This window comes from Lithobates pipiens, unplaced genomic scaffold, assembly GCF_037356315.1.
Source record: "Lithobates pipiens isolate NorthernLeopardFrog02 unplaced genomic scaffold, aLitPip1_a1.2 Scaffold_28, whole genome shotgun sequence".
NCBI classification, from domain to species: Eukaryota; Metazoa; Chordata; class Amphibia; order Anura; family Ranidae; genus Lithobates; species Lithobates pipiens.
The window spans coordinates 158,755,256-158,827,344 of NW_027507789.1; the positions used below are offsets into that span (position 1 = coordinate 158,755,256).

The 72,089-nt window shown below is 43.2% G+C and overlaps 2 protein-coding genes across 3 annotated transcripts; both read right to left on the reverse strand.

Moving 5' to 3' along the window:
• Positions 1-241: 241 nt before the first annotated feature.
• Positions 242-24,392, reverse strand: UBE2Z (ubiquitin conjugating enzyme E2 Z). 2 transcript variants are annotated; one of them, XM_077459792.1, is made up of 7 exons: positions 24,098-24,389; positions 22,356-22,428; positions 18,944-19,131; positions 16,464-16,575; positions 16,268-16,380; positions 5,665-5,755; positions 242-2,663 (listed from the first exon to the last, which is right to left on the reverse strand). In XM_077459792.1, exons 1-7 carry the CDS (start codon positions 24,286-24,288, stop codon positions 2,493-2,495), a joined length of 939 nt encoding a protein of 312 aa, XP_077315918.1. In that variant the 5' UTR covers positions 24,289-24,389; the 3' UTR covers positions 242-2,492. The 2 variants fall into 2 exon arrangements, with proteins under 2 accessions (XP_077315918.1, XP_077315919.1); XM_077459793.1 differs by lacking the exon at positions 16,464-16,575 and having other exon boundaries at positions 24,098-24,392.
• Positions 24,393-49,894: 25,502 nt separating this feature from the next.
• Positions 49,895-56,064, reverse strand: GIP (gastric inhibitory polypeptide). The gene is made up of 5 exons (XM_077459794.1): positions 55,971-56,064; positions 54,153-54,299; positions 52,375-52,509; positions 51,144-51,221; positions 49,895-50,041 (listed from the first exon to the last, which is right to left on the reverse strand). The coding sequence occupies exons 1-5, from the start codon at positions 56,045-56,047 to the stop codon at positions 50,032-50,034; spliced, it is 447 nt and encodes a 148-aa protein (XP_077315920.1). The 5' UTR covers positions 56,048-56,064; the 3' UTR covers positions 49,895-50,031.
• Between the last annotated feature and the right edge of the window lie 16,025 nt (positions 56,065-72,089).

Sequence of the window (72,089 nt, forward strand, 5' to 3'; positions counted from 1 at the left end):
TTTCCCGCATTGCATCAGTGTGACCCAGGGCTAAAAGGTTTGCGATTGCATGAATTCTAAATGACAGTCAAGGGGTAGGATTGTTCTCCACACACATATTGAATCCAAATGTCATCTATAGTATTTGTTTTGTACGCAGGATTTGATTAGTTATCAGCTGCTGGGGGGGGGGCTAGGGGGAGAAATACAACAGGTTTGGCTACCTATATTTACAAATCTGACCCTTTTTTTTTTTATAAACTTTTATTGTTTACAGATTTTATGCAATATGTCCAGCTTAGTCCCAAGCTGTTCTATTTTTTTTATTTGCATAGAGCAAAGGGTTAGAACCCCTGTCAAGATTTTTTTATTATTTGTCAGTTAAAAGATATGTATATGCCCCCAATTTTTATGTATTACTGTCTCCTCCCTCCCCCCTTTTGTGTACATGTTTTGTTAACGCCCATGTTGGGCATCTCTAAAAATTAATAAAGTTTATATTTGAAAAAAAAAAAAGGATGGGCAATCTCTAATGGGGACACATCTTGGTCACCCACTCACCCCATTTCAGGGGTGTCACAGGGTCACCAATGGGGTAACAAACAGAAAATAAAACCAGACAAATGTTACCTTTTCAACTATTTCTAAACAAAAAAATATTTCCCTAGAGTTAGCATTTGTTAAGCCAAATTTTTCCTATTATGGTTCCATCTGTTATAGAACATTAAGCACCCCAGTGTATGTCATTTATAAAAAAAAATATGCTGTATAAAATACCTTATTTGCGAGCGCCACTCAGCGCTCATGCGACCGTCCCCTGGTCTCCACTCCCGATCTGATGGCTGCAGGGGGAGGTGCTGGGTACCCCCCGCTGACGAGGAGAGGAGGAAACTAGCAGGAGTGGACGGAGCTGACAGGGAGGGATGGGGGACATACAGAGCAGAGCTGTGGATGAGGGAGGCACATAAACTGACCACAGTATCAGGGCTCAGCAGCTATGATATACCATAGTCAGTTTACAGGGGGGAGGGTAGAAACTGGCAGGATCAGCCAGGTATTTCAGGTGTTAGAGGGGGCCAAATTACACAGCACAAGCACTGTGCTGTATAACATGCCTTAAAGGAACAGGATCCAATATATTTCTTTTTTAGGGTAACAAAGTGGATGTAAAAGGAAAAACAAAAACACGCATGTCTATACTTACCTGCTCTGTGCAATTAAATTGCACAGAGTGGCCCCAAACGTCCTCTTCTCATGTCCCCACTGCCGCTCTTGGCTCCTCCTCCCTGTCCAGTGCCCCCACAGGAAGCCGTTTCCCTTGGAGGGTACCCCCCAAGCCCTGCTGCTGCGTCTATTGACACAGACAGCGGAACAAAGCCCTGCCCCTACTCCCTCATCACTGGCTTTGATTGACAGCAGTAGGAGCCAATGGCTCCCGATGCCCTAGTGAGACCCGGAAGTGAGGGGAGAGAAGAGCTGCAGACGTGTACAGTGCAGGATCAAATGAGGGTAAGGTGAAAGGGAGGCGAGGAGCAAAAAACTGATAGCTAAACATTTTTTACCCTAATGCAACAAATACATTAAGATAAAAATGTTTAGACTTTAGAACCACTTTACATTTTCAATTTTACAAGTTATCTGACTTTGCAAAATTACAAATTAGAATACTGAGCCTTCCGAAATAAAGGGAGTCGATATGTTGCAGTTTTTGTATAAAAGAGCCTAGCTAATTGCGCTTGTTGTCCCGTACACTAACCCAATACTCATAACAGTCACATACCCATATGCCCTTATTAATGTTCTTTGCGTTATGGCTCAAACTCTTGTACTCCTTTAGCTGGCATCTATGCCAATTCCATCCACTAGTTAAGTAAACAGATTAAATGGACCTTTTCTTTGTCCCTGAATTCTGTCTGTACGATACAATTTTAGTAAAATAAGAGATGTATACACTTTTCTCATCAAAATTTACAACCATCACAAAAATTACAAAAAACAAAAAAAAGACATTGAAGCCTTGATTTATCCCAGTACCAAATATATAGAACAGGGAAATGGACAATGCCCATTAGAGTAGACAAAGTGCACTTCTCTGGGGGTGAAAATGTAGGAGGGGGGTTTGGGGGGTGCATAATCAGGTCTGCAGCTAAAAATGGCAACTGGTTAATCCCATGGCTGGGGAAGGCTTAATTTGTTTGCGATAAAACTCTTTGGCTTGTCTGGGCCACTAAATGACCATTTCACGAAGAAAAGGATTGAATCCATGAAAGTGCGCCGCCTTCGTGTTCGATCCAGGCTCCATTAGTCCAAGCCCCAGCCTCTTGTCTATAGGATGGTTACAGGCCATCATTCCCTTAAGGATTAGCAGAGAGATGGACTGACTCTGCCCCCAAACAGCAGCCAGAAGAAAATCGGGGCTTTGTTTACAACAAAGTCTTTTTATTGTCCGTGTAATCCTTAAGAACTTGGCTACGGTTATGCGACTTGCATTCTACAGGTTACATTGCCATAGTTTAGGGGTTTGAGCTCCCCTGGGTGTCCATTTCTGTTTCAGAAGAGCTGGATTCTGAGTCTATATCCACAGTCTCACACCGGTGTTTCTCCCGAACTCTTTGCTGGATAAGCTGCAAGCGGCTGAGCAGAGACTGGTAGTCAAAATGCCCTCGCTTCTCGCCAAATGGATCCTAAAACCAGGAAAAAAAATGATTATTTCAAACACGAATTTTCCAGAACACATCAGCCTAAGGAATCCTGTCAGAGAAATAAGTAAGCTGATCCTTTTGAAAAAGCCAACTGCCTGGCTGTTATGTTGCATCACAGCTAGGGAAGGTATAGTGGCTACATAGGGGGAGATTTACTAAAAACTGGTGTCACATAGAATCTGCTGCAGATCTTCATGGTAGCCAATCAGCTTCTAACTTCAGCCTGGTTCAATTAAAGGAGTTGTAATGGCAAAAAGTTTTTTATATTAATGCATTAAGATAAAAAGCCTTCTGTGTGCAGCAGCCCCCCCTCATACTTACCCGAGTCCCATCTCTATCCAGCGATGTCCAGGAGAGCCTTGTCAATACCTCCCGATTGGCTGAGACACAGCAGTGTCTGCACAGAGCAGGTAAGTATATGTTTTTTTTTTTTCTATTAAAATAAAGGGCAGACTTTACAATCACTTTAAGCTTTGCCAATAAAACCTAAAAGGGGATTGGTTTCTATGTAGAACTGCACCAGATTTTTCATGCTCCAGCTTTTAGTAAATCCCCCCATCCCCGGTGTCAGTTTGAGGCCAGTGTGCTAACAGCCAGGCAACTAGGATTTTCAAAAGGTGAACAGAAATTACAGTTTTGTCTTTTTAGGAATAAAGTTTCATTTTTTTTAAACGTTATTGTACGCTTTAATTCTCTGCCACAGGGTCTTTTAAAGAGTGTCCAGCTCCAGATCCATTCAGGTCTGCGTGGCACGTGTGCACCGGATCCTGTATATTTAGGAAGAGCAATGGATCTGGAGAAGACTCTTTAACCATTTCAGCTCCGGAAGAATTTACCCCCTTCCTGACCAGAACACTTTGGCACTGCGTTGCTTCAACTGAATTGCGTGGTCGTGTGACGTGGCTCCCAAACAAAATTGACGTCCTTTTTTTCCTCACAAATAGCGCTTTTTGGTGGTATTTGATCACCCCTGTGGTTTTTATTTTTTGCGCTATTAAAAAAAAAAAAAAAAAAAAAAACCACACACAACACATTCTTTTTTACATTTGCTATAATAAATATGCCCCAAAAATATATTAAAAAAAAACTTTTTTTTTCCCTCAGTTTAGGCCGATAGGTATTCTTCTACATATTTTTGGTAAATCACAGTAAGCGTTTATTGATTGGTTTGCACAAAAGTTATAGTTTTATGGCATTTTTATTAAGATTTTATTTAGTTTTACTAGTAATGGCGTTTTTTTTTTACACATTTTAGGGACCACTGTCATTTATACATAAATCAGTGTGACACTGGCAGTGAAGGGGTTAACCACTCGGCAGCAGTGTAGGGGTTAAGTATGTCCTGGGGAGTGTTTCTAACTGTGGGGGGGGGGGGGGTGACACTGTCACTAGGCAGAACAGGGAGATGCTTGTTTACATAAGCATCTCCCGTTCTTCCTCTCCGTGAGGCGATCGAGTCCGCAGAACCCGCGACCCCACTTACGGAGCTTGCCGTGGGCCGCCTCTTAAAAGGCAACGCACAGGTATGTTAGTTTGCCTGTACGAGCCCTTCTGCTGACATATCGGCGTGAGGCAGTCGGCAAGCGGTTAAAAGACACTGTGGCAGAGAATGAAAGCGTATAATAATGTTAAAAAAAAAAAAAAAGAAGGAGAGACAGAGCGGTGGTCTGCCTATGTAAACAAGGCAGATTGCCATTCTACCAAGAGGGAAAGCATGGATCCAGGGAATAGGATCCATGACTTCTAGTAAAAGCACCTCTCACAGGTTTAGATAAAAACACCAGCTAAGCACACATTTAACCCCTTTGCGTGCCCCCGATGTTAACAGTGACAGATAGCATTTTTTTTTTTTTTTTTTTTTAGCACTGATCACTGCATTAGCGTTACTGGTCCCCAAAAAGTGTTAGTTAGGTGTCCGGATATCCACTGCAATATCGCAGTCCCACTGATGACCACCATTACTAGCAAAAATAAATAAAAATATCCCTTGGTTTTCGATGCTATAACTTTTGTGCAAACCAATCTATATGCGCTTATTGGGATTTTTTTTTAACCAAACATATGTAGCAGAATACATATTGGGCTAAATTGATCAAGAAAGTTACCACCAAATATTGATCAAATACCACCAAAATTGAAAGGGAAAGGGTTAAGATATAATTTCCTCTGTACAAGTTCCAAGAAAGTTAAACCTTGCTCAGCAGCTCTGGAACTATTGCAGAAAAAGCTGTTGCAGCTGTGAAACTTAAATTCCCCCAAACAGGACATCAGGGGGCATCGGTTATAGTCCTATAGCACCTCCAAAACCACAGGTTGGTTAGTGCTCCCTGCACGGCTGGTCAGAAACGTCCTCACGTTTCATCTTCACATTTTCCCATGGGCGAACTCTACAGCCCATGATGAAATATGCGAACAGCTGAACTACCCGGATCAGTGAAGATGCAGGAAATTCACCCAAACAAAACATGCAGCATTCACAAATCTTTAAAAAGCAAGGCGTCAAGATTGACATCAATGCTTTAGTTCCAAGACGGTGTCTCAATCTGCCAATCAGGAGGCCTGTGTACCAAGTCAGGGGCTAGACTGGGCCTGTGCACTGTAGATCCACTCTAGCTCCTATTGGTAGATTTTGGTCAAACAAACAGATAGCTTGTCTCTAGAAGTATTGCGCTTTATTGTACATAAACCAACTGAGATGTCAACAGAAATAGTAAACACACGGGGAGCTCCGATTCTCTTCATTGGTTTCGGCTCCGTTCACATTAGTGTGACTTGCCATGCGACTTTGGACACAGTCACATGACAAGTTCCAGCCCATCGACAAGGTTTCTTCACTACTTTGATGCAACTTGAGTGCCAGAGAGTGTAAAGTCGCACTGAAAATTGATCAAATTTGGAGTCGCACTAGTGTGAACGGAGCTTTAACCACCAAGTTATTAAACAGGTTCATTTACATTTGCCATAAACAAACCCAATTCATTACCTGCATGCTCTGTCCTTGTAGATGAAATCTGTCTTTGCAAACTGCTTCATAAAAATCATAATATTCCAAAAACGATTTCTCCATAACGGTCCTGCAAGAAAAAGAGTGATGGTTACCAAATGAATGCCATCTCCTGCCAATGGCATCGTCACACCTTGATCATATTCTTTTCATTATCCTGGGTGGATGGGCCTAAGATTAGAAGCAGAGACTTGTCCGAAGACGGGAAGAATGGAAGATGGATGGGAGATGGGCCATGCCAAGGATTGTAGTTAGCCTGGAGGGTTTAACCAATGCAATCAGCAAAGCCAGACACCTGAGCAAAAGACAAAAAGGTAGGCGCAAACCCAAAATCCATTTAAAGACACATTCAACCTTTGTAACATGTTACACGTGTATTTAGGGTGTAATAATAATAATAATAATAATAATAATAATAATAATTATTATTATTATTATACCTGCCACCACCCCCGATCCCTCATTGTGGTAACGGACGGGGGATCCTCTCCCCACATCCACTGTCACAATTTGAAAACAGTGTTGTATTGTCTGCCTCCGTGACAGACTGCTTGTAGTTTGCCATCGACTGGGAGGGCACTAGTGAGCACTCTTGTGAGTTCATGGTTTCTTCCTGGACTACTGCAACTGTCTACCCATATAGAAGGTACAGCCAGACAGCTGACGGAGTCTGTAGGAGGCTGGCATTGCACCCGTGGTCTGATTGTGAGTGCAATGATTTACAGGCTGCAGTAAAAAAAAAAAAAAAAAAAAAAAAAAAAACAATGCTATTTTATTACCTGCAAAATTATGTGCATTTGTTTAGGGCTGCAACTAACGATTATTTTCATAAATCGATTAGTTGGCCGATTAATAACCTTTAAAAAAAAAAAAAAAGTGGGTCAAATTGACGTTCATTTTCAACCACAGTGATGGGAAAATTTGGAAATAGAAAACTTCTTAGAGGAATTTTCAGACAATGTATGTGGTTTTCGTTCAGAAATTACATTCATTTTCAAAACAGAATGTTAAAAACAAGTGAAAATTTCAAACAACATTCTTTCATTCAGTGAATGTACAAAGATTTTTCGTCTAAATATTTTCACCTGAAAATTGATCTGTGAGGCCAGCATAAGGCTCTGTACACACCTATGCAGTTTTTGCTTTTGATCCGTTTCTGCAGTGCGTTTTGATTTTTGCACACGAGATTTTACTGCCATTACATTCTTTTCTGCAGCTTCTCCATTGAAGTATATTGAACCAATAAAGCACCATTTTGCGTTAAAAGTCTCTGACCCTTTCAGATGTGAACGTGTCTCATAGGAAACCATGTAAATGAACTGTAGTGCATTTGTGCAAAAAGCACCAATAAACACACAGATGTGTGAAAGGGGCCTTAGATCTGATTCACATGCGGACATTATGTCCGTATTTCATCCATCCGCTTGTGAATGAAATATTATCCTCCTCATTCTATAGTTACTTGAGAATGCACACATATGAAGCAAACAAAGGTGGTACAGCTGCTGCTATGTAATATGGATTGGGGAAGGGAATGCACATCCGGGAATTGTCAGACCGGAGACCCTCAGCTTGCCATGTCATGGGTGATTTGATATAGTATTATGTATTCCCGTACCCTCTCAGCATTTCAGCTTGTGTACAGCAAACTGGAATATAGTAGGTGCTAGTGGTGTTCTCTGAAAAGCAATTGACATTTGGATTGCTCTTCAGAGGACATTTGACAGGCAGTGTGGAGATATTGCCTCTTCGCCACCTGTTTTAACCCCTTAAAGAGGAAGTAAACCCTGATGGGTTTACTTCCTCTTTTTTTTCCTGCAAAGGTAAAGCATAATGGACTACTATGCATCGCATAGTAGCTCATTATATGTCACTTACCTGACACAGGAGCCAGCGAAGTCGCCGCTGTCCCCTGTAGTCCGCCGCATCCATCTTGCTGGTGGCGTCTCGCAGCTCCGCCGTATGACAGCGGCGAAGCCGCGATGACGTCACTCCCACGCATGCGCACGGGAGTCGCGTCTCGCAGCTCCGCCGCTGCCATTCGGCAAAGCCGCAATGACGTCACTCCCGCGCATGCGCACGGGAGTCGACAAATTAGGCAGCTCCATTCTTGGACTTGCCGCGTTTAGTGCGCCTGCGCGCCGCTGTCTACGGCGCATGCGCCGTAGACAGCGGTGCCCATTTTCGGGCAAATATCTCCTAAACCATATAGGTTTAGGAGATATTGCTTGGACCTACAGGTAAGCCTTAATCTAGGCTTACCTGTAGGTCAAAGTGGTTTGAAAGGGTTTACCTCATTAAACTTGGCAATGCACATGGGTCTTCTTAAGCCAGCAGTGGCACAGGGCTAATTTGTGCCAGGCTGCAATGCAAAGCATTTCTGCTGCAGCATATGTGCGCCACCCTCTGCCACCTTTGTAGCATAAGAGTGGTAAAAAACGCAGCTCTGCCATGTGTGGTGTTTATTTTATTTTTATTTTTTTTAACTAAACACGCACGCACGCTCTTCTTTTTGATTCTTTACGCACCTTTCTATCCCCCCCCCCCCCCCCGGATAATTATCCTGTGTATTTCTTGCGGTTTTCTTGTAAAGCACTTTGAGAAGCCACCTTTAACCACTTCCCACCCGGCCAATGCACATATACGGCCGGGTGGGAGCCGTCTACTCCTGATAGGACGTTCAGGAACGTCCATCAGGAGGAGCGGGATCGCGTGCCCGCGCAGCGGCGCGATCCCGATGCGCCCGTGTCACCGGGACACGGCGCATCTCAGATTGGCAGGAGGGCTCTGTGATTGGCCCTCCTGATCACATGACGGCCGTGTCCAATCACGGCCGTCATGTGATGTAAACAAACAGCTGGTTGCTAGGCAATCGGCTCCTCCTCTCCTCACACAGAAGTCATCGCTGAGGAGAGGAGAGCAGATTGCTGCAGCCGGCTGATGATCAGTGAGTATGAGCTGTTTTTTACAGCTTTTTACTCACTGATCTTCAGTCTAGTGTAAACACACAACACACCACACAGTGTAAACACAGTCCCCACATATGTCCCCATAACACACATGTCCCCAAAACATACATGTCCCCAAAAAATAAAAACACATGTCCCTAATAATAAAAACATGTCCCCCACATATGTCCAACTAAAACAGGGGTTGACAAATTTGCTTGGAATCTAGGAGCCAGCTAAAAAAGTTAGGAGCCAGGTCCGTGACGGCAATCTGGACCTGTCCCTGGCCTGACATGGAGACGAGTGAGGGGAAGATAGCTCCCAGCCCCCCACCTGTCTCCAAGTTATTGCCCATAGCTCTTAGAGGGACATTTTTAAATTGCATTTTAGTGTAAATATGAGATGTGAGGTCTCTCTGACCCCAGATCTCATATATAAAAGAGGACCTGTCATGCTTTTTTCTATTACAAGGGATTTTTACATTCCTTGTAATAGGAATAAAAGTGACACACATTTTTTTTTTTTAAAAGAACAGTGAAAAAAATAAAAATAAAAGTTAAAATAAGAAAAAAAAATTGTTTTAAATGCGCCCTGTCTTGCCAAGCTTGCGTGCAGAAGCGAACGCATATATGAAAGCGGTGTTCAAACCACACATGTGAGGTATCGCTGCGATCGGTAGAGTAAGAGCAATAATTCTAGCCCCAGACCTCCTCTGTAACTCAAAACGTGCAACCTGAAGAATTTTTTAAACGTCGCCTATGGAGATTTTAAAGGGTAAAAGTTTGTCGCCATTCCATGAGCGGGCGCAATTTTGAAGCGTGACATGTTGGGTATCGATTTACTCGGCATAACATTATCTTTCACAATATAAAAAAAAAAAAATTGGGCTAACTTTACTGTTGTCTTTTTTTTTTTATTAAATAAAAAATTTTCCCCCAAAAAAAGTGCGCTTGTAAGTCCGCTGTGCAAATACGGTGTGACAGACAGTATTGCAACGACCACCATTTTACTCTCTAGGGTGTTAGAATAAATAATAAAAAAAAAAATATATAAATAATATAATATATATATTTTTTTTGTTTTGTTTAGGGGTTCTAAGTAAAGGGATGGAGAAAGACTGGCCCATTAGCATTGTTGGTTGTAATTCCAACGGCCACCACAAGAGGTCGCCAGATTCCAGAAGGAACCATAGGATCACAGAAGGCCTCAAAGCCGGGGGCTCAATTACCGGCCGCCTGCGGCGCGGCCCGACGTGATCGCGCGGGGGGGGGGGGGGGGGGGGGGGGGGGGTTGTCCACGGAGACAGGATACCCCCAGCTATGCTGCCCCAGGCGCAAGGTCGCTGATTCTAGTCGCCAATGCGACCTGGTTTTGTCTAGCACTGAACTAAAATCACATGTCCCAATGATTATCTGCACACATATGTACGTGATCACCTGCACACATATGTACATGATCATTTGCGTACATATGTCCGTGATCACACAAACCAATTATTATACACTTAACGGAATTTTTTTTACCAAAAACATGTAGCTGAATAAATTTTGGCTTAAATTTATGACAAAATTTGATTTTATTGGATTTCTTTTAAAATAGAAAAAAGAAAATATAGTTTTTTTTCCAAATTTCCGCTTTTTGCGCTTATATCGCAAAAAATAAAAAACGGAGTCGTGAATAAATATCACCAAAATAAATCTCTATTTGTGCGAACAAAATGATAAAAATTTCATTTGGGTAGCATGACCGCGCAATTGTCACTGAAAGCGCTAGAGCGATGAAAGCTGAAAATTGGGCTGGGAAGGAAGGGGGCGAAAGTGCCCTGTATTGTAGTGGTTAAAACAGGGCTCGACAAACCCCGGTCGCCAGGTCGCATTTGCGCCTAGATTTCGTGTCCTGGCGACTGGGGCAACGCTGCTGGGGTATCCTGTCTCCATTTGGACCCCGAACTCCGCCGCGCAATTCCATCGGGCCGCGCCGGCCAGTAATTGAGGCCGCGGCTTTGCGGCCTTCTAAAATCTTTCGGTAGTCTGGCGCCATCTTGTGGTGGATGTAGAAATTACACCCTATTCCAATAATGCTAATTCCTAATGGAGTGAAGCTCCCCTGCCTGTTTTTTGCCCAACGGTGAGTGTGGTGGCTGGTAAATGGCTTCTCATTATATTATATATATATATATATATATATATATATATATATATATATATATATATATATATTTGTAATTTTTTTTTTTTTTTTTTTGTAAAAAGTAAAAAAAAAAATTATTTTAATTAAGGAAAAAAAAAAATATTATTTGTAATCCTCCCTGCTTGACCCCTTTCACAAGGGCTGTCTGATCAGGTTCACCTGTCAGTTTTTCAGGCGGACCTGATCGAACCCTTAGCAGGTAAATGGCAGTAAATGAGCGGGAATATGTCGGAAATAATAGTCACATTCTTTTGTTAACCACTTCGTGCCCGCGCTATAGACGAAAGATGTCTACAGCACGGACACCAATTGCCGGGAGGGCGTCCCTAGACATCCTCCTGTTTACTTCCCCTCTGCACGCCGCCATGGGCGAGCATCGGGGAAGTTCTGTGTTGGCCATGTCCCTTGGATACAGCCAATCACAGATCATGCTAAATGACCAATCACAGCGGCCATTTAGCACTCGAGCGGTGTGTCCAATGAGTGGTGATCTCATATGTGGGGGGCTGGGGGCCATCTTCCCCTCACTCGTCTCCATGTCAGGCCAGGGACAGGTCCAGATCGCCGTCACGGACCTGGCTCCTAACTTTTTTAGCTGGCTCCTAGATTCCAAGCAAATTTGTCAACCCCTGGGTTAAAAAGCGCTACATAAAATAAAGTTTATTATTATTTTTATTAAACGTACTAAAGCAGGGATATGCAATTAGCGGGCCTCCTGCTGTTGCAAAACTACAAGTCCCATAATGCCTCTGCCTCTGGGTGTCATGCTTGTGGCTGTCAGAGTATTGCTGTGTCTCATGGGACTTGTAGTTCTGCAACAGCTGGAGGTCCACTAATTGCATATCCCTGCACTAAAGGAACACACCTGCGTTTCAGCACAACACACAATATAAAAAGGCACTACCGTACACTGTGGTGCCTCTACATCTGGATTAACCAGCCTGGACTGCATTTGCTGTACCCAGTCCTGGAAGCCAAGTGGCCACTTCCTCCTCCCCGCCAAGCAGGGGCCACAGAGCCCCCGCACGCTTCACAGTCCCCGGGCAGACTGAAGGAGCAACAAATCTCAGTGGTCATGTCCCACAGAAAGCAAAAGCTGTGCAGCCACCTCCAACTCCATAATGACAATGTCACGCTGGGCCAGGAGAAGGTAACAAAAACACAAAAAACGGGAAGACTACAAGTGCCCAGGACAATCCCCGAGAAACAAAGCTTCCTAAAACATGTTACCCCCCCCCCCCCCGGGACTGGTCTTGTGCAGAGAGGATTAGGTGAGTATCTCCTTTCTCCAATCCCCTAGACCAGTGATGGCGAACCTTGGCACCCCAGATGTTTTGGAACTACATTTCCCATGATGTATCAACTACACTGCAGAGTGCATGAGCATCATGGGAAATGTAGTTCCAAAACATCTGGGGTGCCAAGGTTCGCCATCACTGCCCTAGACTAAGGGTCTCAAACTGGCGGCCCTCCAGCTGTCGGAAAAACTTCAAGTCCCATCATGCCTCTGCCTCTTGGAATCATGTTTGTAACGGTCAGCCTTGCAATGCCTCATGGGACTTGTAGTTTCGCAACAGCTGGAGGGCCGCCAGTTTGAGACCCCTGATCTAGACAAATACGAGCAGGTTAACCCTTGAAAAAAACTCTCTCTACCCAGAGTTGGCTTTTAAACACAATGCCCAATAATGAACCCCAACAGACCAGAGAGATGGGAACGGCCCTTAGAATGTAAGCACTTTTGGCACATGTACTGCAGGTTTCTCTTTGATTTGTTCTGTTGGAAAACCATTCGAATCAACCTAGTGAGCAAAATGTTTTATAGCGCATCACATGGTATGAAGCAAATATTAGCCACTTACACAAGAATAGTTTGCAATTCGTTGTGCACGCAAAGAAAACCAGTTTATGCAGAATGCAATGCAGTCTCCATCTGGTTGTTATCAACAAGAAAACACAAATACTGTAAAGCACACACACAAGGTAAAATATGTATTGAACACGTCACCATTTTTCTAGGTAAATATCATTTTAACCACTTCAGCTTCAGAAGGATTTACCCACTTCCTGACCAGGCCATTTGTTGTGATACGCCACCTCGACGCTTTACCTGCTGTACCCAAAGAAAACTGATGTCTTTATGCCCACAAATAGAGTTTTCTTTTGGTCGTATTTGATCACCTCTGCAGTTTTTATTTTTTGCACTATAAACAAAAAAATACTGACAATTTTGGGGAGATTTTTATTTTTTTATATATTACTTTCCACTATAATACATATCCAAAAAAATTTCAATCAGTTTAGGCCACAAAAAAATTAAAAAAACAGAAATTAAAATCCCAATAAGCGTATATTGATTGATTTCTGCAAAAGTTATAACATCTACAAATTACAGGATTGATTTATGGACTTTTCATTTTTATTGGTAATAGTGGTGATCTGCAATTTTTAGCGGGACTGCGACACTGTAGCGGACAAATCTGACCCTAAGGGACACTTTTTGGGGACGAGTGACACCAATACACTGATCATGCTAAATAAAATAAAAAAATGCACTAATATATAAATGACACTGGTAGGGAAGGGGTTAACACCAGGGGCAATCAAGAGGTTAATTGTGTTCCCTGGGAGGGGCTTGCTAACTGTGGGGGGACAGATACACTGGATGAAGAGAGAGATCGTGATTCAGCTTGGCTGAAACACAATTTCTTTCTTTTCCTCCTTGACAGAGCAGTGTTGTGCTTTGTTTACATCAGCACACCGCTGCTCCGGTTCTCTTCTGAGCGATTGACGGGTCACAAGGGCCATCATGGCCACCGGACCCCCCCGATTGACTCCCACGTGCATGAAATCACGTACAAGTATGTGATTTTGCGCAACCAAGGGGTCACACAAGAGACATCTCATGATGGGTAAAAGCAAAGAGCTCTCTCAAGACCACTGTTGCAAAACATAATGAAGGCATTGGTTACAGAAAGATTTCTAAACTTCTGAATGTTCCAGTGAGCACTGTTAGGGCCATAATCTGGAAGTGGAAAGAACATAATTTCACCATAAACTAGCCACGACCAGAGGCATGAAAATAATTAATCGGAAGAACTGTCCAAGAGCCAAGGGCCACTTGTGGAGACCTTCAGAAAGGCCTGGAATTAGCAGGTACAATTGTTTCAAAGAAAACAAAGTAATGCACCCAACCGCCATGGGCTGTATGATCACCATGCAAGACTATATTGCTGAAGAAAAAGCATGTTGACATTCCTTTAAAGTTTACTGCACAACATTCAGACAAGCCTGTGAAATACTGTGAGAATATAGTCTGGCCAGATGAGACCAAAATTGAACTCTTTAGATGCCATAATACACACCATGTTTGGAGGTCAAATGGCACATCACCCCAAAAACAACCCCATAACAGCAGTGAAGTTTGGAGGTGGGAACATCATGGTGTGGGGCTGTTTTTCAGCATACGGTACCGGAAACCTTCATATTATTGAAGGAAGGATGAATGGAAAAATGTACAAAGATATTCTTGATAAAAATGTGCTGCCATCTACCAGGATGATGAAGATGAAAAGAGGGTGGACATTTCAGCAAGACAATGATCCCAAACACAAAGCCAAGGAAACGCTCAATTGGTTTCAAAGAAAAAAAAAATAAAGCGGCTAGAATGGCCCGGCCAATCACTTGAATTGAATCCAACAGAAGAGCTATGGGAAGAACTAAAGATCAGAGTTCATAGAAGAGGCCCACCGAACCTTCAAGATTTGAAGACTGTGTAGAAGAATGGGCCAAAATCACACCTGAGCAATGCATGCGACTAGTTTCTCCAAACAGGAGGTATCTTGAAGCTGTCATTACCAACAAAAGGTTTTTGTACCAAGTATTAAATACATTTCATTTACAGTGTTCAATACTTTTTCTCTGTACCATTCCATTTTATTACACATAACTTCATTTCTGAACTTATTTGTTTTGGTGTCTTTGTATGTATAGATTGCATGGGTTGTTACCGACATAACAATAGCTCCTTTAGAAATATGTTTACCTAGAAAAATGGCAACGTGTTCAATCATTATTTTACCTGGATAGAACATTTTTAGCCAAACAGCAACTGCATCTGTCATATGCAGTCACTGTTTGGGTATAACAGCCAGCAGTGGAGATTCCCTTATATACACTATTAGATGGGGAAACAGCAGATTTTCTCTTGTTCAGCCCACAGGCTAAGGACCCTTCCCCTCGTGACACTTGTTCAGTCCACAGGCTAAGGACCCTCACCCTCGTGACACTTGTTCAGTCCACAGGCTAAGGACCCTTCCCCTCATGACACTTGTTCAGTCCACAGGCTAAGGACCCTTCCCCTCGTGACACTTGTTCAGTCCACAGGCTAAGGACCCTTCCCCTCGTGACACTTGTTCAGTCCACAGGCTAAGGACCCTCACCCTCGTGACAACACTGGCTACTGGACATCAAGGCACGTAACACTGAAGGCACAGAGATGAAGTGTGAAAGGAAGAGAGTTCCATGCTCTCCCATACGAAGAGGTACTAGGCATTTCACAAGGCTCCAGCAAAGGGGCAACTGGGGATTGTGGGGTAAGTAAACAGCAGTAGAAACCAATAGGTATTCCAATATAGTGGTAATAAAAGTGATAAATGCTCAAAGATACTACAAAAGTCCATGAATGCATATAGGAGTAATCTGTATACGTGGCAGCTCCACCAAGAGACAGGAATGATTTCTGTAACACAAGGAATGATTTCTGTAACACAAGGTAAGACAACAGGGGGCGCCAACTAAGTGCAGTATTACAAGATACTTCCCAGAACCACTGTGAAGCCAAGAGCCTCACATGGGGAAGGACCTATGGCCAAGAGGCATGGCTACGTGTTTCTGAGAAATGGTCTTTTAATTTAAAGCGGAGTTCCACCCAAAAATGGAACTTCTGCTTTAAGGGAGGTGATCTCCTGACATGGGTTCCAGCTCCCACTTCCTCTAGGCACCCCGTGGCACCGGAAGGGAGATCAGCTCTCCCCCTCCCTCTCAGCAGTCATCTGGGACATGTCACAGGTCCCAGACAATTGCCTGGCTAGTCACAGTGCGTGGTTTGCGCATGCGCAGTGGGTGTCCGGCTGTGAAGCCACAGCCGGGCGCCCACAGTTACAATGCCTGCACCGCAGAGAGGAGGGGGGAGATGAGTGGGGCTTTGTTCCCCCGCATCACTGGACCCTGGGACAGGCAAGTGTCCGATTATTAAAAGTCAGCAGCTGTAGTATTTGTAGTTGCTGACTTATTTTATTTTTAAGCATAACTCCGCTTTAAGTTTTTAAAGTATCTTAATACTTCACTTAGTTGGTGTCCTCTGTTGTCTTCCAAAGGGTGTGGGCATAAAGTAAATTTCCTTTACTAGGCCAGGGGAAAAAGTTTGTTCACAACATAAGACTTACCGTAAGGCCTCTGGACACTGGCACTTGCCTTCCAGCATGTCACATACTGCCACTCTGATGGTCTCGTGACGAATGCACTCATTGTAGTTCTTGCTGTCTCCTGAGTGTCTCTCCTAAGGAAGAGCATAGGGTGAGTATTACATAATAGGTTGTAAAGGACTAGATTCAGGAGGTGAGAGCACAATAACACCAATACCTGTTCAAAGCCAGGTTCATTGTGATAAGGATTCTCAGTCATCAGGGACTGGATAGAGATGAGTACTGAAGACAGGCTCTGAGCTGGACTCCATGCAGGTCCTGTCCATGTACTGGTATTGGGGGGAAAAAAAATTAAAAATAAAAAAAAAAGCAATGATCAACGTCCTGCAACTCAGACTACTGTGAACCTGTTTTATACAAAAAGTTTCAGGTTATTTCCACTAATTGTTCTCCATGAGTCACTCGGTACTTATCCACTTCAATGTTCATAAAATACAAACAATTGAAAAAAAAACCCCTCAGCATTCAGACACAGATTTTTAACCAAAGAGAAGAAGGATACATTTTTCCACCACCAGCAACGCTATCTAGAATGGCTAAAGTGCAACTGTCAACAGGTCAAGAGTGCAAGTATTTAAACATCATCTCTGCTGGGAACCCGACTCCTCCGATCCTCTTCCCATAACTTGGCACCGCCAAGGAGCTCCGCACTCATCCTGCTGGCAGATGCTGGTCTGAAGTGATATCAGCACACCATCCCTTGATCCCTTTGTTTTCAAAAAATTACACAGGCAGACAATCTGATCAGTTCTATAGGAGAGACCACAAATGTCAACTTGATGCCAGGCCCCTAAAGAAGCTTTGTCGGGGCCCATCACACATATTGAATTGGCGTGCCAAACACAAAACGATCTACCTTCAATCATATCTGAAGGATTTTTATTTTCCTTCACAAAAAAGGGGTTGCAATGTGCTGTGGAAGTGTATTGAGGTCCACCCAAAATGAATGGCACTGCAGCACATCAACACACATCACATATGTTACCAACATTTACCACAATGCAGTAGCGGTGACCGGGCCCTCAGACAGCAGGTTTTAAGGATGTTAAGAATAATTTATTTAATAATGGTTTGCTGTATACGAATAATGAAGCCTGTGGGTTATACAATATGGCTATTTATATGGCTTTTATATGCCTGGTAGTGAACTGGCACTTAAAGTGATTGTAAACGCTTGATTATCTTAAAATTAAAATAACAAACATATTATGCTTACCAGCCCCGATCCTCCTCTTCTCAGGTTCCCCTGCTGACATTTCTGGCTCCTTCCCCCCCCCATAGAAAACGGCTTGCTATTGGGGCACTCCTGTGTGCGCTCCTGAGCCCTGCTCCCCCTCACTGGTTGTGATTGATCGACAGCAGCAGGAGCCAATGACTTTCACTGCTGTCTTTGAGCTAATGAGGGAGGGAGAGAGCCTCTGATCTCATGCACATCGCATAGTAGCTCATTATGTGTCACTTACCTGACACAGGAGCCAGCGAAGTCGGCGCTGTCCCCTGTAGTCCGCCGCATCCATCTTGCTGGTGGCGTCTCGCAGCTCCGACGAATCACAGCGGCGAAGCCGCGATGACGTCACTCCCGCGCATGCGCACGGGAGTCGCGTCTCGCAGCTCCGCTGCTGCCATTCAGCGAAGCCGCGATGACGTCACTCCCGCGCATGTGCACGGGAGTCGACAAATTAGGCAAATCCATTCTTGGACTTGCCGCATTTAGTGCGCTCCCACACGATGCACTCCTAGAGAGATCGGGGTCTCATTGTGAGCCCCAGGCCCTGTACTAACGATTGGGACACGGAACTCGTGATTCTGGGTCTCCTGATCACTGTGATAGCTTCTCATTGGCTATCACAGTGATCAGGCACTGCGAAGCCCACCCCAGTGTTTTGTTTTTCTATGAAGGGAGGAGAGAGATACATTGTATCGCTTGCTCTCCTTACGCAGAAAAAAAAAAATGTGTGCGTAAAAAAAAAAAAGAAAAAGAATAATAATAAAAATGTCAGTGTGTTTTAGGTAGGATAATAAAAAAAAAAAAAGGGAAGCAAAATGTCTACTATTGTTTTGGGCTGTACTACAGGTACATGCAACACCTGACATACACTTATATGGTATCCCTGCGATCGTCAGTGGTGGTAGGTTATGGTAGTTCCAAGAAATATACGGCTAAATTAATTATTTATTTTGGGGCAGTATTCCTTTGATAAAAAAGAAATAAAAAAAAGGTATAATCCACCTGGATGCACAAAATAGTTGTGACAATATGTATGGTTTTGCTAACACATGTCAACATCACAAAATTGGGCTTAGGCATGTAGATTTGTTTTACCCTTGGGCACAAAGCAGTTAAACAATAGTACCGGTGTCCTGCAATTTATTCTGCCCATGGGCATAAATATCTAGTTGTGAAGACTGGTCACCACTGCACCCTCTGCAAGCCCAGCGTGACCCGCCCCCTGGTACTCCTGCACAGATGGCACTATTGTAATCATATCAGAACTGACAGGGGTGGGTGGAGCTGCTGCCCGCATTCTCCAGTCTCTACCCACCTAGCTCTTTCATTTCATTGGCAATAGTGAAAATAGTTGTGCTCAGACATCAGCTTTAAACCTACAGTGAAGGAAATGACATGGATATGCTCACCCAAGGATACTAAGGCAGACTTTGCCATTTCGGTAAAAGTTTGGGTTAAACCTCACAGTGCTGTTGCCCGTTGTCATCAGTTTTACTCGTGGTGGATGAATGGGGTAATCTGGAGGACATCGGAACAAGAATAAGAAGAACCCTCCTTCATATGGGGTGTCAAATGGACCAGTTATGAGTGCATGGATCTGCAAAAACAAGAAGGTTGCTACGTGACAAAGTACATACAATGTAAAATTCATCGGCCACCTCAATAAAGCCAACATTGCCTTATAACAGCTGGCAGCTCTGCTCTCTGTAGTCAGCACACTAATCACACAGGATGCTCCATGCAGCGCTATACCCTTTATTGTAATGGGGGATGGGGGGGGGGGGGGGACACAATTTACCCATTTACTTAACAGGGTAATAAATGTGAGCGTATATAAAATCCCTGTTAAAGCTGAACTGTAACCAGCAAAGCAGACACAGCAGTAAGCAGCTGCAACAGCGGTTTGTATTGAATAAAAAGTCAGCAGCTACAAATACCTCACCCAAGCCAAATCTTTATTCGACTTTGGGTGCAGACGCCGGCTTCACAGTTTCCTACTGTGCATGCGCAAGCCACGCATTGTGAATGCTCCCACAGTCCCAGAAAGCTTGGGGGGGGGGGGGTTCAACTTCCGCTCAGATCGCCACGGATCTGACCGGAAGTGGGAGCGAGTACCTAATAAAACCAGGTACCAGCTCCCTCCCCAAAAGTGCCAACTGTAACAGTGCGGGGGTAGGGGGGGGAGGATGCAAACAACCAGAACTTCCCCTTTTGGTTGAAGCTCTGCTTTAAAAAGTGGTTGTAAATCCTCACATATACCCAGTGAAGTGACTGGCCTCAGGTGATAAACAGAGATGAAACAAACCCCCCTACATAAGTTGTACCTGTTTATCTGCAGTCTTCTCTTTTCTGCATCAAATTTACCAATATATAAAGCTTGTCCGAGCTGTCATAAAAAGGGGGGCGGAGAGCTGGTTACACTCTGCAGAGCTCAGTAAAGAGAGTTGATTGGAGGTAAGAGACAAACCCCCCCCCACACAGGAACAGAGCGGAGGCTGTCAATCAGCTGGAGGTCCCTCCCCTTTCGGCATTTTTCTCTTAGTGTCAGGAAAAATTTGTCAGAAGTGATTACTGCTGATAGCAGAAGACAACAGCAGACAGAAATTACACTTAGCGAGACAAGAGAGGGATATGCTTTGTTCATATTTCATGTCTGAGGTTTACAACCACTTTAAGCGAGTCAAGGCTTTTGGCATGTTACTGTTGGAGCTACAACCAAGGCATACTTGACCTGTGTTTAAACATTGCTATATACATGCCCCACACTGGAAGCTTAGATACTTAAAATTTTGGTAAGCCATAAATGATTTGGTTTTCTTTTCAGAGGCATTTGACAGGTGGTGATATGCCACCTCCTCAGCATCTAATTTATCCTATAATTGTCATACTACAACTCCAAAATCATACGCACTGAAAGCAGTTGCTGTGCGGCCCCATAGAACTTCATTAGCCGTGTTTGGTGGCAGCACTTCCTGCCAAAAGTGACATGCTGTATGTTAGTGTCCAGGCAGGTGGTCGAGTGGTGATAAAACTGTGGCTCTTCCCCTCCCCCCCAAGCCACAAGTGTGAACGATGCCTAAAGCTCACTATACATGGATCGATATTCAACCTGTTCAGCAGGGACTGGCCGAAATGTGATTCATGTATGGGCACTTTGGTTGAACAAAAGTCGATCTACCGATAAATTTCTGTTCAATCACAGCGGTTGGCAAATTTCTGCCCGATCAGTACAGCATGCTATAGAAGTCTCTCCGCTGCCAGAATACAAATAAACAGCGGGGACGATTCCCCCAACTACACATTCCGCTGCTTGTCCGAAAAAGGGGACCCATTTATGGAAAGCTTAAAGAGGAAGTAAACCACGATGGGTTTTACTTCCTCTTTTGCTCCTGCAAATTTAAGGCATAACGGGCTTGTATGCATCGTAAACTAGCCCATTATGCGACATTTACCTGTAAACGATACCATCGCTGTCCCCTGTGCAGGCTGTGTCCATCTTTGCCCCTCTTCCTTCCGGGGGTCGGGGATGACGGCTCTGTGACTGGCCGGAGCCACATGACATCACTCCCACGTATGCTCCCAGGAGCCGTCAGTAATGGCACACACTGTGAAGAAACGACACAAAGGTCTGTTTCTTCACAGCGCATGCGCCAATTACATCATCAGTGAAATATCTGCTAAAACGGAGCATGTTTAGGTAATATTTCCACTACCTATAGGTAAGCCTTATTCTAGGCTTACCTATAGATAAAAGTCACTAAGGAGGGTACATTGATGAGGTGGCACTTATATGCAGCACTGATTGGCATCCCTGGTGGGCTCTACTGGGCATCCTCGGGGGGCGGAGGGGACTGCATTAATAATCAATTAGTGCAGACCCTTCCTCCTGTCAGGAGAGCAGCCGATCGTCTCTCCTGTATTTGCGTCTGCCAGTGTGAGTGGAGGAAAAGCCGATACATGGCTTTGCCCATTTACACTGTGATTGGACAGAACTGATCATGTGGTAAAGAGCTTACATCAGAGGCTCTTTTTACCGAGATCGGAGATGCGGTGTGTCAGACTGACTGCCGCTGCTTATCCTGCTGGACAGCATACGACGCCCAGTCAGGATAACAGAACCACTTTCCGGTTGTCATTTTGCTATATGGCAGGTGGGAAGTGGTTAAAATAGCGAACATCTCTATACTTGCTATGTGCAAATTAATTGCAGAGAGCGACCCAGATCCTCTTCTCAGGTACCCCGCCTACGCTCCTGGCTCCTCCTCTCCGTCCCATGCCCCACATGAGAAGCCACTTCCCATGGGGATACTTGTGCATGCTCACTCCTGGACCCCGCCCCCAGCTCCCTTGTCAATGGCTTTGATTGACAGCAGTGGTGCCCCAGCAAAGCCAGGGAGACCAGGAAGTTAGAGGAGAGAGGAGCTGTAGATGTGTATGGAGTTGGATCAAATAAGGACTCAAGTAAGTATAAAGGGGGGGGGGGGGGGGGGGTGAAGGAACAAATCTGATGCCTAAACATTTTTTACCTTAATGCAAAGAATACATTAAGATAAAAAAAAAATTTAGGCTTTAGAACCACTTTAACAGCAACAAACTTGAATTAAAAAAATAAATAAAAACTGAATTCCTTTTTAAAAAGGTGCACAGGCCATCCGTCATCTGGGATTCAATTATCTCTGGTCACCTGGTAGATCAATCAGCTCTGGAATAACCCTTAGAAAACAAGTCATGACCAAACAAAGAACAAAGTGCTGTACCAGGAAACATTCCAGACTCTGGTTTTCCCGGTCTGAAACTTAGAAGACATGGAGAGTCCTTTACCTTTGTCATGTCATGTGGGTCAGGCACCACAAACATCCCAGGAGGAGGTTCTTTGTAGATGGACATAATATCCCTGAATGAAGAAAACAAGACCGTTAGAGCACAATGACTCCACACCACACCCTGTACACAAGAAATGAAAGTGAAAGGGACGGGCGTCTAGAAATACCGAGTTTCCTGGTTTAAGAAGCACAATGAAATGGACGTCTCAGATGTGGCAGATTCTATTTATTGAACGGGCAAATGTCAGAACACAAAATAATTGACATATCAATGTGTGAATATCTGATCTACGGATGGAGGAGGAAGAGAATAAACAGACTGTGCTTTCACCCTCATTGTAGTTTCTTGTAATGAACATGACAGCTCCTTACAGCAGACCTTCACCCTTAGGCCTCTTTCACCTGACTGATCCATTCAGGTCTACCTGTCAGTTTTTCAGGCGGACCTGAACGGATGCTCCATAGAGACCTATGGAGTGTCGGATGTCAGCGGTGACATGTCCGCTGACATCCGACCCGCTCCGATCCGAAAAAGTGTGATGGAGGAACAAAATTACTTTTCCATCCGTCATCGGATCGGGTGATGATGGACACTGCAGTCCGTCGTCATCCGATTTCCCATAGGGGAGAGCGGCGCCCTGACAGGTGCAGGGATGGACCTGTCATCTTCTTGCTCAGCAGGGATTGACTCCATAAAGAGATCAGGGAAGGGAAAACTGTGGCCCCAGAGCCTCTGATAAGGCAGTACAGTCGGACCTCCTGTACTGGGCACAGGCCCCATCCGTTCAAAAAGGGGGTACCCAGGCACCTACTGAGCAGGAGGGCCACTAGATCTGTCTTACTGCAAACACCGACCCTCTTCTGTCTCCCCTGGAGCACTGCTGGCTTTTCTTCCACTCCCTCCAGCTGCAGGTGGATCAGTTCTAACATTTGCGCCCCCCCATCCCTGTTTTACAGCCCCCCCAAGTGCACCCCTCTTTCCTCTAGATTTTCAGGCATTTCTCCTCTCCCACCAGCAGCTGCTGCAAACACACAGGGGGCTGTGTCAGGGTGGAGAGCGGGGGGAGGGTCCAGTAAATATGTCATAGATATAATAAATGATTTTGGTGTATTTTTAGCACAAATATAATAATATGATCGGTGAGTGGGGGGCCTGTCAGGGCCTGTGATTTCTAACAGAATCCCTGTGTGGCCCTACAGCTGTTGTGGGACTACATGTCCCAAGAGGCATTGTAAGACTGACGGTTACAAGACCGACTCCCAGTGGCATGATGGGACTTGTAGTTCTACAACAGCTGGAGGGCTGCAGTTGCCCCCCCCATTAGAGGAGCCGCAGCCTGCAAACTGTTGTGGAACTACAAGTCCCATCACTCCTGGGAGTAACTGTCAGTGTTGCAGGGCCTCCTGGGACATGTAGTTCCACAACAGCTGGAAGGTGGCGGTTGCCCTCCCCTCCCCTGGCCAGATGTCTCCAGATATAAAAATGGATGTGTATACCACACTGGGGGGGATCTGCCCGGAACGGAGAGGGTCTTTAGGATCCTGATGACGTGTGAAAGTGCAGCAAGTCGTCATCATCACCTGCTGCCCATACATTATACAATCTGATCGTACGATCCCCTTTACATCTACCACCATCTACACAGTACATGAGCCTGCCTGACCGGCTACAGAGCGATCCGCTGGTTTAGTTGTGATCGCACAGTGTATGTCCGGTGACATCTCCCCTCCCCCGCTCACCGTTTGATCCGGAGCACACACTGGGCGGACGCCCTCTCGTTGTCCCAGTCGGCGCTGGCGGTCGGGTCCCACACCGAGGAGGCGGCCAGGTGAGAGGTCCCCGGGGGCTGCAAGGCGCTCAGGTGGGTCACCACTCCTCCACCCACCGCTCCCGGGAGAATAATCGCTTCAGTCGCCGGACTCTCCGCCATTCTGCCTCACACTCGCTTCCGGGATTGCGGAGCACAGAGAAGACCGGCCAGAGCGACTCTCAGTGTCATAGAAACACCGGCCAGACAATCTGTTTACTTCCGCCGGAAGTGTGTTTCTGAGCAGCCAGTAGACAGCTGGGAGGTCCTGTGCCTGGCGGATGTGTGTAATAACAGCTAATACAAGGCCTGATAATAAACTTCTCCTCATTGCTCCCACTCAAATATATGACTGAAAAAGTTTCATGATGTTCCTTCTGGGGTTATACAAGATACTGAGAGATCCTGACAGAAATCCAGAGCTGTCCTGTGCACACTTCCTGTGTCCTATGACTGAGGCTCACAATAGACCTCTAAACCTTCCCCTGTGGACTTTTAGGTGACACTAAAGTTGGTTTAAAAAGTTGTATTCAAGTATGTATTCACAGCTCAAAACCCGCCTTCCATTCCTCTCAGCCTCCGCCAAATCCCTTTGTATTTTGCCCCTGTGATCTGACTTCCTGTGAGAGGGTGGCTACAGTAATGCCCTGTACACATGGCCGGACTTTCCGAAGACAAAATCAGATTTTTTTCCAACGGATTTTGGCACAAACTTGTCTTACATACACACGGTCACACAAAGTTGTCGGAAAATCCGATCGTTCAGAATAAGGTGACATAAACCACGTACGATGGGACTATACACAGGCCAATAGCTTTCGTCTCGTCATTTATTCTGAGCATGCGTGGCACTTTGTCCGCCGGAATTGTCTACACACGTTTGGAATTTAAATGATTGGATTTTGTTGTTGTAAAATTTTAGATCCAGCTCTCAAACTTTGTGTGTCAGAAATTCCAATGGAAAAAGTCAGCTTTAGCCCACAAACGATCGTTTTTTCCGACAACACGATCCAATCGCACATTTTCAGTCGGAAAGTCCGACAGCATGTACAGAGCATAACTCTTCATAATCTTAAAGTGCTTGTAAACCCTAAAAAAAAACCTGCAAGTCTTAAGCCTCGTACACACAATCGGATTTTTGGCCAACAAAACCGTGGACTTTTGTCCGAAGGGTGTTGGCCCAAATCTGTCTTGCATACACACGGCCACTCAATTGTTGGCCAACAATTCCGAATGTAGTGACGTACTACGCTGTTTTTCAGCTCTTTAGCGCCACCCTTTGGGCTCCTTCTGCTAATTTCGTGTTAGTAGAAGTTTGGTGAGTGTTGATTCGCACTTTTCATTTTGCACTTTTCAGCTTGTTTCTGAACAGCCGTTCATCAACCAGCCATGTTGTGGAATCGGAGGACATAACATGTTATTTATTATTGGCCTTGGAGTTATTGCTTTCACATCATTTTTTTGGTTGAATAATGATTTGATTTGGTATATTTTCTATATTTTTGGATGCATAGAATGCACTTTTTGGTTACGTTCTATTGGCAGATAGCATGTCTAATTGTATTTGTTTTCTTTTTTTAATGCACAATAAAACAATTGTGTAGAATAAAAAAAAAACTTGGCTATGTGTTTTACTTCAAATGACAGTTTGGGAGTAGCAGTTACATTTTATAAAATACAATGTAAAATTGATAAGGGACACCAACATAGTTGTATCTTTGATCTTAAAAACTACAGGATAATGGTGTTGTGGTAACTTGCCCAAAAAAATAAATAAATAAAAACCATAATAATATTATTCTTGACATCACTGGGAAAAAAAAGCCTTTGAAAATGTGTTTGCAATAACTCCATCAGTATCACCAGCAAAGCAGCTTCATTATTATCCCATTAAAGAAGAAGAGAATGTGCGCTGCATTTCAAGATTTCATAATTTGCCACGTCACAAATGTTAATTCTCCATTATGAACGCTGGTTTATAAGACCGACTGCTTCTGGCTTGTCCTTGCTTCCGAGCATGCGTGTTTGTACTTTGGACTTTTGTGTGATGGACTTGTGTACATGCGATCGGAAAATCCAACAACAGACATTTGTCTGTGGAAAATTTTAAAACCTGCCATCCAACATTTGCCTGTGGAAAATCCGACAATTGTCCAATGGAGCGTACAAATGGTCGGATTTTCCACCAACAGCCTCTCATCACACATTTCCAGTCAGAAAGTCTGATCGTGTGCACGGGGCTTAAACCTTCCCCTGTGGCCTATTAGGTGACACTAAAGTTGGTTTCAAAAAGTTCTATTCAAGTATGTATTCACAACTCAAAAACTGCCTTCCATTCCTCTCAGCCTCCTCCAAATCCCTTTGTATTTTGCCGCTGTGATCTGACTTCCTGTGAGAGAGTGACTACGGTCATTCTCCATAATCTTAAAGTGGTTGTAAACCCTAAAAAAAAACGAAAAACAAAGGCATAATGAGCTAGTATGCATAGCATACTAGCACATTATGAATTACTTACCTGAGATCGAAGCCCCCACAGCATTCCTCTTTCACTGCTCCGGCGGCCGACATCGCTTCCGGAGTTACTTCCAGGTATCTCAAGCTCCGGCGCTGTGATTGGCTGGAGCCGTGATGATGTCACTCCCACACATGCACGCAGGAGCCACCGGTAACGGCACACTAGCTGTAGCAAACGGCACGTAGGAACACCGATCTCTGTATTCACCCAGTCAGAGTAACCCCCACACAGTTAGCAAGCACCCCCCCTAGGGACACATTTAACCCTTTGATCGCCCCCGATGTTAACCCCTTTCCTGCCATTAGTACAGTTAGAGTGCATGATTTTAGCACTGATCACTGTATTAGTGCCACTGGTCCCCAAAGTGTCAGTTAGGTGTCTGATTTGTTTGCCGCAATGTCGTAGTCACACATAAAAATTGCTGATCGCCGCCATTACGGGTAAAAAAATTAATAAATAAAAGTTCCACTAAAATATCCCCCGTTTGTAGACGCTATGACTTTTGCACAAACCAATCAATATACACTTATAAAGGGAAGGGATGGTCGGCACTCAGGATGACATCCAAAATAGTATTTCTTTATTAAATGCATGTACAAAGCTGTAAAACAGCATACGTGTCTCCGACGTTAGTCCTAAGTCTTGACTCTATCAATATACACTTCTTGGGATTCTTTTATTTACCAAAAACATGTGGCAGAATACATATTGGCCTAGAAGAAGAAATTTCATTTTTTCATTCTTTCATTGTATATGTATGTATAGAAAGTAAAAAATATTGTTTTTTTTCTTAACTGTCAGTCTTTTTTTGTTTATAGCACAAAAAAAAAAAAAAAAAACGCAGAGGTGATCAAATACCACCAAAAGAAAACTATTTGTGGAGAAAAAAGGACATCCATTTTATTGGGTACAGCGTCGCACGATCGTGTGGTTGTCAGTTAAATTAACATAGTGACGTATCACAAAAAATATCCTGATCATAAAGGGGGTAAACCCCCCCCGGGCTGTAGTTAAGTATAGGGTGTGTATGGATTATTTTTGGAGAAGATGAACATTGTTTGGTGTCACTTTAATCCTGTAGGGGTGGGGTAGATGCTCTGTCATATTTATACCGCTGTCTTTATCCCTGCTGGGGAGACTTCTCCTTCCTTCCTTTTCTAGGTGGTACCAGTCCCAGGAACTAAAAGTACCGTATTTATCAGTGTATAACACACACTTTTTCTCCTGAAAATAGGGGGAAAATCATGGGTGCGTGTTATATGCCGACAGCGTACCTCGGAGGGAAAGGAGGGGGACGAGTGCCGCTGGAAATCACAGAGCCGTCATCTCCTTTCTGCTCGGCTCTTACTCGGCTCTAACTCGGCTCGCACGTCACACACAGTCCCACCACCGCCACCGGCATTAGACCAGTGTTCTGTCTATCACAAGAGCTGGTCCAATGCCAATGGCGGAGGCAGGACTGTGTATGTGACTGCCAACTGAGAGCCGAGGAAACAGATGATGGCTCAGTGATTTCATCCGAGATATGGGGAGCATTGAGGGGGCAGATGGGCGCAGAACAGGGGGCAGATGGGCACAGAACAGGCTGCAGATGGGCACAGAACAAGATGCAGATGGGCTCAGAACAGGCTGCAGATGGGTACACAAAAAAGTTTTTTTTTTTACTTGAAACTTCCCTCTTAAATTGGGATGCGTGTTATACACCAGCACGTGTTTCACATTCTAAGCACTTGTTTTACATTCAGCACGTGTTTGCACGCGTTTCAAAATTTCACATTCAGAAATAACAAACACAAGAGTTTGAAGAGCAGTTATACACCAGCACGTGTCATACGCCGATAAATATGGTAAATAAAAATTTCACATTCAGAAATAAAAAACACAAGAGTTTGAAGAGCAGTAAAACTGCACTTCCCCACCGCAACTTCTCCCCCTGTAGTTGCAGAGGCAGGGGCCTAGGGTGTACACATGCTACACAGCTGCAGCCAGATAGATACCCCCTGATGTATTTGGTGAGCTTAAATCTTCCCAAACCTGGTCTATTCAAGTGAAGTAAATGAAGCCACTCTGCAAGTGTCTGCAACCGCATGCAATGAACACTATGTTTTACATACCAATCTTTAAAGCACTATTGTGAGTATGAGAAGTATTTATTAATAGCATTGGGGTTGATTTACTAAAACTAGAGAGTGCAAAATCTGGTGCAGATCTGCATAGAGGCCAATCAGTTTCCAGTTTTTTTTGTCAAAGCTTAATTGCACAAGCTTAAGTTAGAAGCTGATTGGCTACCATGCACAGCTGCACCACATTCTGAGTGCTCCAGTTTTAGTAAATCTCCCCCATTGCATAGGAGATTTGTGAACCAGAATGGTGGGCTCCCTTTTTGTCTTATGGTGTTGTTTGAAGATTTACAAGCCTGGAAGAAAATGTAAGTGATGAGGACATTGTCATGTTTATTTGAGGTCCAATTGGATGACCTGGGGATTATTTCAGGTATGAGTTCACCATTGGGAGTGTATCCATTTAGTACTTCATTGATGGCATTTTGTACGTAGAAACGTAAAACTGGCCAAGTTTATACAGCTTCAAACTTCCCACATTATCAAAACTATTTTGGCTTAAAGCAGAACTATAGGCAAAACTTTTTTTTTACATTTTGGATTGAGTAAGGGAGGGTTATAACCGCTGTTAGATTTTTTTATTTCACGATCTGTGTCCCATTGCCGAGATTTCCCTTCACTTTCTCCTAGCCAAAACAGGAAGTGAGAAGAAATCCCTGCTAATTAAGGGTATTCCTTGGGAACCCCCAGGTGACCTGAACTAGTGTCCCCATAGAAAGATTTTCCCTCTATTACTTTTCTGGGGACAACCCAAAATTTGGGGTTTTCTTTTACTCTCACTTTCAATGATAATAGTAAACAGGACAAAAAGAAGGGGTGAAAACAAAAAAGAAAAAATATCCCCAGAGTGGGGTTTTTAACAGCATATATTACCTGTAAATGCTAGTAAATATATATAATAGATGCCAACATGACACAGATGATTAATAATACAAAGTTTTATTAATAAAAAAAGAGGATTAGACAAGTGACACAATGGTCAGGGACAAAACTCCACTATGTGGATAAAAATGTATGGTATTACATATGTGTACAAAATTTATAACACTTAAACCCTATTATAGCTATAATTGCAGTAAAAAATGGATAATAGATAATATGAACCCTTTACGCGTTTCGACCCTCTCGTGGGTCTTCTTCAGAAGGTTTATTGTCTATTCTAGGAAAAAAGACAAATATAAATATATATCCATACATAATATACTGCAATAAACTGAAGATAGTATGCTGTAAGCAAAATATACATCAAACATAGCATAATTACATGGCTAGTGAGCAATTGATATACATTACAAATAAGTACCTATATAGTCCACATGGGAGGTCCTCTTCAAAGTGTGAAGTCCACCGCTTCTCCCATATCCCTCATAGATGGGCCCAGACTTGTGAGGCTGGAATACGTCGCTGTGCTCTACCAATAAGGGGAGCAGGAAAGCGGAGTCCAAAAGTTAAATGGCTTGCAAGGGATCACATCCCTATTGCCCCCTCCAATATAGAATAGAGGTCGACCGATATGGGTTTTTCTCTGGCCGATGCCGATATTTAGAAATCATGGTGGCCGATAGCCGATATATGATGCCGATTTTTTTAGGGCCGATATGTTAGGCCGATTTTATTTTATTTATTTATTTTTTTCCTTTTTTTTTTTTATTTTTTTTTTTTTAATCCCCCTTGATCTAACACACCTTTCCCACTGGGGCGTTTTTCAGGCGCTTTTGGGCTAAAAATAGCTCCTGTAAAGTGCCTGAAAAATGGCTCCCCTGCAGTCTGTGTGAAAGACAGAGTGCTTTCACACTGAGGCGATGCTCTGGCAGGATCTTAAAAAAAAAAGTCCTGCAAGCAGCACGTTTGGAGTGGTGTATACCGCTCCTCCACCACTCCTGCCTATTGATATGAATGGGCACCACTGCCGAAGCGCATGCAATGCGATTTGGCAGCAGTGCTTCATGGGCGCATTTAACCTCTTCCTTGGCCGCTAGCTGGGTTATATGTGCCCCACTAGCAGCCAAATAGCACCGCTAAAATTATGGTAAAGAGCCGCTAAAACGTGCGTCTGCCCATCAACGCCTGCCCCGCTCCAGTGTGAAAGCAGCCTTCATAAGTGATACAGAAAATATCTTACATTTAAACATTTATTAAACAAAACAAACCTCCAATCAGTTTACTTGTATGTATGATTTAGATAAAAAAAAAAAAAATGGGCTAACTTTACTGTTTTTATTTTTATTTTTTTAAATAGTGTATTTTTTTCCCAAAAAAATGCATTTGAAAGACCTCTGTGCAAATGCCGTGTGACATAAAATATTGCAACAACCGCTATTTTATTGCCTAGGATCTCTGCTAAAAAAATATATATAATTTTTGGGGGGGTCTAAGTGATTTTCTGGCAGAAAATACAGGATTTTTACTTGTAAGCAACAAGTTTCAGAAAAGATTTAGTCTTTAAATGGTTAAACTGAGAACTTCTACACACTGAGATGACTTCATTCATTTAAGTGTAAACATTGTATCATTTTGTTCTTTTCTTGGCAGCCTGCCCAGAGAGGAGGAAGACGTTTCTATGGCAACTTACACTGACTTCTATGACAGAAGTCATTTCAAAGTCCCGCTGTAGTTCTAAATCGGCTTTTTATCAGCACAATCGGCCAATGCCGATTATAAAAAAAACGGCAAATATCGGCCGATATATATAGAATACAATGGAGGAAGGTATAGGTGTAGGTAGACAAGGGCCAAGGGGAGGGCAACCTATGATGAAGTAAACAGGAAAAAGAAAAAAGAAAAAAATATGGAATATATATATATATAGGGGAATCACTATTACAGGGGTGCCCCCACCATATAAGGAGACACAAAGTGCACCAGAGTGGGAAGGAGTGTGTGGGTGCTAGAGTGAAGCATACTAATTAAAGATGAAAGTGCAGCCCAGGAATAAGGGATAGACGAAAAGAGATTAAGAACCCATGAATGTGAATACACCAAAAAGAGCCACCACGATAACAAGGTACAGCACCTGGTGTAAGAGAGAAAGGTAAAGTGAATTGAGATGGGTAAAAAAAAAAAAAAAAAAAACTTCCCATATAGCAGAATCCACCACAGCCCCACATGACTGGGCGATTAGACATAACCCAGTGGAACTCAAGTGAGTATAGAGTAAGGCTATGTGTATATACCTGATAAATAATATCAAGTGAATGCAGCAGTAGTAACGACGCCCAAAAAAGCTATGTTATAAAAGTAGTGAGCAAGTGTTTTTTAAAAATTGTGAAATAGTCCCTTTCGGTCTTGTATTGTCGCAGAGTGTGAAAGGCCCTAGGTCTGAAAATAAACAGAGGTTAACATGGACCTACTGCAGACAGAGCTATGTATAAACTAGTGAGAGAAGTTCCGATAAAGTAGACCGGTGACTTACCCCACACATAAGATCAGTGTAATGAGTGTCCTGTCAGAGGGCAAGATAGATTGCAAATGCAGGGGGGTGGTATATAAGCACCCCATGCGTAATTACGCCAGCTGAATCGCTTTCCATCCCCTTAGTAATCCCAGCTGTCTATCCATACAGCTAATGGTTGCTAATATGGCCGACCGGATGTGGTCCCCTCGGCGTTCCGGAAGTGACCTTCCCAACATGGCGGAGAGGTACACAGTAGCGTCGCACCGGCGTGACGTGGGTGCGTCACGTTGCACGCGCACGACGCGCGTGCGCAATGAGGCACCGCGTCTGATACTGTCCTGGAATGCCGCCGACCAGATATTATCCCAGAGGGATGGGTGGTACCTACCCGTACATCCCCGGGGAGGATCGGGGAAGGGCATATGCGCGCTGATGCCAATCCCCTCTTCTGGCCGGGAAGCCATACTAAAGAAGTCCGTCCTAATGCAACAACAAGAAGTTGACGATAATGGCACCATCTAGAGGAGGGAAAGGGAAGAGGCAGCCGGGCTTCCTAACATAAAATATAAAGAACATTTAAAAATTACATAACAATATGTCAAAAAGTGTAACAAACGGCATTAAACAATTAATATGTCTTTTACAGGTAATCTGGGTATACATGAGGAAAATATCCACTTCTAGGTGTACATAATATGACAAACTCGTTACAAAATAGAATTCGAGATAATGGAGAGATCACATATAAGTACTTCATAGCTGCATCACATACATACACATGTGCCCGGTCACCAAGACCAGAGGGGTAGATAGGTAAAGACAATCAATATAATTATCTTATTAGATAATCCGTAAAAGGCCTACATAGTAACGAGCACTTGTATATGTGCGATGTATTAATTTGCATTTGTGCGATGCGTACATTTTGTAACTGTTTCAAAGACAATAGGTGGTATCTTAGGGCAGAGCAAAAGGAAAAGAAAGGAGAACACAAACAAAAGGATATTTGTATTTAGAGGAAAAAGATATAGAATAGGAAAAAAGGAAAAATTTCCATCTATTCTATTCTATTATTGTGTTTTACCTGAGGTGAAGCCTTTCAAAAATGGGGCAAATGAAATAGCTTCATTTAACCCTGGAAAGATGGTAGCATTAAGTTTATAGATCCATCTCTGTTCAAGTTGGAGAAGGGACTTATTCCAATCTCCTCCTCGATTTGGAATATGTATACGGTCAAGAGCGACGAAAATAATTTCCGGCATCTTATAACCATGTGCAGTAACCACATGTCGTCCAAGGGGTAGGTAAAAATTGCCAATCTCCATATGGTAAGTATGTTTAGCTATTCTTTTATGTAGTTCTAACTTTGTTTTCCCCACGTAGTATGCTCCACACTCACACTCCATGAGATACACTACCCCACGTGTCTGACAGTTAACAAAGTGAGACGGGCGAAATGTTCGACCATTAGGGAGGCGGAAGATTTTATCTCGCTTGATGTACTTGCAAGTGGAGCAATGTCCGCAGGGAAAAGAACCCAAAATTGAACAGTGTCCTGTACGTTTTGTTTCGTCTCTATATTCACTCTGTACTAGTTTATCATAGAAAGAGGTGGCACGTCTGTAAGCAATTGAAGGATATTTTGAGACCAACTTTCCAATTTGTTGGTCATCTTTTAAGATAGACCAGTGTTTCTGGATGATTTTACGAATCGGGGCGTGTTGTCTAGAAAAACGAAGGATGATCCTGGCAGCATGCATGCCAGGATCATTTTTCGTTGCCCCAGGGTGCAAAAGATTGCTACGAGATTGTGCTAGCGACCTGTTATATGCCTTACGCAGGCATGATCGGCTATAGCCACGGGCTAGAAGTCTAGTCTGTAGTTGGGCGGCTTCAACCCTGAATAGGGCATCATCCGGGCAATTCCTGCGCAGCCGTAAGTATTGGCCATAGGGCAGGGCTCGACAAACCCCGGTCGCCAGGTCGCATTTGCGCCTAGATTTCGTGTCCTGGCGACTGGGGCAACGCTGCTGGGGTATCCTGTCTCCATTTGGACCCCGAACTCCGCCGCGCAATTCCATCGGGCCGCGCCGGCCAGTAATTGAGGCCGCGGCTTTGCGGCCTTCTAAAATCTTTCGGTAGTCTGGCGCCATCTTGTGGTGGATGTAGAAATTACACCCTATTCCAATAATGCTAATTCCTAATGGAGTGAAGCTCCCCTGCCTGTTTTTTGCCCAACGGTGAGTGTGGTGGCTGGTAAATGGCTTCTCATTATATTATATATATATTATTAAATTTATTAATTTATTTATTAATTTAATTATATATATATATATATATATATATATATATATATATATATATTTTTTTTTTTTTTTTTGTAATTTTTTTTTTTTGTAAAAAGTAAAAAAAAAAATTATTTTAATTAAGGAAAAAAAAAATATTATTTGTAATCCTCCCTGCTTGACCCCTTTCACAAGGGCTGTCTGATCAGGTTCACCTGTCAGTTTTTCAGGCGGACCTGATCGAACCCTTAGCAGGGAAATGGCAGTAAATGAGCGGGAATATGTTGGAAATAATAGTCACATTCTTTTGTTAACCACTTCGTGCCCGCGCTATAGACGAAAGATGTCTACAGCGCGGACACCAATTGCCGGGAGGGCGTCCCTAGACATCCTCCTGTTTACTTCCCCTCTGCACGCCGCCATGGGCGAGCATCGGGGAAGTTCTGTGTTGGCCGTGTCCCTTGGATACAGCCAATCACAGATCATGCTAAATGACCAATCACAGCGGCCATTTAGCACTCGAGCGGTGTGTCCAATGAGAGGTGATCTCATATGTGGGGGGCTGGGGGCTATCTTCCCCTCACTCGTCTCCATGTCAGGCCAGGGACCGGTCCAGATCACCGTCACGGACCTGGCTCCTAACTTTTTTAGCTGGCTCCTAGATTCCAAGCAAATTTGTCAACCCCTGCCATAGGGTATGGACCGTTTCAGATTCGTAGGGTGGAAGCTGTCTGCATGGAGTATAGTATTCCCTGCGGTGCTTTTGCAATACAAAGTAGTAAGGATTGAGTTAGTAGGGGAACGTACAATTTGTATATCCAAGAATTTGATCAAATGATGGTTGTGTAGCATGGTGAATTTTAAATTATACTTGTTCACATTGATATGGGAAACATATTTTAGCAATAAGTCCTCCGTACCCTCCCATATGACAAGGATATCGTCGATATAGCGCCGCCATAACCGAATGTGGCGCGTAAAAGCGACCAGCTCCCTGTCAGATAGGAGAGATTCTTCCCACTCCCCCAGGTACAGGTTGGCGTAGGCTGGGGCACAACATGTGCCCATGGCCACGCCCTGCACCTGGAGGTAGTGGGAATTGTTGAATACAACACTGGACAACACTGATTGGTATAGAATCATTCCAACCAGGACAATACTTACCTACCACCAACAGTTCTATGAATTGATAGACACTGCGTTACAAAAGGGCAGTATCACAAGAGACCAGCATTTGTTCATCAACACCAGATTTCCTACGGAAGCTACTTTTTACTGTCTCCCCAAAATTCACAAAAATCTGTCTCACCCGCCCGGTAGACCCATTTTTTCGGGAAGGGGGGGGGGGGGCTAACTGAAAATCTCAGCAAATTGATTGACTCCTTTCTGCAGCCTCTTGTGCTGGAGATGCCGTCATTCATCAAGGATACTATACATCTGCTACAGATCCTTGATGGCTTGACCCTACCGACCAATGCTTGGTTGGTAGCAATTGATGTGGAAGCACTCTATAGCTCAATACCCCATACCAAGGGGATTGCAGCTATACGAAACATCTTACAACATAGGGCATTGTATGACCAGACATTGAGTGACTTCATCATTCAAGGCCTGGAATACATCTTGTACCACAATTATTTTTGTTATATCCTCTGTGTTGTGAGAGACACAAGACTCTGGTCTGGAACAATGGAAGTTTATTTCCAGTACTCACTGTACACTGCAACATGCATCTCAGGACAGTACATCTTATTAGGCTGCTTACATGTGTCCAAGATGGCTACTATACCCCTTGACCCTTGGCATCACTCCTGGGTGGAGCCAGCCTTAAAGTGGCAGTACATGTGGAACCCTTCAGGTATAACACCTTCCATCCATCCCTAAAAAAAAAACAAAAAAACAAAAACAAAACGAGAAAAGGCACAAAACATTAACTAATAAATGTCCAATAACAGTCCTCCACAGGAGATGCACAGGACTTTTCCTGCATCCAAATGTGAGAGCAAGATTCCAGGGACAGTTGCGGCGATACAATGTCATTGGATCACTTTCGGCGGCCCCGTCGAAAGTCTCGTAACCGGTCTTGAAGCTGAAACTGGTCAGGAGAGCGACAGTGTCGTTGAGGGCGGGCACCCATCGACTCGGGATCGGAGGAAACAGGGTCGACTGGAATGGGCACTGGCGGTGCCAAGAAGGGATCCCCCAGCTCAGTGGGTGAACCAACCTCTGGACCAGGGCTGGAGGGCTCTGTTGGAGCTGAGTTCAAAAGATCAGAGTCCCCCCAATCATCAGTTCCCATGCATCCTGATCCGCTGGGAGCAGTTCCTTGCAACACTGGTGGTTCAGCCGGCGTCAGGGATTCATGCAGTTGAAAACGAGGACGCAGTTGGTCCGCATGCCTTCTGCAAATGGAACCATCTTCCAGGCAGACCCTATACATCTTGGGTCCCAAAGTCTCTGCAATGACAGCAGGAAGCCAACGGGTGTTGGAAGCCCCATAAGATCGGGCCCATACCTTTTGTTGGGCTGTGAATCGGGGGATCTCATGGTGTTTGACCATCTTGTCCTGGGACTGCAGTACATGTTCCTGGACTGTTTGTGGGTGGAGCATGTCCAAAACAGTCCATGGCTGCCGACCCAGAAGGAGTTCTGCTGGAGTTTTCCCGGTGGTTGCATGTGGTGTGTTTCTGTAAGCAGAAAGGAAGGAGTCCAGCTGCTGGGGTGACAGGGACTGCTGTTTACTTGTAGCCACTGTAGCTTTGAAATAGCGTTTAAAAGTCTGCACAAACCGCTCTGCTTGACCATTTGTAGCTGGGTGGTAAGGTGCGGTCAACTTGTGCTTGATGTTGTGGGCAGTCAAGAAACGCTGAAACTCCTGACTGGTGAATTGTGCACCGTTGTCTGTGACGATTTCTCTGGGGTATCCAAATGTAGCAGCGAGATGTAACAGTATGGAAACTGTTGCCTTAGTTGTTGGCTGAGTAACAGGAATAACCTCAGGCCACTTTGAATGGGCGTCCACTATGATCAAGAAGGTGTGTCCTCTGATCGGACCTGCAAAGTCCAAGTGTAGTCGAAACCAAGGAACCGTGGGCCAAGTCCAGGGCTGGACGCACCCTCGAGGAGGGTCTCTTGCAGTTTGTGCACATCCAGCACAAGCATTCACATATGTTGTGATATCCGAGTCTAAGTTTGGCCACCACACATAGCCTCGGGCCGCAGCCGACCAGTCCCATCTGGAGTGTTTCTCCAAAAGCTTGTTCAACGGAAACAAGGTGTGTGCCAGATCTGGCAGAAATTTGTGGTAATAGTTCAGCAAGCCAAGGTATGATCGCAGCTGCTGGACATTGGTTGGGGCAGGAGCTTTGACTAAGGCATCAACCTTGGCTTCTGTGGTGTGTATACCGTCTGCATCCACAAGGTGGCCACAAAACTCCAATTTCGGCACCATGAATTGGCATTTTGCTAAGTTCACTTTCAGACCCTGCTCTTGGAGTCTTTCCAACACAAGCTCCACGTTTCGCTTGTGTTCCTGGTCCGTCCGTCCCGTGATGAGCATGTCATCTAACAGGCACTGAGTGAAAGGAATGTCCGCCAAAATCTCATCCATCTTCCGTTGCCAAATGGCTGGGGCAGAGGCTACACCAAACACCATCCAATTGTACTCATACAGTCCCTTGTGGGTGTTGATGGTCAGAAACTTGCGGGAAGAAGGATGGACCTCAAACTGTAAATATGCTTGTTTGAGATCAAGCTTGGTGAACTTTTGACCCCCTGCAAGAGAGGCAAAAATGTCATCTACTCTGGGTAGAGGATACTGGTCTATTTCCAGTTGGGAGTTCAGTGCCATGCGGAAATCTCCACAAATGCGCAAGTCCCCATTCGCTTTCTTCACTGGTACAACAGGTGATGCCCACTCGCTGTGCTCTACCTTTGAGATGACACCTTGTTCCTCCAGCCGACTTAGTTCTGCTTCCACTCCTGCTCGGAGTGCGAAAGGTACTGTGCGAGCTTTGAAGAACTTAGGCTGGGCGTTGGGTTTCAGCTTAAGTCTCACACAGTCATGCTTTATTTTCCCCAACTGGTCATCAAAGATCTTTGGGAACCGCTGCTTCAGGGACACCACCCATCCCTCATTATCTCCTAATGGAATTGTCACAGTGTTACAGGGATTTATGGCGATGTCTGGCATACCAAAGTGAGCAATCCAGTCTCTCCCAAAGAGAGGGGGTCCCCCGTTCTCTAGTATATATAATGGCAGTCTCTTTGTCTGACCCTTGTACAATACCTGCACTTTTGCATAACCCAGTGGGTGGAGTATCTGCTTTGAGTATGTCTGCAGTTTGATTGGCGTTGGGCGGACAGTTGTCTGAAGTTGTCTCCATTGTTTCTGAGTGATAACTGAAACTGCTGCTCCTGTGTCTACATCCATCTTTAGTTTCTTTCCCTCAATGGTTACCTCTACAGTCATTGCAGAGGGTGCTGAATGCATATGATGTATGTCTAAACTGTGGAGCACTTCCTCATCCTCTGACTCAGATGCTGATGTATATCTTCCCACCATATAGGTCTTTGTCTTGGGGTTCAGAGGTTGTTTATCTCGCACCTTCTTGCTCTGGCAAACTCGTTTCAGATGTCCTGTTTTACCACAGTTATGACAGGTCTGATCCTTAAAGCGGGAGTCCACCAGGACTCCGCGTTTTTTTTTTTTTAAAAGCCAGCAGCTACAAATACTGCAGCTGCTGACTTTTAAAATAGTGACACTTACCTGTCCAGCGCGCCCGCGATGTCGGCACCCGAAGCCGATCGCTAGGTCGTCTGTCGGGTCCTGCCGCCACCATCTTGGGTATGGGAATCAGGAAATGGAGCCTTTCGGCTTCATTTCCCGGTTCCCTACTGCGCATGCGTGAATTGCGCTGCGCAATAAGGACGCTCCCCGCTGCCTCTGGGAGCTGTGTGTTTCCCAGCAGGCAGCGGGGCACTTGCGGGAAGGGGCGGGCACTTGCGGAAAGGGGCGTAAGTTACGCCCCTTTCCGCAGAGAGCTGTCCCGGAAGTGGGTGCAGTTACCTGGATTATCCAGGTAACTGCACCCCCCTCCCCCCTGAAAGGTGCCGATTGTGGCACCGAAGGGGGGGGGGTTCCGATGAGCGGAAGGTCCACTTTAGGGTGGACCTCCGCTTTAAACCTGCAGACTTTGTGATCATGGTCTGTATTCCCACAACGGTAGCAAGCTGACCCCCGGCTTGGTGGGGGTCTGTATTTCCAGTTTGCAACTGTGGGCTTGACTGCTGTTCTGAAAACTTCTTGTTTCACCTCTTCTCTTCTGCCCTGGGGGTTCAATTCCTCTGTACCTTTCACAGCCATTTCCATCATTGAAGCTATATCAATTGCCTGTTAACAGTCTCTTTTGGCTAGAGTCACAATTCAGTCCCATGACAAACTTATCTCTCAGTGCAGTAGGTAGGTACTCCCCAAAAGAACAGGTAGAGGCTAGTCTGCGAAGGGCGAGCACAAAATGATCCTGGCATGCATGCTGCCAGGATCATCCTTCGTTTTTCTAGACAACACGCCCCGATTCGTAAAATCATCCAGAAACACTGGTCTATCTTAAAAGATGACCAAAAAATTGGAAAGTTGGTCTCAAAATATCCTTCAATTGCTTACAGACGTGCCACCTCTTTCTATGATAAACGAATACAGAGTGAATATAGAGACGAAACAAAACGTACAGGACACTGTTCAATTTTGGGTTCTTTTCCCTGCGGACATTGCTCCACTTGCAAGTACATCAAGCGAGATAAAATCTTCCGCCTCCCTAATGGTCGAACATTTCGCCCGTCTCACTTTGTTAACTGTCAGACACGTGGGGTAGTGTATCTCATGGAGTGTGAGTGTGGAGCATACTACGTGGGGAAAACAAAGTTAGAACTACATAAAAGGATAGCTAAACATACTTACCATATGGAGATTGGCAATTTTTACCTACCCCTTGGACGACATGTGGTTAGTGCACATGGTTATAAGATGCCGGAAATTATTTTCGTCGCTCTTGACCGTATACATATTCCAAATCGAGGAGGAGATTGGAATAAGTCCCTTCTCCAACTTGAACAGAGATGGATCTATAAACTTTTAATGCTACCATCTTTCCAGGGTTAAATGAAGCTATTTCATTTGCCCCATTTTTGAAAGGCTTCACCTCAGGTAAAACACAATAATAGAATAGAATAGATGGAAATTTTTCCTTTTTTCCTATTCTCTATCTTTTTCCTCTAAATACAAATATCCTTTTGTTTGTGTTCTCCTTTCTTTTCCTTTTGCTCTGCCCTAAGATACCACCTATTGTCTTTGAAACAGTTACAAAATTTACGCATCGCACAAATGCAAATTAATACATCGCACATATACAAGTGCTCGTTACTATGTAGGCCTTTTACGGATTATCTAATAAGATAATTATATTGATTGTCTTTACCTATCTACCCCTCTGGTCTTGGTGACCGGGCACATGTGTATGTATGTGATGCAGCTATGAAGTACTTATATGTGATCTCTCCATTATCTCGAATTCTATTTTGTAACGAGTTTGTCATATTATGTACACCTAGAAGTGGATATTTTCCTCATGTATACCCAGATTACCTGTAAAAGACATATTAATTGTTTAATGCCGTTTGTTACACTTTTTGACATATTGTTATGTAATTTTTAAATGTTCTTTATATTTTATGTTAGGAAGCCCGGCTGCCTCTTCCCTTTCCCTCCTCTAGATGGTGCCATTATCGTCAACTTCTTGTTGTTGCATTAGGACGGACTTCTTTAGTATGGCTTCCCGGCCAGAAGAGGGGATTGGCATCAGCGCGCATATGCCCTTCCCCGATCCTCCCCGGGGATGTACGGGTAGGTACCACCCGTCCCTCTGGGATAATATCTGGTCGGCGGCATTCCAGGACAGTATCGGACGCGGTGCCTCATTGCGCACGCGCGTCGTGCGCGTGCGACGTGACGCACCCACGTCACGCCGGTGCGACGCTACTGTGTACCTCTCCGCCATGTTGGGAAGGTCACTTCCGGAACGCCGAGGGGACCACATCCGGTCGGCCATATTGGCGACCATTAGCTGTATGGATAGACAGCTGGGATTACTAAGGGGATGGAAAGCGATTCAGCTGGCGTAATTACGCATGGGGTGCTTATATACCACCCCCCTGCATTTGCAATCTATCTTGCCCTCTGACAGGACACTCATTACACTGATCTTATGTGTGGGGTAAGTCACCGGTCTACTTTAGCGGAACTTCTCTCACTAGTTTATACATAGCTCTGTCTGCAGTAGGTCCATGTTAACCTCTGTTTATTTTCAGACCTAGTGTCACGTACCTTTAAGCAGAGCCCGGAGTGCAGGGAGTGGCCTCTCGTAGACCTCTGACTCGAGAGACCCTGGTAGTGGTGACAGGGGCTCAGGAGCACAGAGGGGCACAAGTGCCTGACTGGATAGCAGGTGGTAGAGGCAGAAGACCGTTGAAGGAGGAGGTGTATTGTAGTCCGGTGTCAGAATGCAGGCAAAGGTGAGATAAGGTTCAGCAGACAGCAGAAGGGTTCCTGTAGTCCAGCAACGGCATACAAGTGATTGCAGGAAGTGACAAACAACGGAGGGGTATTGTAGTCCAACAACGGATGCAGGTGCAATGGATAAGCGGAAGTGGAAGAGTCCAGTAGTCTGCAGCCAGAGGTAGAAGGCTACAAACGCAGAAGGAGTACAGCCAAATATTGCGGAGGACTGGGAGGTGTCCTGTAGTAAAACAGCAAGCAACTTACAGTTGACGGATGGTGTAACAGTCCAGGTCAGGCACAGGCGGGCAGATCAGGTACAGAAACGGAATCCAGAAGAGTAGTCGGGTACAAAGCCAAAGTCGGGGGGGCAGGCAGCAAACAGCAGAGTCGGGAACAAGCCGGGTTCGATACGGATCAGGATACAGGTACAGGTTCAGGTTCAGATACGGATCACCAGGAAGCACAGGAACGCTGTTGATCAGGCAGCAAAGCACTGAAGCATGGCTCCAGTTTAAATAGCGCTATTGGCGCCAATTTGCGTCAAACAGCCGCGCGCGCACCCGCTGATCGCGGTAACGCTCCTGAAACTGGGCAAAAGATCTTATGCGACTTTCGCCGCTCGGACGTCCGTGAGGAGGATCTTCCTGACACCTAGGGCCTTTCACACTCTGCGACAATACAAGACCGAAAGGGACTATTTCGCAATTTTTAAAAAACAACACTTGCTCACTACTTTTATAACATAGCTTTTTTGGGCGTCGTTACTACTGCTGCATTCACTTGATATTATTTATCAGGTATATACACATAGCCAGTGGCGGAATTATAGGGGTCGCTGAGATCGCCAAGGCGACCGGGCCCGTGCTGCAGGGGGGCCTTGGGGGCCCCCCTGTATATCTGAAGGTGCGGGCGGCTGAGACCGAGCTCCCCGATCTTCAGCCAAAGTGTAATCGGCACTGTGCGGGGAGCTCGGAGTCATCACACTGCTTATAACTAAATAGAAAGCAGTGTGTGCTCTTTGTCTCCCCCTACAGTGCAGTACCCGGCAGGAAGAGGTAAGATAAAGCACTGCCGTTTTTGAAAAGACTTTATGTGTGTGTGCATTTGTGTGTGTATGTGCGTGTGTGTGACAGTGTATGTGTGTGTGTATGTGCATGTGTGTGACAGTATGTGTGTGTGTGTATGTGTGTGCATGTGTATGTGCATGTGTGTAGATGGCGAGCAGGTGGGGGGGGGGGGGGCACACTGGCAGCGTTTAATGGCACAGTTGTAGCATTTGAGGGCACAGTGGCTGCAATTGATGGCACAGTGATAGAGTTTGATGGCACAGTGGCAGTATTTGAGGGCACAGTGGCAGCGTTAAATGGGCACAGTGGCTGCAGTTGATGGCACAGTGGCAGTGTTTGATGGCACAGTGGCTGCAATTGATGGCACAGTGGCAGCGTTAAATGGGCACAGTGGCTGCAATTGAGGGCACAGTGGCAGCCTTTGAGGGCACAGTGGCAGTCTTAAATGGGCACGGTGGCAGCGTTAAATGGGCACGGTGGCAGTGTTAAATTGGCACGGTGGCAGTGTTTGATGGCGCGGTGGCAGCTTTTGATGGCACAGTGGCAGCTTTTGATGGCACAGTGGCAGCATTTGGGTACAGTGGCTGCGATTGATTGCACAGTGACTGAATTTGAGGGTACAGTGGCAGTGTTTGACGGCACAGTGGCTGCATTTGATGATTTGGTTTATAAAAAATTTTGTGCCGCCGCTGTTTAGATGTATGTATGCACATTTTATGTATCTGCGTTTAATCCTGCCCCCCCCCCCCCTCCCATATTAGAGCTGGGCAATTTTCTAAAAAAAAAAAAATTTGCTGAAAATTGTAATCGATTTGACCTCTCAACTCAATTCAAGATTCAAATCGATTTTTTTTCCCCAGCCCTACCCCATATGTGTACAATCAGAACTGTTTTTTTTTCTTGCTTGTTCAAAGTAGCAGCAAAAAAAAATGCTATTCCTCTGAAAAGCGTTCTGTGCTCAGATCGCTTTTCAGAGGCATTTGACAGCTGGTAAAGGGGCAATATGTTGCCTCCTGACCACCTGTTTTAATCCCTTAATGTGATTGTAAAGGTTTGCTTTTTTTTTTTTTAATAACAAACATGTTATACTTACCTTCACTGTGCAGCTCGTTTGGCCCCAAACCTGCTCTTCTGGGGTCCCTCGGTGGCTCTCGTGGCTCCTCCTCTTATCAGACAATCCCCTACGAGAATCGCTCTCCCGGGGGGGGGGGGGTGTTACCTTGCAGGCACCCCAGATGCCCGCGTCATTGGATTTTATTAACAGAAGTGGGAGCCAATGGCTGAGCTGCTATCAATCTATCCAATCAGGAGCCGAGAAACCCCAGGCAAAGGAAGAGCACATCTCCACCTGGTAAAGTTCCAGGGCTCAGGTTAGTAAAACGGGGGGGGGGGGGGGGGCTGGGGTTCAGGTGACTGCCAGGTGTTTTTTCACCTTAAAGCGGAGGTCCACCCTAAAGTGGAGCTTCCGCTCATTGGAACCCTCCCCCCCTCCGGCGCCACAATTGGCATTTTTCAGGGGGGAGGGGGGTGCAGGTACCTGTACAGTACAGGTATCTGCACCCACTTCCGGCGTAGATTCTGCAGAAGCTACGCCCCTTTCCGCAGAATCTACGCCCCTTTCCGAAGGTCCCCCGCTGCCTGCTGGGAAACACGCGGATCCCAGAGACAGCGGGGACCATCCTTATTGTGCAGCGCGACTCGCGCATGCGCAGCAGGGAACTGGGAAATGAAGCCGCAAGGCTCCACTTCCTGATTCCCATATCCAAGATGGTGGCGGCAGCACCCGAGAGATGATCGAGAGATCGGCTTCGGGTGCCGACATCGCGGGCGCGCTGGGCGGGTAAGTGTCATTATTTTAAAAGTCAGCAGCTGCAGTATTTGTAGCTGCTGGCTTTAAAAAAAAAAAAAAAAAAACGGCGGACTCCCGTTAAAATGCATAGGATGGATTAAGGTGAAAAAACACGAGGGTTTACAACCCCTTAAATGCATCCTCACTATGCTGGAACTGCATGCAATGCACACAGTTGCAGGGTGGTTGCTGTGCAGCCCCATTCACCTAGGGATGTACTTAAAGGGGGCCCTGACTGGAAAAAGCTTGAGAAACACCGACATAGAGGAACCGGTCTCTTCATTTTCCTCCTGCAGCCGCTGAATGCCTGTGGAAGGGAGAGCTGGAGAAGCGGGGGCAAATGGAGAAATTGGTTCCTTTACATGCAGCCACCCACTTGCAACCGGGCCCTGTTGTTCCGCCACCAAACTCTGAGTAAAGGGCCCTGTCAGGGGGGCCCTTCATGGTTTCTTGCATCGGGGCCCTGAAGGTTCTAGTTACGCCACTGCACATAGCCTTACTCTATACTCACTTGAGTTCCACTGGGTTATGTCTAATCGCCCAGTCCTGTGGGGCTGTGGTGGATTCTGCTATATGGGAAGTTTATTTTTCATTTTTTTATTTTTTTCACCCATCTCAATTCACTTTACCTTTCTCTCTTACACCAGGTGCTGTACCTTGTTATCGTGGTGGCTCTTTTTGGTGTATTCACATTCATGGGTTCTTAATCTCTTTTCGTCTATCCCTTATTCCTGGGCTGCACTTTCATCTTTAATTAGTATGCTTCACTCTAGCACCCACACACTCCTTCCCACTCTGGTGCACTTTGTGTCTCCTTATATGGTGGGGGCACCCCTGTAATAGTGATTCCCCTATATATATATATATATATATATTCCATATTTTTTTTTTTTCTTTTTCCTGTTTACTTCATCATAGGTTGCCCTCCCCTTGGCCCTTGTCTACCTACACCTATACCTTCCTCCATTGTATTCTATATTGGAGGGGGCAATAGGGATGTGATCCCTTGCAAGCCATTTAACTTTTGGACTCCGCTTTCCTGCTCCCCTTATTGGTAGAGCACAGCGACGTATTCCAGCCACACAAGTCTGGGCCCATCTATGAGGGATATGGGAGAAGCGGTGGACTTCACACTTTGAAGAGGACCTCCCATGTGGACTATATAGGTACTTATTTGTAATGTATATCAATTGCTCACTAGCCATGTAATTATGCTGTGTTTGATGTATATTTTGCTTACAGCATACTATCTTCAGTTTATTGCAGTATATTATGTATGGATATATATTTATATTTGTCTTTTTTTCTAGAATAGACAATAAACCTTCTGAAGAAGACCCCCGAGAGGGTCGAAACGCGTAAAGGGTTCATATTATCTATTATCCATTTTTTACTGCAATTATAGCTATAATAGGGTTTAAGTGCTATAAATTTTGTACACATATGTAATACCATACATTTTTATCCACATAGTGGAGTTTTGTCCCTGACCATTGTGTCACTTGTCTAATCCTCTTTTTTTATTAATAAAACTTTGTATTATTAATCATCTGTGTCATGTCGGCGTCTATTATATATATTTACTAGCATTTACAGGTAATATATGCTGTTAAAAACCCCACTCTGGGGATATTCTTTCTTTTTTGTTTTCTATGCACTAGGGGTGATCAGCGCCCTCTGACCCTATATTGGGGTGTTACTGTCCATTTTTTCTAAAAAGAAGGGGTGAATCTCCCTATTGGGGGCTCAGACAGCAATAAAGTTTAACAGGTGTTCTAATCCCTCTCTACTCTATCCAAAACAAAAAAAAGTTTTGCCTTTAGTTATACTTTAAGTTCAAGTTTCCGTTCTGCCTCTAGGATAGGATATAAATTAAGATCTCCCCAGTGGGACATAAAGTAAATTTCCCACTTTATTCAAAAGAATACAAAATAGCTACAGATGGCTGTCAGGTGAAAAATGTTGCCGTTGGACCTTACAATGTAAAAAACTGCCCTGTTGGAGTGCAACTGCCCTGTTAGATACCCCATTATTGGGCAGATACTACTCCACTGAGAAACTGCTATGTAAGAGACTTCCATTGTGAGACTGCACTGTTAGGCCTCTTTCACACAGAAAAAGGAGGGGTGAAAAAAACAGGGAGGTTGGGCCTCGGGTTTTTCTGACCACCTAATTTCTACCAAACAGCCAGAGGGGGCTGTTCACATGGTGCAATGCTTTTTGCCGCAGCAATTTATTGTGGCATGTTGAGTTGACTGGCAACACCACTTGTCGAACTTTGAAGGCATGGTTGTGGCACATTAGTCCCATAAAAAAAATAAAATAAAGAAAACAAAATTACAAAATCCATCATGGATTGTTTTTCAAAGAATTGAAATAGTTTAAACCTAGTCTTAAAATGAGGCTGCCTCATTTGATAAAGACTATACTTCAGAGAAAGAATTTTACAAAAAGACTGCTCGTAAGGAAAAGATTATCCTGCTAAAAAGAGGCTTTCAGTAAAATGTAATGCAGCTTTTAGGCATTAGGGTGAGTTTCTTATAGGTACAAAAAATATAAATAATATGTTCTGTCATTCTCTGGCTATCTGAAACTATTCTGACTAACTAGCACAGGCTTTCCTAACCTTTTCCACGTGGAGGAACTCTTGAAATAACTTTCTGGTGTCAGGGAACCTCTTCTATAGTTTACTAAATCTATAACTTATGGTACTTTAGTGTGAAAAGTATGTAAAGAGAGAGAGGAAGTGGAGGGTGAGAGGGTGTGGGGGATAAATATGGACACGGTGGAGAGGGTAGGGTGTAGTAGAGTCAAAAAGGTCACTCAGGTTGTGTAGGTGTGTTGAGATATGCATCAGTGTAGACAAAGTATTGCCAGGGTCGCCATGTTGGCTTGAAGGACTCTTCTGTATTGTGCAGAGTAGCGGTCACTGACTTTGGGGAACCAAAGAGATTTAGTTGGAGGGCAGGTTTGGTTCCATCGAAGTGGGATACAGGCCTTCGCCGCAGTTGAATAGTCAAAGAGCACTTATATTTCCTTATGTCTCTCCAACAGGTGTAAAAGTCATGCTGCTGGATTATCATATAGGTCAACTGATGTGAGCAGTTTGATAGTGCTAGTCACTTCCTGACAAAAGGATTGTATTTTCAAGCATTGCCAAAATATATGAAGCATTGTACCCCTATCTCCTCCGCATCTTCAACAGTCACTCAATACTTGGGTATAGATTTTGCCGGGGGTGATTGGGATCTTATAACACCTCATGAGGATCTTGTACCCGGTCATCCTGAAGCCTGGTGGCAATGGAGGACTTTTGAGCAAAATGGAGGAAGAATCCTTCCCCTTTGCTGGCCTATAAATTAAATCCCCAAGTCAGATTCCCATTTTGATAGGAAGGGTGGGGTACAGTCAGGTTCTGGCTTAACCAGAAAAGTAATGTGCCTTAAATTTGAGGTCAGTGGAAGATAACCCCCCTTACATTAATGGTCAATGGGAAGAATGCTTCTTAAATTGATGGTCAGTGGGAAGACTGCTCCTTCAATTGGTGGTCAATAGGAAGAATGGCCTCATTTACATTGGTGGTCAGTGGGAAGAACACGTCTTAAATTAGTGGTCAGTGAGAAGAACTTCTCCCCTTATGTTGGTGGGCAATAGGAAGAATGTTCTTTAAATTAGAGGTCAATGGGAGCAACCCTTTCTAAGCCCTTGTACACACGGTCGGAGAATCCGTCGGAATGTGTCCTATCAGACCGTGTCGTCGGATAATCCGACTGTGTGTGGTATGCATTGGACTGATTCCGTCCGAATATCCATCGGACCCAATTTTCCAACATGTTGGAAATATTTCCTGACCAACTGGTTTGATCGGACATACTCCGATCATGTGTAGCGAATTTTGATCGGACCAAGTGCCACGCATGCTCAGATCAAATTCCTACATCAAAGCTATTGGCTACTAGTCTGAATGTAGTCCCATCGTAACGGAATTACGTCATGACGTTCTGAAAGATCTGATTTTTTGACAACTTAGTCCGACCGTGTGTATGCAAAATCCGATGGATTTGGTTGGCAGAATCTCCGACCGTGTGCACAGGGGCTAAGTTTTGTGGTCAGTGGGAAGAATGTTCCATACATTGGCAGTTAGTGAAAGCATTGCCTGTAACAGATAGCTAAAAGATCATTAGTGGAAGGGTTACTTAGCTAAGAATTAGAATTTTCTCGTTGCTCAAGAAGCTCCTAGCAACCTCTAGAGCAGACTCTCTCAACCAGTAAGTAGGGTATTCTTTCCAATGTCCACAAATTTAAGAGGTATTTTTTCCAATGCCCATTACGATAATGTACTATGAGCTGCAGGATTTCCCTAAGACCAAAACGTTATTTGAAGGGTTCCTACATGTTGAAAAGATTGTGAAAGGCTGCTCTAGAGGAACCCTGGCTGACAAAAGCTACACTAGCATTGGAGGGGGTTGAGTGTGGCAGAGCTAGGCCTAAATGAACTAGTTGCAAAACACAAATGGGTATGGTGGATCATACAACTCAAACATATCAAACAGCAGACTATCTTCTGTGGCAGTACAACACATATTGTTTTGGCAACTTTTATTCACAGCAGTAGTCACAATTTATAGATACATCTGCTAGTTTATTCTTAGTAGCTAGGAATTTCTAATAGACAGCTATTTCAATAGTGTAATTTAGTCTCTAGTAACATGGCACCTACGATATTGCTGTATTTCTGGTTAGACTGCTCCTCTGATATTTTGGCTTCTCTGCTAATATAACATAGCATATTTTGACTAATATACAAAATGGCCACCAAAGACTTTGTAGATGTTTGGTACTTTTGTAATGCAACGAGTTACTGTGTTATACCACTTACCAGGTAACATTTTGTAGTGTTGTCCCCCCTTATGCTATATTTTACAGAAACAGGACAGAATGCACTTTGTTACTCATGTACTTATTTTATTGTTTGCAGTTTACATACATATATAAATCTTGTCACTGTAAAGGCTTCAAACATTAACACAGCCTATCGAGTCAGAAATACTGATGTCTGATGTAGAAGATGTCATAAACAATTATGAGAACCTGTAAGAATAAAAAGAATAATTATTGTTTTAGAAATCGCCTTTCTGCATTACTTTGATAAGATCCTCACATTGACTGTCTCCAAATCCAAGCATAGAAGTGTACTAAAGAGACGAATAAATGGGTCTAATATTTGCGCCCCAGATGATTAGCACCCTAATTTAACAATGGATTAAATCCAAGGATCTCCTTGCTTTATGCTTATTACTATAATTAGAGAAGATTACAATGGAGTCATCAGAAGCGTGTGCGGAAATTCCATACAATAATATTGTGAGATCTAGAATAGTGCGACATCTTTGAGTCTGAGCTTGGCCAACTGAATACTAAGGAGTGACATTAATGACTACTGATGCTGTTGACGTGCAATATAAGGGACACTGCTATTTCTGTAGTTTTCCATTTTCATGGGTTTGGTTACTTTCTGCCTAACTTTCATGTTCTAGATCAGGGGTCTCCAAACTTTCTAGAAAAAGGACCAGTTTATTGTCCCCCAGACTGTAGGGGGACCAGACTGTGGGCAGCAGCAGGGGAAAATGTCCTGGCATCAGTGGGAGTAAACAGTGCCCCATCTTTGATTTTAGAAGGAGGAATAGTACCCAAGCTTTGGTGTTAGCGGGAGGAATAGTGCCCCATTGTTGGTGTCAGTGGGAGAAATAATTCCCCATTGTTGATGTCAGTGGCAGGAATTCTTGGTGTCAGTAGAAGGAATAGTGTGGCTCATTATCAGCAGGAGGAATAGTGCCCTAAGGGCCTGATAAAGGTAAGCATAGGACTGCAGTTTGGAGACCACTGTTCGAGATCATTGAACGTTATCACTTCATATTAGATCGTTTTTTCACTGCGATAGCGGATCTAGCTATTGAGCGGATCTAGCTATTGACCATTGGACAAAAAAAACAGCTTGAAATGGTTTTTTTTTTTGCCTATTCCCTGCTCTGTCCAAAACAAACAAAAAAAAAAACTTTGATTGTAGATACACTTTAATTATTAAAAGTACAAACAATCCAACTACTTCAAATTCTATGCAAAGTATTGTTTAGCTCTGTTTTTGGTTTTAGTCAGTAGATCCATTTAGAAAATTTGTAGGAATAAAACTTACCTAGCTTTGCACAAATCCATTGCCATGAGTATATCTATGGTCTCCTGGCATATTTTTACTTTAGCATCATCATGGAAGCTGCAATTGATCATAAAAAACAGTTAATACTATAATAAGAGATTTAATAAAATAGTAATGGTTTTATTTATAAAAAGAGTACACATTCCTAATAAACAATGGAAAAGAAGCTGCATGACATTTAGTGTTTTACACTGTACAATGAGGTGGTCTTTAGAGAATAATATAAAGTATATTATGTTTTTAGTCTTTATCTACAAGAAGGGTTTGAGAGGGTTTGTATGAACGGAAACTGGTTATGTTAGTTGAATGAAAAATGTATTAGGTGAATAATATCTTGCTCTATTTTTTAATGTATATTGTCACTGCAGGGCAGTGGCATCACGACTCATGGCCTTGCCTTGCGATGACCATCCATGTTGGTAATCCTTAGACCAGGGGTCTCAAATTGGCGGCCCTCCAGCTGTTGCAGGACTACAAGTCCCATGACGCATTGCGAGGCTCACAGTTACAAGCATGACTCCTACAGGCAGAGGCATGATGGGACTTGTAGTTCCGCAACAGCTGGAGGGCCGCCAGTTTGAAACCCCTGCCTTAGACACTATTACTGGGCATTTGAGAACATAATGAAGCTCTTATGAGCTCTCAATAGGAACACAGTCAAAACTATGAACTCTGTAACCCCTTTTGATATGCCACTGTGTTGGACTTGTTACCCCGAAAACCATTGATAGGATCAGGATTTTTTTCACCCTAATATGAGCATAAATTCTTCTAGATTAACAATGTAGATGAAAGCCTTACTACATTACAACTTACCCATCTTTAGATGACTTTATATAATGTGGGTGCTAATGCACTTGAAAACGATGGAGTTGCAGGTTTAGGTTGTTAATGCATTGAGGAAGATTCCCTTTTTACCTATCCATTACTGCTTTGATATTAAAGAGGCAGAATTGAATGATTGTACAGACCTATATAAGTAGGTGCATGAGGAGGTTGATTTACTGAAACTGGAGAGTGAAGAATCTGGTGCAGCTCTGCATAGAAGCCAATCAGTTTCCATTCAATTTTGTACTCTCCAGTTTTAGTGGATTAGCCCCATTGAGAACATAACACCTTCATTCTGAATGATCACATCATGGATAATAGTGATTTTGAAGTGTGCCTACAGCATGTTTACAAATGTCTGGATATATGTTTTCAGAATTACCTGTTTAGTTGGTTCTGATTCTGTAGCCATGTTGTGAAGTCCTTGTTCACTTCAAATTGGTCCATTGTGTCTCTGATCATGTTGAGATCAGGAAGCTGGAATTCAGCTTGCCTCTTGGTGGTATCCAAAATATTTCTACACAAGAAACAATTGTAAGAGTTATTGCTTCTCTAGGTGAAATTCAGCCGTAAGACGAATATTGGGGAAGGGGTTTCTATCTCTGTTACCACAAAATATAAAATAGTGTATTTCTTCAGTGTTAATTAAGCTAGCATCTGAAATAAATCCCAAGAAGGAAAACATTTACACACTTGTTCTAAATATTCCATATTAGCAAAAATTGTGTCAGCTGTAATCGACAGTCAGATGTGAATGCCTGTTCTGACTTTTTATAATGTCTACAATCATATAATTTGCCTTTAACTTCACGTTTTGGGGTGCCTACTAGTACATCATGAACAAAAATACTTAAAAGCAGAAGTACAACATTTACAATAAAAAAAACAAAAAAACATTGCCATGGTATGTCAAGAATATAAAATAACTCCCATCTTCTCCAGAGCTGACCCCTCCAAGGGCCTGTTCACCAATGTCACCTGGCCCTTGGCTTTGGGGGTTTCTATATCCTTTCTATCCTCCATCAGATAAATTACTTTTTAAAGTGGAGCTAAACTCCAGTTTTGGGATCTCTGAGTCACTTCCTAGTCTTCTCTCCATGCCTCTTCAGGGTATGGTGTCTTTTCTGTTTATCCTTTGGGTAGCCACTGGTTATGACATTTCTGCACATGCACCATTCTTCATTCTTGGCATTCTACCAATGCTAGGAATCAGCCAGAAGTGTGGGGTAAGATGCTTTTTATTTCCAAAGGCTTACTAAGTTTCTTCTAACAAACTCTACCTACTAGCTTTTTTTTCTGATTAAGTTCTGCAACAAAACATTAATCACAGTTAAAGTTGCTACATGGCTTTAATGATCATTTATCTTTGTTGATCGGTTGACTGTTACACTCATAATATATAGCAAAGGAAGACCTCTACCTATGCCACATCCAAATTAAATTATCAGAAAGGAAAGGGGTGTGCTGGGATATACCCTGCTGTTGCTGGACTTTATTGGCATGACCTGAGACCAAACACACTTTTGAATTAAAAAAATTTATAATTTTATATATAACATTTTAAAATTTCAATGCCTCTGTCTTTCCGCCATATGTTGATATAAGTGCGATAGGGCTATACGATGGTTTTTTTATGCAAAGTCCTAAATGCAATGTATGTCAATTGTGCTAATGTTATAATCATATTACACCATACAGAATATGATACCTAACCTATGGGTTCTGAAGAAGCTACGCAATCCAGCGAAATGCGTTGACCCTTGGAGGGTATGATTACGTAATACACCTCAAGTTTGTGATATATGTACAATAGAAGGTGTTATAAGCTGTTTTGTGTATCATATTACATTACTTTGCTCTGATGTGTTCACAATAGAATACAACAGAGATTATTTTTTTTAAATTCCTCTTGAAATTTTAAAATATTATAAATAAAATAGACATAATCCTTTATTCAAAAGTGTGTTTGGTCTCATGTCATGCCAGTAAAGTCCAGCAACAGCGGGATATATCCTAGCACACCCCTTCCTTATAATAAATGTTTAGACCAGAAAAATTATATTTTGTATTTTTTTTTATATAGATATTTTTGTGTTTATAAATTTAAACTCATGTGATATATTATAGACACTGTGCTCAAATCATGTGTACTTAACATACTGGCTTTTCTTCTCTCTTCTGCCCAGCAACCAGTCTACAAAGTTCTTTTTGAGCATGTTATCGACTGATCTGCTATAGTCACTGGCAAGGGTGGCTTCGGAGTAACGTCTCTGCATGGGCTGAGCATCCTCACTGCTTGCTGGGGATCTGAAAAGGGATAGAGAAAGGGACATAATCATCTTAAAAGGTAAATAAAAATGTAATGCACCCAAAAAAAATTCATTAGATTACCTTTTTTTTTTTTTTTTTTTTTTTTTTTTTTGCTTTCGGTTCATGTAAGCTGCATCTCTGATAGATGAATATACTTATGTCATTGAAATAGGAAAGGGGCTGGACATTTATTATGTTGTTTTTATCTGCTGGTAATGTACAAATGTGAATGGGCACAATGTTGTCTAAATACTTATTACATTAATGCAATAATCATTATTAAATCTATATAATTAAATTATGCTTTTAGTATGATATTGTTAACAAATGTGTTTTAATGCTAATTTTAAGCATCAAGGTCTGTTGACTAAGCCATGGAAAACAACAACATGATAAGCAAAATGTAATGACCAGAGAAGCCATTAAAATCTCAGAGTACTTTATTCAAGTTAGTTAAGATATAATTTCTGATTGGTTGCTCTCAGCTACTGTATTTTGGATATCATCATAATAGTTGAATTAGCCTGATGGTGATACTTGTGACCGTTTACTTTACTCTATTCTTCTATAAGACCCCTTTCACACCGAGGGCGTTTTGCAGGCGCTATAGCGTTAGACATTTCGCCTGCAATCCGCCCTCAAACTGCTGCACCATTGTCTCCAGTGTGAAAGCCTCAGGGCTTTCACACCAGAGCGGTGCGCTGGCAGGGCCTCAGGAAAAGTACTGCCAGCAGCTTCTTTGGAAATCAATGGGGCAGCGCTGCAATACCGCTGGCAAAGCGCCACTATTGTTGCATATTGTGGGCGGTTTTAACCCTTTCTCGGCCGCTAGCAGGGGGTAAAAGCGCCCCGCTAGCGGCCAAAATGCGCTGCAAATCCGACGATAAAATGCCAATAAAAATAGCGGCGTTTTACCGTCGACGCTATGGGCGCGGCAGTGTGAAAGGGGTCTAACAATGTTTATCAGCTCCAGTCTACAAGTACGTCCAAGAGGCCAGGTTTTGAGGATCTCCTACACTAAGAGCTTTTCCGATCCAGAGGTATAGGTTAGATCACCTGGACAAGATTAGGAAAATCCTGAAAACATAACCTGTTTAGGGTGCTTGAGGAATGGGGTAAATATATACTATAAGCTGAAAATTTTTCTGCTCTTCCTAATGTTGTGGTGCTAATAGCCTTCACATCAAAAGCAAAATGCTTTATTATTTATTCATAAATAAAATTATTTTTTCAAATTCCTAATCTGTTTGTCCAGTCTGATTAGGTCTTGGATTCTTGGACCAAGGGTGGTAGACATGTAATTGCTCATATTATGTCCCTACATGCAGGCAGATGTGATTATTTTACAACAGATATCCCATTCCGTGTATTTAGTATCCAAGAAAATATTCAACGAATGGTGGAAGTTCATTATTGCCTATATGTTGTTCAAACATGACCAATATACTTCAAATTAAATTTGCTACTATCACTATCTATGGATGCATTTATTTACCTTCCCCTTTTTCTTTAGGAACCATTTGAATTAAGTCATTTTTCTAGTACAGCAGTACAATGAAAGGAAGACTTTCATTGGTTGTTACAAGCAATACATACAACCTCTCGTTACAATGAAATCAGACCATCATGTTTAATAATTATACAATGGAATTAGAACGTCTCTGTTACCTTATATTAGTTTCTTCCCCTTTTGCAGTATTGATGACTAATATAGTGAAGAAGAGGGCAAAATATTTTGGAATCATCTTCTTTTTTTTGTCAGCTGTAAAAAAAACAAAAGTAATAATAATAATAATAAAAATAAAAAAGTGAGAACGAGTTTACCTTCTTTTATATATTAATTGGTAAAGATGAGCTTGTTTCTTATTCTTCAAAGCATTTTATATAATTGGGTTACCAAATTTAAATGTTTTCCTATTGATCATCTTTCCTCTTCAGCCTATTTTCTTAAAGTAGTATTGGTCCTAGGGGATCAGTAGAGTTAAGCACAGACATCTGTGAACTTATTCAATGCTAGAGCACAGGGAGCATATCTCTAGGCGTAAAATGCGGTCCCCTTTACAAGCAATTCAAATCAATCTGATTGATTTTTTGGCCAACTCTTACTGAATAAGCCCGTTGGATCTTTTTAATGTACATTTTTACTTTTATACTAAAAACTCTGTATGGGTTCCCTCCACAACCAATGTATTTAGTATACCTAAAGACTGACCTCAGATACAACGGAGACCTGCTTTACCCTGCCTGGCCCTCTGCTGCGCTCCTTCTGTGGCATGTGTTCCTACTGGGATTGCAGAGATCTTGTTACCGGAGTGTGTGACAGATGTAAGAAGCTGTTTGATAGCTTAACTCTCTAGCAACTACTAAAACCTGAAATATAAATTTTAGTTGATGTGACTCTTTGAAGTGCAGGGGTACTTTCATACTAAATGTTCTGTACAGGTTTGGGATCTCCTATTCATCTCTACAGAATTTGTAGTTGCGCCTATAAACTGCAACACACGTGTCTGTGGGAGAAAGGATAACTGTCCAGCGGAGTGTTTTTATTAAATGGAGTATCTTAAAGGGATTCTAAAGGGTTTTACCTTAATGAATTCTCTGCATTAGAGTAAAAATCCTTCTGTTATTAGGATCCCCTCCATACTTTGCTGAGCCAGAACTCAACCAAGTGCTGTGGTTGAGAGCTGTGGAAAGGAAGGGGGTCCTCACAGGACAGAGAGGCAGCAGCGGGAGCGGTGGGCTTTGGCTGCTGTTAATAAAATCCTGTAACAAGGTATGGGGGGGGGGGGTGCGGCCAAGAAAGCTGTCTGTGTTTACGGATGCAGGCAGCATGGCTCGAGATTGAGCCTGCATGAGGCTTGCAGCTTGCTGTGGGAACACTCACCGAAAGAGGAGGGTCCAGGAGCACCGGTGGGAGACCCCAGAAGTGGAGGATCCATTGCACAGTGCAGGTTAGTATGACATGTTTATTATTTAAAAAAAAAAAAAGCTTTAGAGTCACTTAAAACAATCGGTCCTTTCAAGCCATAAACCAGCTATACCCAGTGCAAATTAGTGTTGCAAAATAGAACTTTGTAGCTTACTGCAGCTATTTGGCTTTCACCTTGAATTTTCTAACCTTTTCACTAAAAAGCAATAATATTTTACTATCTTTTTTTTACCCCTCTTCCCCTTCTATTAGTTGTTAGAATAAAGAATGTATAGACTTTAGAGCAGGGGTCTCAAACTGGCGGCCCTCCAGCTGTTGCGGAACTACAAGTTCCATCATGCCTTTGCCTGTGGGAGTCATGCCTGTAACTGTCAGCCTTGCAATGCCTCATGGGATTAGTAGTTCTGTAACAGCTGGAGGGCCGCCAGTTGGAGACCCCGATTTAGAGTAATTGGGCAGCAATTATTTTGTTGAGAGATGCAAAATGTATTTTCCAAAAAGGCCTAAACCCATTACCAAAAGCTAATCTATTTTACACCACTTGCTGTGCTCTCTAACTGGGGATGGAATCTGTGGCATAATCAATGGTTCTGCTTGGATATGACTATCTGACAGAGCTCATGTGACCTGCTGCCGTGGCTGTGTTCTGGTACAAGAAACTGGAAGGTTTCTGGAGCTGCATATCAATGTGTTTTTTTTCTTTGTATTTTAGCTCTGTGTTTCTCAACCTTTTCAACATAGAGGAACCCTCCCTTGTAAACAATTTCTGGGCTCAGGGAATCCCTGCTAAAATTATTATTATTATTAACAGTTTGCACATCGCTTTACAACATGAAGACAGACAGTAAAATCACAATACAATTCAATACAGGACTGATCAGAGGGCCCTGCTCGTTAGAGCTTACAATCTAGAAGGGAGGGTCAAGTGGAACAGAAGGTAATAACTGTGGGGGATGATCAGAAATGACTGTAAAATTACTGTATCTACAACTCATAATACAACAGTATGGTCAGTGGGAAGAATGCTACTTACACTTGTGAACATTATGAAGAATTACCCTCTTACAGATAGCTAAAAAAAGATCTATGGTGTCAGTGGGAACTTATCTGAAGGACAGAAATTGCTCATTGTTTAAGGAACCCCTAGTAACATCTGGAGGAGCCCTGGTTTAGATAAAAAGTCAGTAAAAAAGGGTAGGGGTCCAAAATGATTAGCTACTGGTAGGGTTTGCATCCATTTTAGGTGTTATGCCCCTAAAACAGATTGACTACGTTGATCACCTACCATCTTTTTAAATGCCTTTGTGGATATGCCTCCATCAAGAATTTAAAAATATCACTGCATCCATGACATGCATCTAGCTCTATACTAATTGATAGTATCCCCCAACTTATGTGTAGATTCCTTGTATATTCTTAAAGGTTATCTGCCTGGGGGTGTAGTGTAACCAATTAATAAAAATAACAAAATTAAATTTTCCTCCTTTTAAGAGTATCTACGCATTTAAGTTTCTAAAATTAATAGATAGATCCATCTTGTACAGCTAGGAATAAACACAACATAAGTATAAGAATGCTAATATATTATGCTGTATTATGTTATATTATAGCTGCCAACATTGCATACTTATTTCTGGGGACACAGTTAGGGCATCTAAATGAATCTTCTGTCTTAGTGGACCACAGCATGCCATAAAGTGTTTTGTCATAAAAAGTTTACTGTACGAAATTACAAACAGATACATTTAGTGGTCTAAGAAATGAAAGAGTTTTTTCATGTGAAAATGCATGATGTATAATTTAGGAAGTGGTTCGTGCCGAGATCTGTCATATGGATGTTCCTGAAAGCAAGCCATTTTTGCCAGTCATGGAGTAGTTAACACATATAAATAACATGGACACCAAGTACTTACCTGTAGAGATGTCCTATTCTTCTGGCCCACCTATTGAGGGGCAACACTTTATATACTCAATGGGTTCATCCCATTGGTTGCCCAGGAACATGCTGGCTATAAACGAAAGAAAAGTCATTATTCTTGCTTCATTAGGGCCAGTTGACTCAATCTACCTCAAAAGGTTAAGTATTATTTGCGGTAATTGGGCTAATGTAAACGAGCAGGTAAGAGTGTTAATGGAAAGGTTGTAGAGGGCACTTGTTAAAAAAAAAACATAATCAACTAGTACTAGATATTTTTTCTCCACTGGTCAGATAACAAACTATTATTTATTACATTAGAGGTTTATGGACATAAGACACAGATTATATAGAGATGGTGTGCATGAGAGTTACGAGTACAGAAACAGAATAATAGCTAGACATTCACTTAAGCTAAATTTACTTGGGTGTTGCCGTGGTGCATGTTTTACCATGCGTTACTCCAACACACTGTAACAGACAAATCTGCTTGTGGGGCATTGCATGGCAATCCATATTGAATTGGCACCCTGATACAACCTTACTAGTTTTGTCTAAAAAAAAAATATCCCTTACGAATTCGTATGCCCCATACACACTATCAGTTTTTCTGCTGATTTTTTCCTTCAGATTTACCAAAACCGTATAATATGAGGTCAAACCTTAGGAATTTCAATTTGTATGCAATCAGAAAAATCCATGGATAGTGAACACGTGCCAATAAACTAATAGTACATATTAAGCCCCATACACACTATCAGATTGTCTGCTGATTTTTTCCATTCAGATTTACCAAAACCATATAATATGAGGTCAAACTTAGGGGTTTCAATGTGTATGCAATCAGGCAGACCCTTGTACTACATGGTTTTGGTAAACCTGAAGGAAAAAATCAGCAGACAATCTGATAGTGTGTATGGGGCTTTAGGGGTGCACCAAATGGGTTTTTTGGTGCCAAAACCGATACCAAAAATGTAAAATACACCAGGCCGAAAACCAAAACCGATACCAAAAATGACAGTTTTAAAAAATATACATATATTTTTTTATATATAATTGTATTATAGTATACATTTTAATTAATATCACCAATTTAAATTAATATGAATTTATTGTTCACCATTATTAGTACCTTTAAGAAAGTTCAAGAAAAATGCAGTCTGCAATCTCTGACGATCTCTTGTATCATGTCTGCAATATCTTACTTAAACTTAAACACATTTCTAATAGTATTAGCAAAATTTCCATTTGATGCACCTCTAGCAGATATGATACAGAAGATGGTCAGAGACTGCAGACATGATACCGGAGATAGTCAGAGACTGCAGACATGAAATAGGAGATGGTCAGAGACTGCAGACATGATTCAAGAGATCAATGCAGCCTGCTTGTGCCCATTAGCCTCACCAGTGCCCATCATATGCAGCCTGCCAGTGCCCAGCAGCCCCACCAGTGCCGGTCATATGCAGCCCACCAGTGCCCATCATATGCAGCTTGCCAGTGCCCAGCATCCCCACCAGTGCCCGTCATATGCAGCCCACCAGTGCCCGTCATATTCAGCCCACCATTGCCCATCATATGCAGCCCAGCAGCCCCATCAGTGCCCATCATGTATGCTCAGCAGCTTTACCAGTGCCCATCATGTATGCCCGGCAGCTTTACTAGTGCCTATCATGTATGCCCAGCAGCTTTACCAGTGCCCATCATGTGCAGCCTGCCTGTGCCTGCATCAGCAGTGATCTCCATGTGTAACGGAACTGGATTTGAATTGCCCGTGCCACAGTAACAATGTCCCGCCTCAAGTAATCATGTCACGCTGATTCAATATCCCACCATTGGATCAGTGTGCTGTCTATCCCAGGAAGCGGGACATTGTTACAGTGGCTGGGCAATTCAGCTCAGTGAAACACAGAGATCGCGGCGAGTGGAGGAGGAAGAGGCAGTGGAGGACTGGGTGGCAATGGGCGGCACCCGGGGCAGACCACGCCCCTTTAGGTACCGGCTGTTTTTTGTAATTCGGCCGAATGAAAAAACACTGTTTGCAGCCGATAATTTTTGCGGCCGAAATTTCCGTACACCTAGTACATATATTTGATGATATACTGTAGGTATTCTAGCTGTGTTTTGGGAAAAAAAATCACACCATCTTTAAAAAACTAGTACAGAAAATGAGGTGGATTTGATACAATTTGATAAACCTTATATACTACAAAATAATAAAACACACCTATTGAGAATCTGAAAATGTGGATCTCTGGAATCCCCAAAAAAACCTCTCCCATCTTTCAGATCTTACAATGGGGACCAACCCCAAAATGGGACAAGTCTACCTGCATAGGAAAGGGTCAAAAAAAAATAGTATGTCTTCTATTCTCCCTTTCCATATAGATGAGTTTATTTTAACTACAGAATAAGAACATTTAAGGTGATAAACAAGCTTTATAAATTTTTCTTTTAATTGTAACTCTACTGTAATTACAGTATGTAGAACAGTGGTTCTCAACCGGCGTTCCGCGGAACCCTAGGGTTCCGCAAGAGGTCCCCAGGGGTTCCGCGGCGATCTGACTGTCAGTCAGGCAGCTGACAGGAGGATCGTACAGACACAGGCAGAGATAGGCAGGGAAGCGGCTGGCATCCTATTGGCTGCAGCGCGCTGTTCCCTGCAGGCCCCTCCTCCCCTCTTGTCCTTCCCGAGTAAGTGACATCATCTGCGGTGGACAGGATAGGAGGAGGAGGGGCCAAGGTGGAACAGCGCGCCACTGGAGGAGAAATTAAATGTGCTCTGAAGCTAGAAAAAGAAAGCCACTGGCACTGTGCCCAGCTGTGTCCCCCCCCCCCCAAAATGTGCCCATTAGTCTGCCCCATGTAATGTCCCATGTCATGTCCCCCACCCCATGTAATGTGCCCTGTCCCATGTCCCCTGTCATGTGCCCTGTCCCATGTAATGTGCTCTACCCCATGTAATGTGCCCTGTCCCATGTAATGTCCCATGTAATGTGCCCTGTCCCATGTAATGTCCCATGTAATGTGCCCTGTCCCATGTAATGTCCCATGTAATATGCCCTGCCCCAGGTAATGTGCCCTGCCCCATGTAATGTGCTCTGCCCCATGTAATGGGCCCTGTCATGTGCTCTGCCCCATGTAATGTGCCCTGTCCCATGTAATGTGCTCTGCCCCATGTAATGTGCCCTGTCCAATGTAATGTGCCCTGCCCCATGTAATGTGCCCTGTCCTATGTAATGTGCCCCGTGCCATGTAATGTGCCCTGTCATGTGCCATGTCCCATGTAATGTGCTCTGCCCCATGTAATGTGCCCTGCCCCATGTAATGTCCCATGTAATGTGCTCTGGCCCATGTAATGGGCCCTGTCATGTGCTCTGCCCCATGTAATGTGCCCTGCCCCATGTAATGTGCCCTGTCCTTGGTAATGTGCCCCATCCCATGTAATGTGTCCTGTCATGTGCCCTGCCCCATGTAATGTGCTCTGCCCCATGTAATGTGCTCTGTCATGTGCTCAGTCCCATGAAATGTGCCCTGTCCCATGTAAGGTTCTCTGTCATGTCTCCTGTCCCCTGTCATGTCCCCTGTCCCATGTAATATCCCCTGTAATGTGCTCTGAAGAGATCAGCTCTGCAGGAAAAGAAAGCACGTGTTTCACATTAAATAGGTACGTTTTAATATTTATTCTTTTATTTAATGCTATTTCTACAAATATTTTTTGTTATCAACAGCTCGCTGATCATACCAATGTTCCGTGAGCTGTAGATGTAAACATTATTTCAGGGGTTCCTCGAGATCTCAGACTTATTGCCAGAGGTTCCTCCAAGGTGAAAAGGTTGAGAAACACTGATGTAGAAGTTTAAAAACAACCAAATATCATTTGCACACAAGTATAAAAAGGATACCAAAGATGGACAAATGGCAATATCCAAAGAGAGAGTATTCCTCACAGAGCCACCAAATATGGAAAGGGATCCGGGGCATTGCAGCTTTCTCCAGGGTTGGAAGATCCTTAGTAATATCAAAAATAAAACAAACAGAGAACACAGCAATGCAATCTTCAATAAACTTTATTATATAAAAGTAACATACAAAAGAACTTTATAAGCTTGCATATCATAAAACCAATGAATCATGGACCATCATACATGGCTGTCCAACCATCCAAACCTGAATAGCCTGCATGGGCACAACCTCAAAAGTGTATCATGACTTGCACATTTCTAGGGCACAGAGCCCTGTGCATGTAGAAAGTTTATGCATGTTATCTGGTATTCTGAATTTTCTTTATATCAATAAAAAACTTGAGAAGATATTACAATTTACAAACTAACTCCCTTAATCCAGGGATAAGCATGTGAGCACATGAATGCATTTTACTTCAGTTTTTATCTTTTTAATCTTTGTTTTATTCTAAAATCAGAAAGCAGAATTCATCACAAAGCAGACCTTCTTTTATTTGTCTGTTTGTTAACATTCTTTTATTCTGTTCTCCAACTATAACATGTTGCTTCTAGTTTATTTTTTTTGCAATGATCAAGCAGTAAAAAGTAACTGGGAAAAAAATTGTAAACGGAATGAAGTTTGAATAAATAAGCATTAAAACTGCAGTGATATCGCTTGTGATTTTTTATTTTATTCCTTCTTATTATGGTCTTATGTTGGCAACACGCACTGTTCAGCCTTCTTTAAAGCGGTTCTTCACCCTAAAGGGGAAGTTCCGCTAGTATTATCCCTCCCCCCCCTCCGGTGCCACAATCGGCACCTTTCGGGGGGGAGGGGGGTGCAGTTACCTGGATAATCCAGGTAACTGCACCCACTTCCGGCCAGACCGCCGCAGACCCCTGCATCGCTCCGCCCCTCCCGTTGTGTTCTGGGAAACACACAGTTCCCAGAGACACAGCGGGGGACCATAAGAAAAGCGCAGCGCAACTCGCGCATGCGCAGTAGGGAACCGGGCAGTGAAGCCCTCATGCTTCACTTCCCGATTCCCTGACAGAGGATGGCGGCGGTGGCTGCAGCGAGACGAGCGATCGCTCGTCATCTGCCGCCGACATCGCTGGAACCTGGGACAGGTAAGTGTGATATTATTAAAAGTCAGCAGCTGCAATATTAGTAGCTGCTGGCTTTTAATATTTTTTTTTTTAGGTGCAGCTCCTCTTTAACTATATCAACCACTGGGCCTACTTGAGTGTACAGTACAAAAAGATTGTAAAGGGAATGTACAGTGTGTACAATGGCCATTAGAACTGCTTATTCAGCACTCATCACCAATGTACTCCCTGCCTGTTGTGTCGCATTCAACTGGCCACAATTCTGTTTAAATAAAAATGATGGCAGAACTTGACTTTAGTTGCTTAACCACTTTCAGACCCGACCATTTTGCTGGCTTAAGACAAGACCACTTTTTGCGATTTGCCACTACGTCGGTTTAACTGACAATTGCGCGGTTGTGCGACTTGGCTCCCAAACAAAATTGACGTCCTTTTTTTCCCACAAATAGAGCTTTCTTTTGGTGGTATTTGATCACCCCAGCGGTTTTAATTTTTTGCGCTATAAACAAAAATAGAGCCGATACGTATTCTTCTACATATTTTTGGTAAAAAAAAAAATCCCAATAAGCAATTATTGATTGGTTTGCGTAAAAGTTATAGCGTTTACAAAATAGGGGATAGTTTTATGGCATTTTTATAATTTTTTTTTTTTTACTAGTAATGGCGGCGATCAGCGATTTTTAGCATGACTGCGACATTATGGCGAACACATCGGACATTTTTGACACATTTTTGGGACCATTGTCATTTATACAGCAATCAGTGCAATGCAAATGCAGTGATTCCTGTGTAAATGACACTGGCAGTGAAGGGGTTAAACGGGGGGTGGCAGTGTAGGGGTTAAGTGTTCCTAGGGGCGTGTTACTAACTGTGGGTGGCTGGGCTTTGTGTTAGTGAACACTGATCTCTGCTCCAATCACATGGAGCAGAGATCAGTGTCATTGTTGCTAGGCAGAACGGGGAGGTGCTGTTTACAATGGCATCTCCCCGTTCAGCCTCCCCGTGAGACGAGCGCGGGTGGCAGGGCGGCATATAAAAATGGACGTACCTGTACGCCAATATGCCTGCCTGTGCCATTCTGCTGACGTACATCGGCGTACGCCGGTCGGGAAGTGGTTAAACACACAAAAACAGGGCTTCCAAATCGAGAGGGCCACAAGAAAGCAAATAACTCTGTAGTGGACATTTGAGGAAACATTTATTTGATACAGGTTCTTTAGTGATTTGGTATATTTTAGTGATTTGGTATATTTTATATTTTAAATATATATATATCTATATATACAGTATATATATACTGTATATATACACTACTCAGAAAAATTAAAGGAACACTTTTTAATCAGAGTGATAAACGTGAAAGGGTCTGGAGAAGCCGCAGAGAATGCTATGCTGCCGTAACATCTTTTAGTATGACCGGTTTGGTGGTGGGTCATTGATGGTCTGGGGAGGCATAGCCATGGAGGGATGCACAGACCTCTACAGGCTAGACAAGGTTATCCTGACTGCCATTAGGTATTGGGATGAAATCCTTTGACCCATTGTCAGACTCTATGCTGGTGCAGTGGGTCCTGAATTCCCCCTGGTGCATGACAATGCCCGTCTCATGTGGCGAGAGTATGAGGCCAGTTCCTGGAAGATGAATTGATAGAACTGACTGGCCCCCACGCTCACCTGACTTAAATCCAATAGAACACCTCTGGGACATTTATGTTTTGGTCCATCCGACTACGCCAGGTTGCACCTCAGTTTGTTCAGGAGCTCAGTGATGCCCTGGTCCAGATCTGGGAGGAAATATCCCAGGACACCATCCGTCATCTCATTAGGAGCATGACCTAACGTTGTCAGGCATGCATATAAGCACGTGGGGGCCATACAAACTACTGAGTACCATTTTGAGTTGCTGCAATGAAATTTCAGCAAATTGGACTAGCTTGTTGCATAATTTTTTCACTTTGATTTTCAGGGTGTCTTTGAATTCAGCCCACTGAGGGTTGATAATTTTAATTTCCATCAAACGATGTGGCATCCTTTCATTCCCAACACATTACCCAGTCCATATCAGTATAGATATCCAGCATGACACTATTCCCCATTTAGATCTGATGTGTTTTCAAAGTGTTCCTGCGGGGAAGTTATTTCCCTGCTTAGCTTAGTATTGTCCACAAATACTGAGGTAATTCACAGGTAATAGTTCATAAATTTTATTGATGGTTATGGCCATGGAATGTAGGTAAAATAAACATACACACGAGTAAAAAAATATATATATCATGTGTGTGTTTATTTTACCTACATTCCATGGCCATAACCAACACTATAATTTATGAACTGTTATTACCTGTGAATTACCTCAGTATTTGCTAGGCTAAGCAGGGCAATATCTTCTCCGCATGATGTGGAAACCTTGCCAGAAGATCTAAACAAATTAATGGGGTGGGCAACTACATAGCAAATCAGGTTTAATGTAGAAAAATATAAAATAATGAATTTGGGTGCTAAAAATATGAATGTGATTTACTCACTAGGGGGAGAACCTCTGGGGGAATCTAGAATGGAAAAGGACCTGGGGGTCCTAGTAGATTATAGGCTCAGCAATGACATGCAATGCTGCTGCAAGCAAAGCAAACAGAATATTGTCATGCATTAAAAAGGGGATCAACCAGAGATTAAATGATAATTCTCCCATTCTACAAGACTCTTGTCGGGCCGCACCTGGAGTATGCTGTCCAGTTCTGGGCACCAGTCCTCAGGAGAGATGTGCTGGAACTGGAGAGAGTACAGAGAAGGGCAACAAAACTAATTAAGGGACTAGAGGATCTCAACAATGGGGAAAGATTAAGAGCACTGAACTTATTCTCTCTGGAGAGGAGACGCTTGAGAGGGGATGCGATTTCAATTTACAAATACCGTACTGGTGACCCCACAATAGGGATAAAAGGCTTCCGCCAAAGGGAATTTAATAAGACACATGGCCATTCACTAAAATTAGAAGAGAAGAGGTTTAACCTTAAACTGTGTAGAGGATTCTTTACTGTGAGAGCAGTAAGAATGTGGAATTCTCTTCCACAGGCGGTGGTTTCAGTGGGGGGAATCGATAGTTTTGTTGCCAGCGGTTTAGACATTATTGGCTGTGTGTTGAGTTATTTTGAGGGGACAGCACATTTACACTGTTATACAAGCTGTACACTCACTACTTTACATTGTAGCAAAGTGTCATTTCTTCAGTGTTGTCACATGAAAAGATATAATAAAATATTTACAAAAATGTGAGGGGTGTACTCACTTTTGTGAGATACTGTAACTATGTATTTCCCTACATTTTATTTTGATTACTATAAATGATGAATTATTATAAATTATGGATACTATTAGAGCCCTGAAGAAGAGGGGGGATCCCAAAACTTGTTGGATACTGTATTTTTCCTGATGTTGCATTGCTATCAACCATAAAAGATTGTGCACTTCTGAGATGATCATCTGGCACTTTATTTTTTGATTGTACAGTTCTGTTCCTAGCAGCTTTTCCTAGAATCTCTAATCACACAAGGGAGGGTATTGGGGCTAATTGAGAATTGGGATAGATTGGCTAAAAGCTGCATGTTAAAATATAAGAATTATATCTTATTTGCTCAGTGCTAAATCCACTGCGCCGAAAAAAGTACTGCATACTACGCTTTTTTTTTTAGTGCAGTGGATTGCAATGATAGAAAAATGCCCTTTTTCTTATGTTGCTGGTTTATACCACAGTATTTTAGTGGTGTGTAATAAAAAAGTACTGCATGCAGCGTTAGTACCAGTGTCTGTATTTTATTGCTGTCTATGTCCCCACTGGGTAGACTTACAGAAGCAGGGACCATATAATAATTTTGGGAAAGTAGGTTGAACCTGTTTAGACTCACTGCAGGAGTATTTACTACCCCTGATTTAACGCGGAGTTCCAGCCTGTGTTAAAAAAATCAATAATATAAGGACACTTGCCTGTCCAGGTATGTTGACATCCCTAGCTGATCCATCCTTCGGCTTCGGATGCAGACGCCGGCATCCTTACTAAGGGAAACAGGAAGTCAAGCCTTGGGGCTTCACAGCCTGTTTCCTACTGCTCTGCGATTTATGAATGCTCCTGCTGTCTTCTGGAAACTGTGTGTCTCCCAGAAGGTAGCAGGGGGGAAGGAGGAGGGGCTGAAAATTCCGTAGATCACCATGATCGTAGTGGGGCGATCTTACATGGAAGTGGGAGTGGGTACATGGTTTTGACAGCTATTCGCTCCGCTCCCCCAAAAAAGTGTGAAATGTGGCAGTGGAGGGGGGAGAGTTCCACTTTTGGGTGGAGCTTCGCTTTAAGATGTGGCTCAGGATCTCAACTTGCATGCTTGACAGACATTATGTTTGCTTAAAGTGATTGTAAAGCTTTGTTTTTTGTCTTATTAAATAACAAACATGTTATACTTACCTCCTCTCTGCAAGGGTTTTGCACAGAGTGGCCCTCGAACCTTCTTTTCTGGGGTCCCCCAGCGGCGCTCTTGGCTCCTCCTCTTCTGGAGTGCCCCTATGGAGAGCTGCATTCCATAGGGGCACTTGTGCCGGCGCATTAGATTTTTCCTGCTGCTGCAGCCATTGACACCGACAGCAGGACTTGGCCCCGCCCCCAGCTCTTGTGTCACTGGATTTGATTGACAGCAATGGGAGCCAATGGGTCATGCTGCTATCAATCTATCCAATGAGGATCCAAGACAGTGTCTGGAGCTGCTGTGCTCCTCCCCGTCGCTGGAACTGGAGTTCAGGTAAGAAAAAGGGGGGGGGGGGGTCTGGGAGGCTGTTGCACTACAGAAGGTTTTTCACCTTAATGCATAGAATGCATTAACCGCTTGCCGACCATTATACTGCGGCAGGTCGGCACGATTCCGCAAACCGTTGTAGCTGTACATCGGCCCTTTAAATGCCTATAGCAGGTTGCACAGTGGGGAAACTGATGCTCTTGGCCAGTGGTTGCGATGACAACCAGCCACGCCTGATCGCGGACACAAGTGCCAGAACAAGGACTTGTGTGTGTGTGTGTGCGTGTGTGTGTGTGTGTGTGTGTAAACACACAAATCCCTGTTCTGTGAGGAGAGACAGATCTTGTGTTCCTACTAGCTAGGAACAATGAGTCAGTTCCATCCCCCCACAGTTAGAAACACAAACAAGGGAACACATTTAACCCCTTGATCACCCCCTAGTGTTAACCCCTTCCCTGCCAGTGACATTTATACAATAATCCGTGCATTTTTATAGCACTGATCACTGTATAAATGTACGTGGTCCAAAAAATGAGTCAAACGTGTCCGATCTGTCCTCCGCAATGTCGCAGTATCGCTTAAAATCGCTAGTCATCGCCATTACTAGTAAAATAATAAAAATGCCATAAATCTATCCCATAGTTTGTAGACGCTATAACTTTTGCACAAACCAATCAGCATTCGCTTATTGTGATTTTTTTTTACCAAAAATATGTAGAAGAATACATATTGGCCTAAACCGATGAAGAAATTTGATTTTTAAAAACATTTTTGGGGATATTTATTACAGCAAAAAGTAAAAAATATTGTTTTTTTCAAAATTGTCGTTAATTATTTTATTTATAGTGCAAAAAATAAAAACTGCAGAGGTGATCAAATACCACCAAAATAAAACTCTATTTGTGGGAAAAAAAGGACATAAATTTTGTTTGGGTACAGCGACCGCTCAATGATCCGTTAAAGTGACACAGTGCCGTAGCCATGGCCTGGTTATTAAAGCGGAAGACCCGTGGAATTTTTTTTTTTTAAGTCAGCAGCTACAAATACTGCAGCTGCTGACTTTTAAAATAAGGACACTCACCTGTCCCAGGGTCCAGCGATGTCGGTACCTGAGGCTGAACCATACCTTGGTCCTCAGATGCTGCCGCCGCCATCTTCGGTAAGGGAATCAGGAAATTAAACCTTGCAGCTTCACTTCCCGGTTCCCTACTGCGCATGCGCGAGTCGCTCTGCGCAATCTGAATGGTCCCTGCTGTTTCTAGGACCCGTGTGTGTCCCGGCAGACACTACGGTGGGACGGGAAGTGGCATAGACTCCCGTGGGAGTCTATGCCTGGAAGTGGGTGCAAATACCTGTCTTAGACAGGTATCTGCACCCTCCTCCCCCCTGAAAGGTGCCAAATGTGACACCACAGGGGGGGGGGTTCCAAAAAGCGGAGGTTACATTTTTGTGTGAACCTCCACTTTAAGTAGGCAAATCTTCCGGTCTGTAAGTGGTTAAGGTGAAAAAACCGGGAGGGTTTACAACCCCTTTAACAAGCTAAGAAACTTAAACCATCCAATAAAGTATCCATTTAAATATTATTTAAATTTGCATTTAAATTGTAATAAGTAAATATTATTTAAATAAAAACATAAAATAATCAAGTACACATATAAATGTCAATTTAAATTGTATTTATTTAAATATTATTCAAATATATGAATAAATACATAAATGAAATTAAAATGTAAAATACAATATGACATATTAAATGTGTGAATTAAATATAAATGAAATATAAACATTTAAATCGCAATCAATTTTAGTAAGGTTTGTAAAACAAAATAAAGCATTCTGCTGCTTGTTTTTATTTATAAGATAATCTCATTATTTAATTTAGTTTTTATAAATGTGATATATGTAATGTATCTGTATGTTTTTAAAATGTATACAAAATAGGGATTTGATATATTTGTTATGACACCGTTGTGAAAATTATTCCAATTTAATGCACGTTTTATTTGACATTGATACGTCCGGTTTATTGACAATAATATGTGCTGTTGATCGACCTTCACCCTTGTGTGCTTTTAACATAAAGTACTTTATTACCTATAATTCATGCACTTATTCAGCTTTGCTGAAGTGTAAATATTTCCGGCCCTTACCATGAAGTTTTACAGCAAATGTGATGTTATCCATTCATTTGGTGTGATAAGCAAGCAGAGGGTGCAATAAAGACAATAAAGCTAGGCAATTTCCAGTGTTATTATTTGGATTAACATACAAACTCCACACAGTATGGTACATCATTTATTTAATAGCTTTTATTGTGATTTTAATAGACAGGAATAATAAATGGGGTTTAAAGTCCTGTTTGCCTGGAACTAAAATCTGGTCATTGGAAGCATTGATCCCAATGAGTGAAGCACAGAGGCACATTCAGTGTACTACCCTACAATGCCTATATTGACAGGGCAGTCGTTTCTATAGTGGAGGGTATGGAATTCCCATCTAATTGTTATTCACAGTCTAGCCGTTTGCTAGGGTACCATAGAACTTGAATGGCAGGTAGTTGCACATGGCTGCAAAGCGAGCTAATGAAAAATGACTCCATAGTCCACACAAATGCAGGTTCTCTGCAGGAGATTATTTCTGCTTATACCTATGGAAGGGGGGGGGCACTCTAGAGTGAAACCCATGGTTCCAGGAAAAAATGATAATCACCTAAAGAAAGCCTCTGCAGGGATCACCCATAGTGCTATAGCATTACGCTGAGCTGGACCTACATTGCCTTGAAAAAGTATTCATACTCCATGAAATTTTCCACATTTTGTCAAGTTACAACCAAAAACTTGAGTGTATTGTATTGGGATTGTATGTGTTATGTGTATCTCTGATACCCCTAACTAAATTCTAGTTGAGCCAATTTCCTTCAGAAGTAACCTAATTAGTATATAGAGTCCACATGTGTGTATTTTAATCTCTGTATAAATACAGCTGTTCTGTGAAGCCCTCAAAGGTTTGTTAGAGGACCTTAGGGAACAAACAGAATTACGAAGGCCAAGGAACACTCCAGCTAGGTCAGGGACAAAGTTGTGGAGAAGTTTAAACCAGGGTTAGGTTTAA

Excerpts from the sequence above, each read along its gene's own strand:
- UBE2Z (XM_077459792.1), bottom strand. The coding sequence starts at position 24,288 with ATGGCGGAGAGTCCGGCGACTGAAGCGATTATTCTCCCGGGAGCGGTG. Across the intron at positions 22,429-24,097 it reads TGTGTGCTCCGGATCAAACG|GGATATTATGTCCATCTACA; the intron begins GTGAGCGGGGGA and ends TTCTTCATTCAG. Across the intron at positions 16,576-18,943 it reads GTCTGCCTTAGTATCCTTGG|TACATGGACAGGACCTGCAT; the intron begins GTGAGCATATCC and ends CCCCAATACCAG.
- GIP (XM_077459794.1), bottom strand. The coding sequence starts at position 56,047 with ATGATTCCAAAATATTTTGCCCTCTTCTTCACTATATTAGTCATCAAT. Across the intron at positions 54,300-55,970 it reads GGGGAAGAAACTAATATAAG|ATCCCCAGCAAGCAGTGAGG; the intron begins GTAACAGAGACG and ends ATCCCTTTTCAG. Across the intron at positions 52,510-54,152 it reads AGAAGAGAGAAGAAAAGCCA|AAATATTTTGGATACCACCA; the intron begins GTATGTTAAGTA and ends TTTCTTGTGTAG.